Consider the following 72,089-nt stretch of genomic DNA (forward strand, 5'->3'; position numbering starts at 1 on the left):
TAACTCGTCGAGTAGATGCCAGGTTTGGACGAGGGTTTAAGTGACCTACTCAGCGAGTCCACGCCTTGACTCGACGAGTAGGCCAGTCTGGGGAAAACCCTAATATTTAGGGTTTACACCCTATTTAAGCAACATTATAGGCCTCTTGTCCAGCCTCCATCACCTCCAGAGCAGTAATCCCGAAACCCTAATCCTCCATAAGTGAACTTGAGCTTTCTTTGTGATTTTGAGAGTTATTTGGTGTATTTGAAGCTTGTGAGAAGAAGAGGAAGAAAGAGGACTTCAAGGGAAGGTTGTAGATCCAGGAACAATATCAGCTTCTCTTCACTTTCTGGTAATCAAGCCTCATACTTTACTTGTAGTTTCTTAGATCTCCTTGTGGTCATTTTTATGAAGTTTTGGGTCCAAGAAGCTTGATCCTTGAGACTTGGACGTCCCAAGTAGATTTACACTCAGATCTGGAACCTTGGAGGGTCCTCATGGCATAAAGGTGCCATCTTTATGGCCATGAGAACCCCACGAACGAAATAAACCCCATTTTTGGTCCTTTGAGCATAAAAGTCTCATGCATGAACGTAAAGTTCGTGGCTTTACGTGTTATACCGATCTTAGGAGCCTAGGTCTACCTTCTGGATGAGTTTTGCACATTAGAAATCGAATTATTAGACTTGGACATGCATGGAATCGGCGAGTCGTTCTTGGGACTCGGCGAGTCATGAGTTGGTTCCCAAAACTGTTATGAATCAGAGGAACCCATTTTAGTTCAGAAGGGATTTAGATGAGTCCAGGGAAGGGACTCAATGAAATGGACAAAGCCATGGATCTGGAAACCATGGGACTCGACGAGTGCAGGAACGTACTCGGCGAGTCCAAGGCCATCTCCCAACTCATGAAGACGGATTCGACGAGTTGTTCATACGACTCGGCGAGTCACAGACTAGACACGTTATTAAGATGAAGATAAACTCGACGAGTGCAGGGAGAACTCGGCGAGTCAGATGAAGATTGTCTCGATGTTATGATTGAAGGAGAACTCGTCGAGTTCTTGCTAAACTCGACGAGTAGAGTCGGGTTGGGGGTAGATGAGAAGATTGGGACTCGACGAGTCCGGTCAACTGGGAAGTTGACTTTGACCATGATGTGGACTTTAGTCAGGGGAAAATGGTCATTTCACCCTAAGGATAGCTATTAGTTTCTGAATAAGTGTCTTTGTGGAATTTATAGCCGGAGAGTCGCCGGAGCAGCAGCCAGATATTCTCCGCTCAGTGTTTCAGCAGCCAGTTACGCGAGGTGAGTTTCCTTCCAGTAGGAACGGGTCTACGGCCACAATGTCGGCCCGTTTAGATGATAGTAGTTTCGGACTTCGGTCCGATGCCGGGGTGATCCCGAGAAGTAGTATGTATGCCTGATGTCTTTGTGATTCATGCATGTTATGTTATGTGCTTTGTGTTCCGGGCTTCGGTCCGATTCCGGGCAAGCCCGATGCAGTAGCTATATGTTTATGTTACATGTTTGTGTATATGGTATGTTCAGTTGTTCTGGACTTCGGTCCGATGCAGTGGGCAAGGCCCAAGTTATTCCAGATTTCGGTCTGATGCAGTGGGCAAGGCCCAAGTTATTCCAGACTTCGGTCCGATGTAGTGGGCAAGGCCCAAGTTATTCCGGACTTCGGTCCGATTCAGTGGGCAAGGCCCAAGTTATTCCGGACTTCGGTCCGATGCAGTGGACAAGGCCCAGTATGTGCTTTATGTGTTATTGAATGGTATGTGGTAGTTTGGGGAGCTCACTAAGCTTTGTGCTTACAGTTTTCAGTTTTGGTTTCAGGTGATTCCACTAGCAAAGGGAATGGCTCGGGATGATCGCATGGCACACACCACAGTCTTTAGCCTGGGAGTTTTACTCTGATATTTTGATATGATATTTGACATGAGATTTGACATGTGATAGATCTTATGAGATTTTTAAACAAACTGTTTATGATTTTTATACTTGGTAATGAAATGATGGTTTTAATAATGTTTTAAAAACGAAATTTTTTGATGGTATTTTTGGGACGTTTCAAATGCATGAAGATTAAGTTCCTCTTTCAAAGATTTCACAAAAGTGTCGACTCTTATGGTTCTCAATTGGAAGGTAACTTAGGTGCATTAGATGCTTGTCATACTTGTGTCTGATTGTCTCGGCTAATAACAAAGCACATCCGGGATGTATTAAAAAATCATAAGTGTCACAATAGAATGAAAGTCCACCTTCATATTAGACTTCCAAGACATAGAGGACAACGGGCATAACCATATTGTTTTTCATATAGTGAAGTTTAAGCTTTATGTGTTATTTATTCAGGTATACATCATTTGAATGATATTCACTTACGCTATGTTTGACATATTAGCTTAAAAGTTAGTTGTTAGCTGAAAAGTTAATTGTTAGCTTAAAAGCTAACAGGTAACTGAAAAGCTAGAGGATAAAAAAAATAGCGTTTGGTAAAAACTAGCTAATAAGCTAACTGAAATATATAAAATGACATAAAAAGACATTTACGATAATGGGTTTTTTTATAATTAATTAAGGGTATATTTTTTTTTAAAAAAAAAAGCTAGTCTAAGTAGTTTTTTAAAAAGTTAGCTTATAAGTTGGCATTTATGTTACTTTTTGTCTTGTCAAACATGACATCTTATAAAAAAACTCGAAATATAAGTTATTTGTGACGTGTCAAACATGACAGCCTTAGTTTTTATCAAACATGTTAGGTAGATTAAATTGTGTACGTTGGAGATGGTGGTTGTCATACAGGAGCCGGTGGTCGGTTATGTTTATTTTTTTTTTTCAAATTAACTAAATAATCGTGTACATCTACCTTAAAATATTCAGAAAGTTCAAAGGAATACAAGCCAAAGACGCACTACTCTTAATTATTCGAAATCGTATACATTTTAGATTACACAAAGCATATAATCCAATTTGCAAATGTATTCGATTTCTATTTCAAAAATAATAAGCAATAAAGAAAATGAATGGTAAACTAGTGTGATTAAGTTATTAATAAATAGATATTTGACTTACCAGGGATGAGCAGAGCAAAACGATTGCCAAAAAAAAAAACGCTCACAAACAGAGGTTTATTGCGTTGTATTCTTGACAGGAGTGAGCTAAATAGCAGTGAAGACCTTGCACACTCCATTTGCACTCGATGACGAATATTATGATCAACTAACGAAAAGGAAGTTGTTTCTGTTTTAAAATGGTCATTTGCAATTTGCAATAATCAAAAGAAGGCTAATTTTAAGATGCCTATTTGCAATGAGATGCTGTGCATTTGAAGCTAATTTCAAGATAAGCATTTGTAATAAGATGGTGATTGGTGATGATATCAGTTGGGACGTTTCTCTTTTTTTCATGTTGCCTCAATGAGATTCATAGGAGCTCTCCTACACGTACACCCAATCAAGGTCAGCAAGAAATCGACCACCACCAGGTCATCTGCGGCTACAGCCACTGCTGCTTCTCCTTTCTCCTTTCATCGAGAAAACGGACCTGATTCAAGGAACAAGGAAGAGATTGGGTTTTTTTTGCTAAAAGTGTACATGTGGCATGGTGTACCGGTTGTTCAAGGTTAAACAGACTAAGGTGCTGTTTGTTTTTCTTGAAAAACCTCTTCAAAGCTCTTATTGCTGCGGGGCGCAGCACACGCGCAACACTTTTAGTCCCGCAGCAGTTTGTTTTTCGGAAGTCTTCGGGGCTTAAAACCTCTGCCCGTGTGCTTCTTGGGGAAGCACTTGTTGTATCTCTTCCCACCCCTTCAAACCTAAAATCCGACCCCAAAAAAACATACAACCGCTATTTTTCTTCCAGCAATCGAAACCCATCGCGCATCGTCTCTGCCCATCGATCTCCACCTCGCCGTCGCCCCACCTTGCCGTCGCCACAGCTCGCCGGCGCCTCCTTCTTCCTTCTTCGTCTGGCAGTCCAACGATTCCTCACAGTTACGTTTTTTTTTTCCTGTTTCTATCGATTCCTCATGAAATTGGCATTTGGATTCGTTTGAAATCATAAATTGGTGTTGATTTCTTTTATTTCTGCATATATGTTGCTGAATCATCCATAAATTTCGGCTCCTTCTTCCTTCTTCCTCCAGAAATTGTTTTCTTGTTTTTTTTTCTTTGTTGAAGATGATGTTGTTGAATCAGAAATTGTTGTTGATTTTGTTTTTTTGATGCAAGTTTATTGCTGAATTGTTATTGAAATCAGTTTTTTTTCCTGATTGGATGCTTGTTATGTTGATTTCTTGGATCCAAGTGTGAAATCTATTGAAGTTCTTGCTGATGGAGCTGTCCAGGTTTTTTTGGACAATTTTACCCTTGCTGATATCGATTGAAGTTCTTGCTGAATGGATCTTGGAATAGAATCTGCTATTCAAACCTTGTTTGGACAATTTTACCCTTGTTGGCATCCCTCAGGTGAATGCTCAATGTTGGAGGATTTTGTGGGTGGTGGGGTTGGATGGGGGTTGAAGAAAAAGAAGAAGCAGTTTCCTGGTGAAGAAGATGGAAAATTGTGCATTTGTGATATGAAGTTGAGGTTACTGCCTATACATGTTACATAGTGTAATGGAAAAAAAAAACAAGTTTGAATGATTAGATGTGTAGTTAGAGTGTTAGGAGATTTATTTATAAAAACAACCATTCAAATGTTGTTGGGATTTGATTAGGATTCAAGGTTATAGAGTTGTGAAATTTTAAAAAGTTTGGAAATTGGAGCAGTCTGCAGCCATTTTCGGTTTATTAAATAAGTTTATTTTAATTTTTTAATGTCTGCTGCAGTCTGCAGATGTTAACAAAAACAAACACGCTTCTTATTACGGTCTGCAGACGTTTGGTCCACCTCTTCTGCCGCAGAGGTTTGCAGAGGTGGTCCGCAGACTTTATGAATTTCTGCTTCAGAAAAACAAACAACACCTTTGTAGGGCTAAAGTGTCATTTCCCTAGATTATACAACGCAAATAATCTAATTCGCAAATGTATTTGATTTCTATTTCAAAAATAATAAACAATAAAGAATATGAATGGTAAACAAATGTGACCAAGTTACAAATAAATAGATGTTTGACTTACAAGGGATGAACAAAAGGATTGTAAGAGACGTAACACGTAGTTTATGCATATGTTTAATTCAAATTATTTATTGTATCATCATCTTAAAGATAAACGAGTGATATATATATATATATATATATATATATATATATATATATATATATATATATATATAAAGTAATGATAATTACAGACCTTGTATATTGTGTTTTCAAGCATGCATGTGGAAGAGAAACCACAACCTTCATATCTTGTTCAAACGTTCACAACAAAAGTAATCAATCACAAAGTTACACTCAAGGCATTTGAAGATCAGTTGGTATTGTAATCCCTGACCACATATACTACATTGGCCATCCAACACAATACCTTGAGCAAAGGAGAGAGGGTGTGGGTGACTATAGTGTTAAGAATGCCTCCAAACTTTATATTCACGAAATAGTAAGTGTTTTTCCAGGAGTACCAAACACAGGTTTGTGTCTCGCACCGAAGTATTAACGGAGCACAAGCACTATGTACAGACAAAGCACAATCTTGACAGTGATAGAAAGATGCATGAGGATCCAAATCCTCCTCGCAAATTTCACAAAAGTATTCACTCTTGTGATTCTCAATCGGGAGGTAACTTAGGTGCATGGGATGCTTCTTGTCATACTTGTGCCTGATTATCTCGGGTAATAACAAAGCACATTCAGGATGCATAAAACTATTACATGTGTTGCAACGGAATGAAAGTCGACTTCCATAATGATTTTTAAGACACATATGACAAGAAGTATCTTTTTCTTCTATTTGGACTATTAAAAGAAGGTGATTCTGATTCAAGTGAGCTTCATGTGTGATTTCTCTAGGTATAAGCCCACAGGTAACATCAACATAGTATTCACATTTGACACAACAATATGCAAATCCATTACAAACCAGACCACAAACATCACAAAGGAACACACCGAAAAAGTGAGGAAGGACGTGTGAATACATGAGATGGAGGGTGTGTTGTGGGTGGCCTGGGTGGTTTTCTATTATTGGGGGGAGTCGAGTGCACCACTCATGGAGAGCAAAGTTATTGCAACCCCCATGAATCTGAATCTGAATCTGATCATCATTAGCATTAGCATTAACATTAGCACACGTGTAAAAAGGCATGGTGGACATGATTGGTCTGAGACATCCATTACATAGCAGTTGGGTCTTTTTCATTGGGTCATGACACTTTAAAAGCCAAGAGGAGGAGGAAGAGGAGGTTTGCCCATTGATTATAAGTGTCTGATCAACTAGAATCAAAGGGTGTTGATGACTTTCGTGTTTTAGGTAATCTACCTTATGATGATCAGTAGTGCTTTGTTGGAAAAACATGTGTTTTGGTAGGCTGTAAGTTTCATCAAGGAATGGGAGATGAAGAAGACGAGGATAGTCAACATCTTTGTAATCTTTGATGGTTTTGGCAAGTCCTGACAAATTGGGAAATAGCTACTATATATCAAAATAATAATATATAATTATGGAAAGCAAAGCAATTGTAAATATAAAATTAATTTACCAGCATAAGGCGGCATTCTTACGCAATCCAGATGGGCATAGTACAAACATTTATCACATTTGTAAGTCCAAAGATCCTCCGTACTTGAAAACCCTTCATTGCATAATCTGCATCTGGGCCAATGTTTAGCTTGTTGATCTATCAAGGGGAACGAATATGAAATGGTGAGGAGATGGGTATGATAAAAATCACCATACGTTCTCTCTTGGATTAGCAATTTTTCTGGTAGGAAAGCGCAATCACTGTGTATGGTGAAGCCAGCACAAATGGTACACTGATAGAACATCCCTTTATGTTCTTTCCCACAAGCACTACAGAGGCATAAAATGGGCTTAGAGATAGCACATATTAGCAGGTGTGGGTGGCAGGGATGATGGATGATATTTTTTCCTACTTCCACGGCACACTTGAGATCAATGGAGAAATCACATTTACCACATTGGTAAAACAATTCTCCAAGCTTTTGATCTCTCTTACAAATATTGCATATTCGATTATATGAATATGATGTCTGGTAAAGAGTATGATGTGGGTGTGATGGGTGGTCTAACCTTGACGGGAGATCACCACAGAATTTGTGAAGTGAGAAATGGCATGATGATGAACATTTGTAGTAGTACCTGTGGTACATATGGATTTCTTCCCCACACATCCCGCATATGACACCTCCAAACCCCTCTTTTTTGGTAATCGGATCATCATTGTCTCCTTCTTCATCATCTTCATCTTCATATTGTAGCTGCAAATCAATGAGCTTTAGTGGATGGCGGTGTTTAGGTACTTCAAGTACTGCCTCCATGATAATTAGTATATTTCTCTCTTTACGATAATGATCATGTTAGACTACCCAATCCCTATCTTATTTATAGCAAAGAAAGAGCATATATGTGTGCCAAATTCACGAAACCAAGCAGGCTTCTTTTTTTTTTCTTTCTTATTTACACTTGTTTGTCTTTTGCTATTTTGTTATTCATTTTTCCTTTTTCAAAAGAAGAAATCACTCAAGTTTTTTCCACTGTGGTTTGTCATACTAATTTAATTTGCTTTAAGAAATTACCCACCATGTTTCCTCATTTGTCCCTCATAATATTGAATTTCAGGTAATGATTTCATAAACGAAATTACATAATTTACAATGTATCGATTAATTAACTGTAACGTTGACATGTTTTCTCAAAGTCTTGATTATTCTTAGATTTGGTTTTATGTTTTGTTCTTTGAAGGTTAATAATTAAGGAATAAACATAATTACAACAAGCAAAAGCATAGCATAATTCTTTTCCTTTTTCTTTATCTTTAGTGTCCCCTCTCTAATAAGTAAGGAATAAGTTAAATCCCAATTTTGTTTTATGAATTGGCCAGTATATAGGTTAGAGTAGATAGCACAATTGGTGGAGTTGAATGTTGAAAGATCTCATATGGAGCCTTTTTCTTCCTCTGATCCGTAAACAAATTATGTAGGAAGTTGAATAAATCAAATTACAAATGAAGCAAGCAGAAAAAGTATAAAATACAATTTCAAAGTACTAGTATATATAGTACATACATACTTATAGTAATTGCAAAGCAAACCATTCAAATTTTGGTTTTTATAGAAAACATACACTAAACATTCAAATGTAATCCCTACGGTACACCATTTGCAATCAATAATCAAGATTATTATGATTAACTAAAGAAAAGGAAGTTGTTTCTTTTTTAATATGGCCATTTGCAATAATCGTATGAAAGCTAATTTTAAGATGACCAATTTGCAATGAGTTACATTATATGCATTCAAAGCTAATTTCAAGATAAACATTTGTAATCGGATACCATACACACCTTGCATGTTCTTTAATCTTGTTCAATTCCTTGGAATCTTGGATAGATCCGATCCCCGTATTGGTGGACAGAGAAGGAAAAGGAATGCATCTGGTTCTCCCGCCAAGTACATATATACACACTCAAGAAAAGAAAAGAAGAGAAAAGGAATAAACTATTTCGGTTTAAACTAAAATAAGTTTGGGTAGTGTACTACTATACAGGTAAACCAATGAAAAGGAAGATGCTAAGAGGGTGTTTGGATAGGGAAAAAAAGAGGGTGTTTATAGCTTATTGCTTATCCCTACCGCTATAAGCTAAGTTTAAGTGTTTGGATAGGAAACACTAAAAATCAGCTTATTATGGTGGGGATAAGCTAAATAAGCTAATTTTAATAAGCACCCCTCTTGCTTATAGCTTATTGTTTATTTCTAATCTAAACACTTTTACAAAAGTTGTTTTCTCTCACCGCTATAAGCTAAGAAGCTATAAGCTAATTTATCCAAACACCCTCTAAAACCTAACCTTGATTCTTCTTGAGTGGCTTCAATTCAATTTTGACTTCTGTTCAAGGATTCAAGCTCGACGCTCTGTACTAATCGAACCTTGGGCTTCAATTTCAAGCTTCATGGATTGGATTTTCAGGTCCAGTTTTTTTTTTTTTTTTTGGGCTGAAGGTAGGAGTTAATTTTCTAGGGTTTACATTTTACGGATTGCGAAACTCAAAAACTATGGGGTAAACCGAAATCGAAAAATCAAATCGAGCCGAATGATGTTTGGGTTAATTGGTTTGGTTAATCGAAATAAAAATATACTCATATTTGGTTTGGTTTGGTTTGGTTTTCTTTTTATCAAGGGAAATTGAGTAAATAACCAATATAAATGTTTATATCGACAAAAATAACGCTCTTTTTATTTTTGGCAAAAATGATCAACGTGTCTGTAACATAGTATTTCGGAGTTGAGTTATCTGGCCCGGTCCACACATTCTTTATCGGGTTTCGGGTTCCGAACTGAATGTCTACTACATATGTCATTCCGGAATGTATGTCTAAATATCTTCATATGTCGGAAAAACGGACAAAGGACAAATAGCATCCGATTTCGATGAGTCTAAAATTTTACTAGTTACCTGTTCATTACTTGTACTTGTTTAATTTTTACTTTTAACTGAAAAAGTATAGTCTGGAATCCGAAGAACATGTCGAAATGTGAAGAAGAGCTCTGAAATGTAGTATTAAATTTCTAATTGAGTTTTACCTTTTAATTTGTTGCAAGAGGATCTCACATCCGAGCTACATGGAGGGAGTGACGGAGCTACATGGGGGAGGTGGGGGTACTACAACATCCCAAAAAAAATGTTGTATATATGTAAAAAAGTTATTTGTAAACATGCTATATGTTATTGTATCCTCAGCTAAACGATTGTACCATGTTTTTCATGTTCGAATAGGATAACTACATAAAATATATCGTTTACGATTACTACAACAAAGGTAGAGAGAGTTTTTTATGGAATGACATATGTCAAAAATAAGTTGCGAATATCATGAATGATCAAGTTTTAAACGATTGTTTAGTCACTTTTATTGAGAAACATGTGTTTCTACAAGTTCTTGATGATAATATCATTGATCAATTTCAAAACAATTGTAACTTTTGCTTAAATAATATTTTTTTCGATTTACGACTTTAAATGTTAAGAAACGCTTTGCACTTACTATTTTCAATCTTGACAATTGTAACACCCGGAATTTTGAGGAACAATTTTGGAATGAATCACCTTTTGAGGATTCGACACGGCGTGTTGGAGGCACCAACACAGCGTGTCCAAATATGAGGAAACGCGGATTTTATCAAGGACAACACAGCGTGTTGCATCCTGGAAGACGGCATGTTGATGGCTAGTAATGAAACCCTAGTTTTCCGGGTTTTGCTCCCAATTTAAAGGAAACTGGAGGTTATGGTTTGTTCACCCTCAGCCCCCATTAGCCCCTCAAACCCTAAGAGAAACCCTAATCATATTTCCCTCCCATTTTGAAGCTAGTTTGGTGTTTTTGAGGAGGAATGTGGAAGAATGAAGTAAAGATCTAGCAAGCAAGTCTCATCCTTCAGTTTGGCACTCTTCTGGACCTTTGTAAGTGCCCAATATCCGATTTTTATCATTCAAAGTTGCTAGATCTTGAGTTTTGTCCCTTTTTCTTCTTGTTCTTGGATGTTGGAATGGGTAGATCTCATAAAGTTTGCAACTTTATGAATCTCCGGGTCAAGGTGACCTAGTAGTGTCTTGGATCTGGTCTTTAATCAAGTTTTGAAGCCATGCATAGAGATTAGGTCATAAATCCTCATTTTGACCTAATATGGGTGAAAGACATACATTGGGTTGAGGTTGTACTGCTTCATGTTGTAGCCAACAAACCTTGGAGCATTCCAGATAGGAGCTGAGAGTCGAGTAGGGCATGCCAGACTCATACTGAGAGCTCAGGTGCATTCCAGATACGAGCTGAGGACCGGGTGGTATGCCAGACTATTAATGAGGGCTTGAGGGTAATAGAGCATTCCAGATATGAGTTGAAGGCCGGGTAGGGCATGCCAGACTCATAATGAGGGCTCAGTAGCATTCCAGATACGAGCTGAGGACCGGTTGGTATGCCAAACTCGTACGGAGGGCTAAACATTTTTATTCTAATCTGATGACCGATCGGACTAGGAAGCAAGCCAGACATAAGTTGTGGGCCCTGAGGGCAAGCCAGACTTATGTCGTGGGCTTAGGAGCAAGCCAGATATGAGTTAAGGGCCTGATAGGCAAGCCAAACTCATATTATGGGCTCATGGGGTAATCCGGTCTTTTAGTTGCGGACCCAATACATGTTGTTATTTGAATATGTTATTTATTCGTGTGTTGGTATTTTGGAGGAACTCACTAAGCTTCGTGCTTACATTTTTGGTTTATGGTTTCAGGTACTTCAGTGGACCGTGGCAAGGCGGAGGCGTGACCGTACACATCCTTGGTTTCAAATAATTTGATCTTGGGAGTCTCTGATTTTAAATAATGTTTTGGAAACAATGATTTTGTAACCATCTTTATTAGTACATGGGTTGTTAAAGTTTAAATTTCTTGAAATTTTTGGGATGTTACAACAATCGTATCAAAATTCCTGACTCCTCCATTGGTCATATCCTATAGTGTTTGATCATCTCACTCATGACATAATTATGGTGATTCAAGTTGCCAGAGGTGGATCCTCTTAAGGGACAGGGTTATTAATACTCGAAATATATATGTAAAGATGTAGTTATTTTTTCAGCAACTTTTTGGCCACCCAGCTTATTAAATATCTCTATACATATAAATGTAAAAATTACATAAATTACTAATTAATTTAAAAAAAAAACAAGAACATCAGTGTTTTTTAATTATTTGATTAGGAGAATAAATTAGAAAGTATTTAAGGAGTTAACAAAAAACAGGAGTTTAATAAGGTGATCACCACTTCAACAAAGATTGCAAATGACATTATTTCTCAATCATTTTTGTGGCTTAAATACAAGAGTTCTGAAATGAGTGGTAGTTGGTTTGATTGGTCCATCTCACCTTTTATTTTCTGTTAATCTCCATTGTATCTATCTATGTACATTGTCCACGTTTTTTCTTAGCAACTTGCTAAGCGTGTGACTTTCTTTATAATATTTGTCGTTTCCAAAAAACAAAAAACTAGAAAATCACGGAATGAATCAAAACCACTCCTGGTAAATTTAGGATACTAATTTATTTTGGAAACTAAGAAAACTATAAATTATTCTAATATACAAAAAAAAATTCAAAAAAAAAATACAAAGCCTAAACTAAAGAAGAATGAATCACCGCTGTCGGAATTCTCACTCCATCAAAACTCCTAACCAGACCGGCGTACCTCTATGGTAGACCGGCGTACCTCTATGGTATGTGCGCTTTCTGTCTCTTATCCAGCCGTTTGACGATCTGCAACTCCGACCAACGATTTCCATGGCTAAGGTGCTCTCTGCCTCTCATCTCGATCGGACTAGTAACTTGTAAGGTTTTTTTTTCGTTCACTTTCTTTCTCTTTCTCCCACTCTCACTAGAATATCATGCAATGTTGTGATATGATACTGGGAAAAAACTTGAAAGCATATGGAGTTGTAAAGTATTTAAAAGACTGTAAAAACAGCTTTTTTTATTTATTGTTTTCCTAGCAATTCTTCTTTTATTAAACAAATGAATTTAAATTTTTAATGTATACCCTAGGAACGTTAAGTAGGATTGTAGGGATAGAGGATAATTTCTTAAAAATATATATTTTTACTGTTAGTTTTTATATAATTATTAATTGCCAGTTAACTTTGTTATGTGTTAATTGTCATTAAGGTACAATTTTAATATTTGTAAAATGATTTTAATGAAGTCTAAATAATTAGTTGTTTGCAAAAATTCAATTTAACTTTGCTATTTTTGTTACTTGTCTTCTGATTCAAAATTGTGGTGTAACGTGTATCATCCTCTGTTCCGGTCATGAAATAGATGAAATAAATCAAAAAATGGATTTTTGTTCAAGAATGAAATCTTGTTGAAACTGTCCATATCTGGTTCATCCTTCGGAACCATATCACATCCCGAATCTGATGAAATAGGATGAATTAAGACGGTATTTTGTAAATACGTAATTATCTTGAATAGATTAACCATTTCTTTATTTTCCGATCGCCTGAGAAAAGAAAGATCTTGTTGTTTCTTCAACAATTTCTGATCTCTAGTAGACCTCTCAGTAGGATTCGAACCCATATGAAATTTTGACCATCTGTCAGAGAAAAAAAGAATGAACGGATCTCGTAGGATTCCCAAGAGATTCTTCGATTTCTTCTGGAAGCAGATGATTAATCATCTGCTTCTCACGTTCCGTGAATAGCAGGGACATTGAGGAATATCCAGAATGGCATTTCGGGATTCAGTTTGATTCTATCTTTGTTCCTTGCATTTGAAGAAAAGAAGGATCCTAAAGAATCGATCTTTCTTTTAGTTGTTGAATCTCTCTTTGATTGATCAATGTGTGATATTCCGAATCCCCATTACTAATGGATTCAAAATGATGTCTGGATTGATCTGAAGATCCTTTCAATTGGCTATAATCCCTTACTTGAACGAAACCAGATCTTGTGGAATCATATTGAATATTTGATGATACATTCTATACCTTGCAAAAAAACTGATCCTTGTTTACCAACCACTGTGACAACCCGAAATTTCTATGTTGTACAGTCTTTCAAATTCAATCACAGTCAGACTCGTTTCTGCTATCTTTTAGCATTGTTCAGGGTCTGTTTGAGTGTTCTAAGCCTAGTACATTCAAAGTACGGGTTTAAGGATGAGTTAACTTAAGTTCATCATATAGAGCATTCGGGCCAAACACTCCATTTAGAGGAGTGTATGGCTGCACACATATGTACAGCCGTACACAAGAGTGTACAACCGTACACATGGGTGTACGGCCGAACACCCAAGTGTGGCCGTGAACCCAAACATATATATATATATATATATATATATATATATATATATATATATATATATATATATGTGTGTGTGTGTGTGTGTGTGTGTGTGTTTTTCCTTCATTTCGTCACACTTTTCACACTTTCACCTCAAGAAAATCCAATTCTCTCTCAAAGTTCATCAAAGTTCATCAAGGTTCATCAAGGTTTACACCTTAATCTTCAAAGATGTAAGTGTTCCTTCCATTGAATTGTTGATACATGGCTTTATCTAGTAAAGATCCATGTTTTCATCCATGAAATCTTCTCTTTTGATTAGATCTTCATCCATTTCACCAAGAACACACACTTGTTCTTGAGCCTTGAACTCCTTAAAAGCCTTCAAAAGTGTGAGTATCTCTTCCATTTGCTAGCTAGGCTTCTTAAACACATGAATTCTGGCCTTAAAACATCATCTAGTGCATGAACACAAAGAGTGTACGGTCGTACACCCTTCATATGGCCGTACACCCCTTGTTTAGTGCATATTTAGACCTTCAACTTATGTTATATCCCAACATTAGATCATGGACACTTAGAAGAAGCTAGTTAAGGGCCATAATCACTCATTTTTGCATGAGTGTACGGTCGTACACTCCATGGCCGTACACATCATGGACGTACACTCCAAGGCCGTACACCCAGGTGGTCGTACACACAAGTGGTCGTACACCTAGTGGTCGTACACCCCCTTAAGTGACCATAAACCCCTTTAGTGCAATCACATGTGATTATAACACTTAAATTCAAGTGTTTCTTAGTCCCTAAAGTGGTTTTCTATTATAATTAGTTATTATATACACTAATTATATCCATATATGTATCATTATATGCTAATAGGATCCATTGTGTTCAAGACTTCACTTGACACTTAGCATCCTACACCGATCTTATATTTGAATAACTTACTACAGGTGAGTTCATACCCCCCGTATTTTCATAGTTTTTACTGTTTTAAATGCGGGGGGGGGGGGGGGGGAATACAAGTCTAACACAAAGTTTTTGTGTTATAAACAAGTGATTCCAAATATCTTATCAAAATGGATTTCAGTTATCATCAAATCAAATGGTTTTCAATGACTGTTTCAAATTGACATCAAGTCACCAAAATGGATTTCAAAATATCAAACTTCTTTTAAATGTTTTTATAAACTTATATTTCTCCCAAAAATCATACTAGTATATATATATTTATATAAATAAGATTTAAAAGACTTAGGACTGATAACCCACTTTGGTTCCTTTTCCTTGTTTGGATGTGGGATTACAAGTATCAGTTATTTGTCCGAGTGTCATTTAAATTTTACTTATATATATATTTGTATATGTATACAAGTATAAAAGTTAGTTCATTAAGTTCAATTACCCTTTGTAACATGTTGAGCAAGGGGTTACATTCATGAATACTCGTTATCAAATCAGAAAGTACATATAAATTATAATAGGTATAATTTATGATTCACAGAACATTAATTCACGATTCAAGTATACTAAAGTACATTGTTTTACAAGAACAAAGGTTTAATTCAAAACTATTCAAGGATATACATTTTTCAGATACATGTTAAGAATACTAATTCAAGAACAGACTATCACTCATTTATTTCAGAATAATTGAGGTTTTCATAACTATTATACATGTAACGTTTATATGCTTTTATGAGACAAGTAGTTCAGGTTGTTTAATTTATTTAAACAATATAGTTAAAGTCCTGACATTATAACCAGAATCTCCAGCGGGGGATCGAAACAATATGTGTATAGATCTATATTGGGATTGACAACCCCGCACTCGGACTGCTTGCTACAGTCAGGCATTCACGCCTGTGAGTGACAAATTGTTATCAACAGCTTACAACGCATTCATAGCGTTGATTCAGGCCATCTAGTCAGTATGGTTATAATAACTCATTAAAGATATTAACAATACGTTAGTGTATAATTAACTAAACTTAAGTACATTTTCAAAGTACTAGTTTACAAGATACAGTTTACAGTATTACATTACAGTTTACAATAACAGTTGATTAAACCAGACATAGATACAAGCTTACAAAAGGATTACAAATACAGAACATTGATTTACAAATAGAACAGTTTTATGTAAATAAAACTATTATTCATATACAGCAGAAAATATAGGATTTTCTGGAAACAGTTTACATATTCAAGAAACAGAAAACATTCTTTCAAAACATAAATACTTATGCACTCACTCAACTTTATTATGATACTCTCTTTTCAAATTACTTGTATTCTCAAGGAACCAGTAGACAGGTACTCCCCGAGCTTTTGAGAAGATGGAGCTATTTATGTCTTGTCTTCTTCTTTTGTATAACTATTTGGTTTCAGTATATAATGATGAAACACATGTAAATACTTATACTTTTTAAAGACAGTGGTTGTTTGTACTCTGATTACTATAATGCATGTATTGTGATACTACAAATAAAGTCCTCCACACCCCCAGGACGTTTCCGCCGTCTGGTTTGGGGGTGTGACAACCACACATTGTCTAACCAAATCAAATTCTCTCTCGATACATTCCTCAAAAGATCCGATTCGGGTGGATTCTTCCCCCAACTAACGAAGATATCTTGGCGGAATTGCCACATATGAAATTAAGCACAATTTTGCAAAGAAATAGCCGACTTGTTTCTCGAGAAGAGATGAGAAACAAGCTCAATATCATTTGATTTGATAGTTGACCCAACCCCTTGTTGTTTGAAAACACCCTCCACTTCAATTGGTATTTTTTTTCACGAAAAGCAGACATGAGATAACAAATCCAGTGTTTCACTAAGATTTCGAATAGTGGTCCCGAATTCTAGTTGATTCTATTTTGCCTCTTCCTCAGAGAAAGACGATCAAACAATTCCCAATCATGGTCCTTGCGGAGCGGATCATCCCTATAATATACAAAGAAAAACTCCAGATATTTGAGATCTTCCTCTTTGAATAAGATCTCAATTCCAGCGACGGTTTCATTAGATATCTTACAACTAGAATCCCTCTTTATTTCGATCCAGTCCCTCCACCACCGCGAACCCCAGTTAGATTCAGGCATGCTACACTTTTTAGTGATTGGGAGAACCCCAAGTACTCTCTTTCGGATTCAGGAAAGAACTCTCGTAGATCTTTTTTCCTTTTGGAAGATACAGGAGCGAAACAATCAACCTATTGATATTGGAAGACCCAACGGATTCTTCCAATGTATCATTTCTGGGTCCAATGGAATTCATAGGTATAGGAAGAAGCCCTATCAAATAGAGATTTTTTCTTTCGATCATATTTTGATTGTTAATACGATATATAAGGACCGCTACTCCAAAGAGTATTACACCCTTGATCGTGAAATATCGATTGCTTGTTGAACCCTGTAAATTGTGTGAAAGTAGGATACTCCAAATTCAGGAGTAAAAAAGTTTTATAAAACGTTCTTGGTGGGAAAAAAATGTGAATGAAAGATCCTACTGAATTGAATTGGGTCCAGGAATCTAAGAAATAGTGAGAAATCTTGATCTCTCTCAATTCTAACATACAGGACTTTAATTCATGTCATGTCATTAAATTCCTCCTGATTTATTAGAACTAAAAGAATTTCATTTAAGCATCTCATTGCTTTAGTTGAAAGATTCCATTTGAATTGGAATCTGGTCAGTCACTATGACCCGCTAAGCATCCATGGTTGAATGGTTAAAGCACCAAACTCATAATTAGCGAATTCGTAGGTTCAATTCCTACTAGATGCACGCCAATGGGACCCTCCAATAAGTCTATTAGAATTAGCTCTGTATCAATGAAATCTCACCATCCATACATAACAAATTGATGTGGTATATTCATATTATACGATATGAACAATAAGAATTAGTAGTCTTATTGAGACTAGAACTCATAAGGAATCAAATCGATTTATGGATGGAATCAGGTATGCAGTATTTAGAGACAAAAGTATTCAGTTATTGGGGACAAATCAATATACTTCTAATGTCGAATCAGAATCAACTAGGACGGAAATAAAGCATGGGTCGAACTCTTCTTTGGTGTCAAGGTAATCGCGATTAATAGTCATCAACTTCGGGGAAAGGCTGGAAGAATAGGACCCATTATGGGGCACACAATGCATTACAGACGTATGATCATTACGCTTCAACCGGGTTATTCTATTCCACCTCTTAGAAAGAAAAGAACTTAAATCTAAATACTAAATAGCATGACGATACATTTATACAAAACTTCTACCCCGAGCACACGCAATGGAGCCATAGACAGTAAAGTGAAATCCAATCCACAAAATAATTTGATTTATGGACAACATCATTCTGGTAAAGGTTGTAATGCCATATTACCGTAGGGCATAAAGGGGAGGTCATAAGCGTCTACACCGTAAAATAGATTTTTGACAGAATGAAAAAGACATATATGGTAGAATCGTAACCATAGAATACGACCCGAATCGAAATGCATACATTTATCTCATACACTATAGGGATGATGATAAGAGATATATTTTACATCTCAGGGAAGCTATAATTGGAGATACCATTGTTTCTGGTACAGAAGTTCCTATAAAAATGGGCAATGCCCTACCTTTGAGTGTGGTTTGAACTAATGATTTACGTAATTGGAAGTAACCAGTTAGGTTTATGACGAAACCTAGAAATCGATCACTAATCCAATTTGAGAACCTCTACAGGATAGACCTTAACAGAAAACTGAAGAGTAACGGCAGCAGTGATTGAGTTCAGTAGTTCCTCATATAAAATTATTGACTCTAGAGATATAGTAATATGGAGAAGACAAAATTGTTTCAAGCACCGACAGAACCGGAAGTACCCCTTCTTTCAAAGAGAAGAGGACGGATTATTCACATTTCATTTGATGATCAGAGGTGAATTGAAAGCTAAGCAGTGGTAATTCTAAAGATTCTCGAGGGGGGGGGGGGGGGATAGAGATGTCTCCTACGCTACCCATAATATGTCGAAGTATCAACATAATTTCATAGAGTCATCCGGTCTGAATGCTACATGAAGAACATAAGCCAGATGATGGAACAGAAAGACATAGGATGTAAAAGATCATAACATGAGTGATTCGATAGATTTTGATTCCTATATATCCACCCATGTGGTACTTCATTATACCATATATATATATATATATATATATATATATATATATATATATATATATATATATATATATATATATAAGATCCATCTGTATAGATATCACCATTTACATCCAGAAATATGTATGCTTTGGAAAAAGCTTGTACAGTGTAACGCCTAGTTCCTGGTATGTATTTAACTTATAAATTATCCATTTTTATAGAGCAACTCGACGAGTTGGAGGCCCCAAACTCGTCAAGTAAAGACTTCATGGACCACGCGTTTTTGGTGACCAACTCGACGAGTTGGGAGGTCCCAACTCGACGAGTTGGCTGGGTGAAATGAAACCCTAATTCTGGGGTTTTGCACCCTATTTAAACACCTTAACCCCCATAAGCTGACCTCATCTCCAGCCTCCATTGTCCTAAACCCTAGCATCGAAACCCTAATGCATTTTTGAGAGTTTTGGAGCTAATCTTGTGCATTCTTGGTGATTTTGAAGAAAAAGGAGCTTGAAGAAGGAGCAAGAACGTGTAGGAGGATTGTAGATCCAGGAGTTGGGCTTTGTTTCTGATTCATTTGAGGTATAAAGCTTCCACCTTGTCCATGACATGTTTAGATCTAGTCTTAGGATGTTTTACTTCATGTTTTGGTCCAAGTATATTGGTTGTTGGGATTTGGACATCCCATTTAGGCAAACCCTTCAGATCTAGGGTCTTAAGGGGACTTCATGGCATAAAGGTGTCAACTTTATCACCATGGAAGTCCCATGCAACCTTTAGACCATCATTGTGGTCTTTTAAGCCCCATTAGGTCATGCATGCGAGTAAAGATGGGAAATTTTACATGACCATCCAGTTTCTAAGGTCTAGATCTAGGGTCTTTAGACCTATCTAGAAGTTTTGATGGGTTTTACATTTAGATCTAAGCCATTTTGGACTAGGGTTTGAGTTTTATGCCTTGAGAGAGGTCCTCAATGGGTAAAGTTGGAAACTTTACCCTTCTAGACGTGTTTCTAGCTTAGATCCAAAAGATAGGGCCATAGTTGGAGAAATATAGAGACTTAATGCATTAAGTAGGTTGACAGATTGATGAACTCGTCGAGTTCATAAGAGAACTCGACGAGTTGCTCTGGAAATGTCCCGATTCTGTTGGAAAAAGAGGGACTCGACGAGTTGTAGAGGAAACTCGACGAGTTGGATCGCGATATCACGATTCTGTGATTTATGGAAACTCGACAAGTTGAAGGATAACTCGGCGAGTTGAGTCAACTCGGAATGTTGACTTTGACTTTGACCTAAGTGTTGACTTTGCATTTGACCAGGGTGTTGACTTTGACTTGGACCTTAACCAAGTTGACCCTTAAGGGGTTATGAATATGGAAAGGTACTTAAGGAAATCTTTTATGTTTAGGGGATTGAGCTGGATTGATATTCGGAGCCGGGGACCGTTTAGCTACTTTCCAATATTCGAGGTGAGTTACCTTCCCTGTATGAGTGGGTCGAAGGCACCAATGTCGGCCCACTAGTAGTTGTTTATAGTAGAGATGATTGTCTTTGTGATAATTGTCTGGTATGCCACTATCTGTAGAGATTTATGTGCTTGTATGATATGTCATTATGTGGTAGTGGTAGAAGGGGTGAAGTAGGCCCGTAACCGGTTGAAATAAACCAAATGGTAGGTCGGGCACCCAGATATGCCTGACAGTATGTTATGATATGATATTATGTGGTAGTGGTAGGGGTGAAATAGACCCCGTAACCGGTTGAAATAAACCGTATGGTAGGTCGGGCACCCAGGTATGCCTGACAGGGGTAGGTCGAGCACCTCGGTATGTCTGACATGGGTAGGTTGAGCACCCAGGTATGCCCAACAGGGTAGGTCGGGCACCCAGATATGCCTGACAGTATGTTTATTGTATGGTATGTGGTATGAAGGGAGAACTCACTAAGCTTCATGGTTACGGTTTACAGTTTTGGTTTCAGGTACTTCTTCTTCGAAAGGAAAGGAGTCGGCATGATCGCAGCGCATCACACTATGATTTTCCGCATATGAGATCTTTGGGAGTTGTACTCTGATATTATTTTACTATGACATGTTTTGGCACTTGTGTTTGATTATGATACGAGATGATATTGTCGATGTTTTCAGACTACTATTTTTATACATTACCTAATTTAAAATGAAATTTTTAGCTATGAATTTTGGGTCGTTACATACAGTTTAGGAAGGGGTTTTTATTGATAAAAAAGAAGAATCTACTTCATCCGATATGCCCTTAGGCACGACCATACATAACATAGAAATTACACTTGGAAAGGGTGGACAATTAGCTAGAGCAGCGAGTGCTGTAGCGAAACTGAATGCAAAAGAAGGGAAATCAGTCACATTAAAATTACGTTTTGGGGAGGTCCGTTTGATATCCAAAAATTGTTCAACAACAGTCGGACAAGTAGGGAATGTTGGTGTGAACCAGAAAAGTTTGGGTAGAGCCGGATCTAAGCGTTGGCTAGGTAAGCACCCTGTAGTAAGAAGAGTAGTTATGAGCCATGTAGACCATCCACATGGGGGTGGTGAAGGGAGGGCCCCAATTGGTAGAAAACAACCCACAACCCTTGGGGTAATCCTGCACTTGGAAAAAGAAGTAGAAAAAGGAATAAATATAGTGATAATTTGATTCTTCGCCGCTGTAGTAAATAGGAGAGAAAATAGAATTTCTTTCTTCGTCTTTACAAAACAAAAAAATAGGAGGAAGTTGTGACAGGTTCAAAATAGATTTCAAATAAATGGATTGTTAGTTATATTAATTAGTGTTTGTAATTAAAATTATAAATGTTTTTATGTTGCATACTAATATGAGAGACTAATTGATGAATCATTGTTTACAACTAGTTACTTCAAGGATGAATCACTGTTTTCAACTAGTTGTTTCAAAATGTTGAGAACCACATATCAAAAAATAATGTGACCATAAAACCTAATCTTTTTCGATTGCCAAAAAACTGATAGGTAACTATTCATGTACTTAGTTTTTGCATTAAACTATTAATAAGGCTACCCGGAGTGGATAACCCAAGACGTGTGAGAGGCTGACGTGGATCCCCCCAAGACGCGTGAACACCGCCCCAAGGGTTGGTGTTGTGGCTTTAGCATGAGTGAAAAGACGGAGGAAGACGGATGATTTGATTGGGTATCTCGATTTTGACCGTTGGGGGTGGGGGTGGGGGGGACCTTTCGACCCTTTAAAAGTTATTAAAAAAAATCATTCAATTATTAATTAACTTTCTCTCTCTCTCTCTCTCTCTCTCTCTATATATATATATATATATATATATATATATATATATATATATATATATATATATATATATATACATTCATTTTACATTTCAAACTAAAACACACACTCTTTCAAAACAAACACACATATTCAACAAAAAACACTCTCTTCTCATATATTTTTATGGATCCAAATCAAAATACCCCACCCACTCCAAACACCCCAAACACTCCAAATGATCCATTAGCAAATCTTAGTTACATGCAACTGATAACATATCCAATATTCCAACAACAACCATTATTCATCAATCTTTCATATCACCCACACCACTACCAACAACAACAACCATCACAATTCAATCAACCCCAATTTCAAGTCATTCAACAACAACCTTCTCCGCAATTTCAACCTCAAACTTCTCAACGTCAACAATTCCACGCACAACCTTCACAACCATCTCAAGTTCCATTATATCAATCTCAACCTATAAACCTCGACAATGACGACGGCGACGAACGGGTTGAAGAAACACAGCCAAGTCGTAGAAGGCAAAAAAAAATATCAAAAGATCCAAGGAAAAAGAAAAGTATGCAATTGACCGAAGAGGAAGAGGAAACTTTAGCTAAAGCTTGGATTTTCATATCACAAGACGGGGATGTCGGCAACGCGCAAACGGGTCAAAGTTTTTGGAATCATGTTTTATACCACTTCCACACATTATTAGGAAGGCAGACGAACCGTACACACGACTGCGTCAATGCATAATGGCATGACCTTCGAGCGGCTTGCACCAAATTTAACAGCGTATTTGACAATCTTAAAAATATGCATAGAAGTGGTAGCAACAATTTCAACATTTTATCAACCGCGTTGTACCAATACAAAATTACCAATAATGGTAAATCATTCGCCAACCAAAAAGTCTGGGAAATTTGTCGTAATGGTCCAAAATGGATCCTTTATCCGGATACGGTGCATTCGGGATGTACCACCGGCTCCAACAAAGGGGCAAGAACTTCCGAGTCGGACATTGGTGTTAGCCTCGACCTCAATGATTAGTTCGACGCCACCGAAGGGGAGGGTCCACCGGACGTCCAAGTTCGTCGACCACCGGAAAGGGACAAAGGGAGAAATGGAGTGTCTTCAAGCGGAAAATCAACCAACGAGGACGTACTAGCGGACAAAATAGGCAAAACTCTAAGTTTTTTAGAAAAAAAAAATTAAATCAACGGAGGAAGCTCGTCGATGAAAAATGACGCTCACCGATCTTCAAATTTTAAACAGTGTGCCGCAACCGAATCACGACCCGGAAAATTTAAGGGCGTTTTTAAAAATTCAACAAGAAGTTCTCGACAAATATCGCAACTAGATTCTATGTTTTTTATGTTTTTTTAGTAATTTAGGTTTAATTTTCTATGTTTTTTTTAGTAATTTATGTTTAATTTTCTATGTTTTTTACGTTTTTTTAGTAATTTAGCTTTAATTTTCTATTTTTTTAGGATTAATTTTCTATGTTTTTTAATTAATGTAACGTAGTTTCAATTAATGTAAAATATTTTATTATGTTTTAAATTATGTTTTTATTTAAAAAATAAAAAATAAAAGAAAATTATGGAGTGGTAATCATTTCCAATGTCTAGTGGGTTAGTGGTGGAGCTGATGTGGCGTTGAGTTGACAGCGTTTTTCTGGTGGTTTGGCTGTGACCACTCCCCACAGCCTAACATAAGATGTGTTTACTGTTTTGAATTGCCCCTTTTGAAATATATATTTTTTGATTTTTTCCGAAACATTTGAAGTTTTAGCTTCGACCCCCCCTAGTTTTAACGGTTGTGTTCCGGCCCAGCAAGTTGCTATGGTAAAAAAAAAAAAAAAAAAAGGTACTAGAATTCAATCGTTATCTTGCCGAAATCAATAGTGTGCTTATAAAACCACTTGTGACATGTTGGGTTTTAATGTGTTAAATTCAGATTTATTCATGTGTATCAGTGTAGTGTACGGAATGGATGTGTCTATTTAAGTTACTTCTGTTATACAAATATAGTCCACTGGAATCCTTCCACTCTACCCAAAACAATAATTTAGGTGCCGTGCGGGGTTTGGAAAGGCATGAATTATGCCGAGTATTCGTCTTAATTCATAGAAAGTAGTTGATATTAATAAAACACGTAAAGTAGAAACAAAGGGAAATTGGGTAATCTAACCAAATGTCTAAGATAATTTGAAAAGGCTAACCAACTTTTTTTGTTTAAATAACCATGTACTCCGGAATTGACCATTCGTCCCAGCCCATTCCCTATCGGGTTCCGGACTTAACGGCCGGTACATAAGCCATTTCGGAATGTATGCCGAAACATCTTTATTTTTCGGACAACTTAGGTAAAAAGAGGAAATGACATTCGATTCAAATGAGTTCGAGGTTTTACGGGTAAGTTCTTCACTCATTTACTTGTATTAGTTAAAATTTTAATTTTAACCGTAAAATTCGAAACACATAGAACTTGTCCAGAATGAGAAAAATAGCTGCGGAATGTGTTAATAATTGATTGCCTTAGGTAAGCAAGTTATTTAGTCTTAGTACAGACCCAAAAGATTGGAATAATAGTTAGGTTAACAATAACATTTGTTTTAGGTCATTCTGAAATAAATTTATTCGAGAACACTTTAGAACAAGTCGGGAATGTTTAGAACAGTGTGTTTCATAACGAGTTCGGAATTATCTTCAATGTCGTATTGAAACTAATTTCTTTTTGTGTTTTTCAGCATGACAGCATTTTTTATTCCTATCTTACAATGTCTTGCAAACTTGTCATTGTTGCGGATATTCTTGCTAAAATCAAGAACCGACCGTCATGCAAGGCTATCTTCGGACAGACATGTTTTGGTAAGTGGTTAGATATTCATGTCATGGTAGAAGGTGATGCTTTGCTTTTACATTACATATTCTACAAAAGAAGTTGTCACAAAGCCTCGAAGTGATGTACAGGAATTTGTTTTTGAGATCAAAGAATATGAGTTGACCTTTGGAAAGAGGGAATTATTAATACTATTGACGAAGGTGAGTGGAAAAACCATAGTCCAAATCCTAGCCCTTAAAACTCCTACAACTTTACTTTCAATCTGAGCCACATAAACTCTAATTTAGCGGTTGTTTGCATTTCATTCGATCGGTTCCTGCTTCTTCTACCCACGATTCCGTCTCTACCCACGACTGTGTCCGTGCCGGTAACTGCCGCATCAGTTCGTCCTCATCCGGCTATAAATTGATGGTTCGCTGTTAGATGTTTACAGCTTTCAATTAGTAAAAACAGTTGTTTCAGTTGATCCTATGGCTTCCAATTCGTCTCACATATGTTTACCTAAGGTAAAATATTCAATTCTTCAATCGATTCCTATCATTTGTACTTCATTGCATTTGTTTGTTTCAATTGGTAAAAAGAATTGCTTCATTTGATTTTATGGTTTGAAATTCGTCTATTGTTTCTTCACATAAGGTAAAATTATTGTCTCTCTAATCGATTCCTTTGATTTGTAATTCATTGTATATTCAACTTCGATGTATAATTGAAGTTAAAGTTCATTTATGTTTCACTTCCGCACATCAGGCTGAAGCACCGCCTCATGTTCGTGCAATTCCAGGCCCTGCTAGCATTGTTCAGGCTGCGAAGCTCCGTAAAACTCGAGATATGGAAAATATATCAGGCCAGGAGGAGCATTCAATAGCCACACAAGAGTATATAAGAAGAGTGGTTGAAAATCCAAAGGAGGATGACGATTTTCAGGGTAGCCCATGGCTTTTTGCCATCGAATTTGTCTATGCTGATGGTAGAGTAACAATCAATTGCGTTCATTCTTCTATTATTAAACTTGTCAAAATCTGGACATTTGATACTTATTTATGCGTGTTTATTCTTTTGACCGAAGATATGTTCATTGTTGTCCCGAATGCACCTTTGGGCGATATAAACAAGTATCTGAAAAACGGAAAAAACTTCATCAGGTGAGTGTATTCCTTAATTTACGTTAAAACAATTAGGGTTTCGACAACAAATTATGTGAAACTGACAGGATGTCTAATAAACTAGGTTAACTTTTCATGAGCTATAATTTCTTGATTAGTGAAGAAAATCATTACCAATTTTTAGGCACTTGACAGATTGATCGATCTTCTTCTGTAACCTGTTGCAATTTTAGATACCCCTCTTTGATTTTGATCTTTATGTTTTACTCGATTCACACTTGAAGACTTGAATAACATGTAGTGACTATGGTTTGATTGTAAGCTCAAAATGTCGTCCACTCATTCATCTGTTATTTGGTATATAACAGGTTGTTGTTGTTATCAAGTCTTGTACTTCAAATGAGCTAGGTGATCTCATAGTAACACTTAAAGTAAGGATCTTAATATGCCATATTATGATTATGTAAGTATGTTAAGTTAAATTTTAGTTACTTATTTGTTTGGTTTAAGCTTTAGGATCCTACAGGTGCAGTTTCTGGTACTATTCATCACAAAAGTGCTAACAGAGGGGGAGTTTGGAAAGGGTATTTTTGGAGGATTTGTTTTGATACTTCATAAGGCATGTTGTTATGTTTATAACTATCTATATCTTCATGTACAAAATCAAATTCTGGTTTTTGGAATCTTCTTAAATTTACACCAGTTTTTTGTTATCTAGGTTTCTGTGTTTTCTCCTTCACGTTCATCTCATTATCTTAACATTACAAAGAGGAATATCATGAAAACTGTTATTGTAAGCAAGAAAGTTTTGAATCAATGCCAACAAAAGGTTAGTTTTTTGTTCTTGCATGTGGGTTTTTACTTTTGGTTATTTTGTGTTTAACATAAAATTGATTTTGGAATGTTGATTACATAGGGATGTGGACTTATTGGTTTAAGAATAAAGGGGGTAATGGTCTTTTTTTTTTTATTTGACTTTGAACTTGAGTTCTTTAGGCACAAAAAATGGTTCAATAAGAATGAAGGGTATTTTGGTCCATTCAATATGTTATGGCATTATATAAAAAAATAAATATAAAATAAGATCTTAGATATGAGAAGACCAATTTTTACTTTGAGCCGGGTGAAAAACCAACAAAAAAAAGCTTTTGAGTGTTAGGTCAATTTAATTGAAGATTATATAGCTAACTGGAGTTCAATTCACAAAATTTTGGGGTTCATATACAGGTACCTTTCCATGGTCTTATCTTTCATATTTGTATTTTTTATTTTCCTTATATGATCGGTTGAGTATCTGTCATATTTTTAATAAAAATATAAAGATTTAGATTAATGTTGTGCTAATTGATTATCTTTTTGTTGTTTTTTCATCATACCTTATCTTTATTATATGTTTTGTAGGATGAAGGTTCAAATCTTGAAGCTTTTGCAGCCAGGAGCTTCTACCCTTCTTTTTTGGAAGGTTTAGTTTGATTAAAACCACCTAAAATTCAATGTATTTTGATATAATCACTTAGGAAGCATAATGTAAAGTCCGTAGATCCGGGCTAGTCAATTTAGAGATAATAGGGGTCGAAAACGATTTTTTGACAAAAGATTATTTATAATAAATAATCTTAACCAAGTTGTAGAATACGTCTCAAGGGTTCCGTACATATAAAGAACGTTGAAATCCGAGTTATAACGAAGAAGTTATGGTCCGTCGAAGTTTTATGGCAAAACCGACACGACACCGGGAGACGTAAATAGTGAATTTACGATGGAGGACTTTTTAGCCTTAGAAATCTAAACAAAAGTTATAGTATACGTTAAACCGAGAACATACAAAAAAAAGAACGCCCAAATCTGACTTCGTATGAGGAAGTTGTGAATTTTCTAAGATTTGGCTTAGCAGTGCACAGCTCGAAACTCGAATTTTAGATCGAGCGGTTTTTGGCCTACACGACCTAAATGAGAATTGAAGATCTCATTAATAGGAACTCAACGGTAAAAAGACAGACGAAAACAGAGTCCGTATGTAGAAGTTATGAATTTTACGCGGACATTTAACAGTATAATCTCCTCGTACTGTTAAATTTAAGATCGGTCGAGAATTAGCCGACGGAGTCAAAATGAAAGTTGTAGATCTTATTTTTACCGACGCGTGGATATAAAGAACGTCAAAAACAGAGGTCGTATGTGAAAGTTACGGATTTTAGAAGTCGGAAGTGTGTTGTGCGAAAATGGGTGATGTGGCACAATCTTGGGCATTGCTTTCTCCCCAAGTCTTGCCACTAGATGGTGACATGTGGCACCAAGTTCAGCCATTTTTCAACCTATAAATAGAACCTCTCCCACCCTCATTTTCTTCACACATTTCTCATTCTTTCTTCTCTTTACTCTCTCTCTAGAACCTCTCTCTAGCCCCGAACCCCCCCCCCCCCTCCCCCGAAAAGCCTAAGGAACCTCCCTAGCACGAGGCGCAAGCCCCGGAGTGCTCGAAGGCTCCGAGAAGAAGAGCTTTTCGGCTCGGGAACGCTGCTCCAAGCAAATCCGGTTTTCTATAAAACCCGCTGTAAGTGAGCTACGCCTACGCTATTTTTAATATAGCTTTTATTTCATTATAGTAACGTTATTAGGAACTTATAATAAGTACTTGGGCTATTATTATGGGTTATATAAGTATTGTTTAACGCTTATATAATAGTAATAATAGCTAGACTATTAATTAGTCTCGGCGAATAATAGACTAAACTCTAGTGGTAATAATACTAGGTTTCGTCGAAAGAAATTATTTTTTTTAAGAAGCGAAGCGCTGTTTGAGTTCGGAATCACCACCTTTTCAAGTGAGTGCATAGTTACTTTCATCTTACACATAGATATGAAGTATTTAATATAAATTACGTGCTATGTGTGCATATTGTCTGTATACTTGCCGTCTGTGCTGGGTGAAAGATTTTTATACATGTTTTAAATGATTTAAACTGTATATGTATTTTATATCTACAAAATGTGTTGGGTAAAACATGGGTAGATGAAATAGTTGTGTGACAAAAACAAAATGATGAGAGGTGATATAGACCATGAGATAAGGGTGAGAGGTAAACCATGAGAGAAACCTTTTACCCATGTGTTGGCCCCGTCATTCAGCAGAGTATGGATGACAACCACAGACTATTCTAGACAGTCCAGTGGACACTAGCAGGCTCGCAACTTGTAGGTGTTTTGAACTGTGTACTCACCAGTTGTACTCTAAAAACCCCTTGACATGTGTTGTGAGAGGAGTCTCGAAAACGACACTGTCGATAGACGAGATTAACCCTGGCGACTATGCAGCGTAGTGTCTAAACCCTTGACATGTGTTGTGAGAGGAGTCTCGGAATCGATAATGTCGATAAAAGAGAATAACCCTGGCGACTATGAGACTTAGTGCCTATTGAGTAAACCATGGCATCGATGGACTTCGTGCCGATTCCTTAGGATAATCCTTAGGAATGAATGAACGATGAATAGCTGATTCTTAGGGTAGATCCTTAAGAGTAAATAAGATAACGGGGATGGGTAATTGGGTTGATTGATTGTTTGATGATTAAACATAATGATTATATTATTGTGGGTTGAAAACCCTATGTACTCACAAGGTTTCCCAACCTGACCCACTCAAGCTTATTTGTATCACAGGTGTCGTTATGAAGCTACCTTACACTGAGAGATTTAAAAGAGATGTAGATCACTAGTGTAAATGAATGTAAGTTCTGTTTATGCTTATGTTTCGGTATTGACGATGACATCCCAAGGTTTTGAAAATGAATAAAAATACATTTCTTCGGAAATGCTTTGATAATGTATTTATCATGTTTTTCTGGAAACAAATTCCGCAACATTTTTATTAAAAGAGGTAATCTGATTTTTATAAAACATAAACAAAATCGGTCTTTTCTGGCCGTGAAAATTGGGATGTCACACATAAGTATTCATACTTTTTTTTTTCTGCAGGACATTGCTTGGTTAAAGTTAATTTCAAAGTTGTCAGTTTTGATAAAGGGTGTATTGACAAGTGAAGATGGTAAGACTATGAGTTTGTCATGTGTATGGGAAAAAGGGGATTTTAGCAAAGCTTAATAGGTTTTTAGTTATATAAACAAAAGGGGTTATCCACCAACTGTTATATCTAATACTACCCTTAAGGAGATTGATCAAGATCATCAAGTGATTCTCAATAATGAGATGATTGTTCTTCAGGTATGAGTTTATTTTTATTTTTCTTTGCTTTTATTTTGTTTGAAACATTAATTTATTCTTATTTTTTGCAGTCTCTTGGATTTGATCTTATTGTCTATTCTCCACACCTCTGAATTGACGGTTTTATCGATGATATGGAGGTTAAATTTTAATTTTTTACTTTTTTTTATAACTCTGCAAATATTTTCTTTATTTTCGTTTCTTCTACTTCTTATTTGGATTTTATTTATTCAAACAATGGTAAACTTTAACATTTGAAGGTGCTTCTTACCTCTATCCTCTTAAATATATTGTATATTTATCCGATCTTTATTTTTTGATAAATAATGTTTGTCTTTTTATAGGATTTACATGAGACAACAAAAATGGTTACAGATAGAATGATGTTTTAAGAGGCACCTCTTTTGTTTTCTCCTTGACGGGTATTATTTTTCTATGTATTATTTTTATTAAATTAGAGATAATTTGAACTTATGATCAATATATAATCTGAACTTATGAAAATGAATGTTGTAGCTTGCACTGGCTGCTTTGTGTATATCTAATGAGGAGCATCAAGTTGTTGACTTTGAAAGGTTTAAATAGTTTCTATTTGTTATCAAATTCATCATCTCTTATTTTTTTATAACAATTTGTTTTTTTTTTTGTTTTTTTAATTATATTATACAAATATTTGAACAACATATTTTCTATTCAGCATCTAGCATGACCTGTTTATGAACTCAAGGTTTATCGTAATGCTATTCATCAGCTGCTAAATATTCAACTCTTTAATATTATTTAGTTTATTACTCAACATGTTTAACACATAAGATGCATCTTTAGTGGTTATTGTGATACATGTGAAAATTAATTAAAGTTTGAACCTTAATAAATAAATAAAGAAACTTTTCTATATGACTATAAATCTAAGTTTATCGATCCATGTTAAATTAATCTTTCAAAATTATATCGTTATAATGTTGTGAATGTGTAACTAAATTGGAATTAAAACAAAAAAAGATAAACAACAATAAAAAAACTTATTAAATTTAAGCAATTTGTAATATTTTAGAAGTTCACTCTTTTCCATTTATTATGATTTTACAGGTTTACCCAAGAAGCTTTGAACTATCTGTTCTTGGAAGAGAAATAGCGGGTTGGTTTTTACAGTTTCCTCTTCTAAAAATTTCATATTTCATTGGGTGGTGCAGAAGCACATTTGCTGGACATTGCTGATGCCATGGATTTGTCTCTGTATGGGAATCTTTTTGGTGACGACAGTGAAACATGCCCTTTTTCTAGAGGTTAGAAGTTTCGATTCCAGTAGGCATCATTATTTTATCTTTTTGGTGACAACCATAGTTACCTAAAACGTGGTACGCTCCGCTACGGGAACGAGAAACGGGTACGGGGTTCACTAAATTGAATGTATCGGGTACGGAGGGGTAGACTCATTTTGGTACGGACCGGTACGATTCGGTACGGTGTACCTTGTGGTCCGGTGCGGTGTACCCAATTAACTAAGCCAAAACTAGTAAACATAATTGATTTTCCAAAATACATACTCAATTAATCCAAAGACAGTAACATGATTGATTACCAAATGACAGGAATGAAGTTTTGTGTTTCATTAATATGGGTAACTTCTGTCTTACTACAAGATTGAGTAGGTCTAGATTGAGAAGTGTTTTTCCTACCAAAAGCCATAATCGGCAACCCTAGAAAGAGTAGAAGAAGAATGATAGAAATCGGAGGTGGTAGATGAAATTAGGATGATTGAAGTAGCATACCTGCATGTCTAATTGTATAAAAAGATTATCGGCAAAACACAGAAATCGTTGGAAGAAGTCGATGAGACAAATTGGACTTTTCTGAAACGTCAATTGTATAAAAGTTACGGCTCACTATTCAATCGACGATCCCAACCCTTCAATTTGCGTTTCAATTGTTGTTGGTTCATCGATTCAATCAAGAAAACGATGTTCTGAAAGGCGATCGGAACACTTGATTTCACGTTGTCGGTCGATCGATTTGGTGTACCGGGACGAACCGGAATAGCGATTTGGACGTCCCCGATTTCGATTGGGTACAAAACAATTGGGTACGGGTTCAGGCCTCTTTGAGCGATCTAGGTAACTATGGTGACAACAGTGAAACATGCCCTTTTTCTAGAGGTTAGAAGTTTCGATTCCAGTAGGCATCATTATTTTATCTTTTTATTGCGTTAGAATAGTTACTTCTCTTTGTTTGGCTAGGAAATATTACCGGTTTTTATAACAATGTTTATTTTTTTCAAAATGTCATTTTACTCTCATTATTTGTTTTAATTTTAACACATAGCAATGTAATTTCATGTAATTCATCATCAACTATATAGATAGTGCACTTATATAAACAATGAATAATAATTGATTGTTGGGTTTTCAATTTGAAGATAAATAAGATGAACTTCGATGTTGATGAAGAGATGACGGTAAAATTCTCAATCAACATGTTAAAAAATCAGGTTTGTTTATTTTTTTTCTATTTCTCTACTCGAACAGGTTTCATTGGTCCCTGATACAAATTTTAATTGCTTTTTGTTTTACAATATTTTTAATAACTATGGTTTATCTGTTATTAGTTATCAGCAATATTTGGACAAGGTTGTCCGGTCATCCTTCCATGATCTAGGGTTGACAGAACTGTTTTCTGTATACAGTCAACTACTCTTTTTTTTTCTTGACAGTCTTCAAGTTTTTGTCCTATTCCTATTAGCCATGTTGACTGTTGATGTCATCACTCAGCTTTGGCATTGTCTAATGCTATTATGAATCTATCAGGTATAACGTTTTTGTTCACGGTTTTTATCATCTATTAATTTTTTTTTTTTTGGTGTTTTCATGCAGGAAATTAAATGAAACAATGATTTATAGGCTTTAAAAATTTTGTGTTATATAATTTAATTGAATGGGCAAAATGTGAGAAATAGCAATGTACTTTCATTAGTTTATCTAATCAGAGCATCTTACTTTCATTTTATTTCTAAGCTATTTTTAATTTAATTTTGTTTACGTTTTTGTTTTTGTGTTCGTATTTAAGTATTGTAAATTGAAAGTATAATGGTTTTAATAAGAAAAAAAGATTAAAAGAAAATTCTAAAAAAATAAAATCTAGAAAGGAAAGTGTAATGATATATTAGACAAACTAATGTAAGCACATTGCTATATCTTGCATTTACCCTTGATTTGGCTAAATGCATGAAATAGCAATGTAGTTTCATTGTTTGCTTATGATCACATGTATCCATTACTATATTAAACAAATAAATAAAAGTATATTGCTATTTATTGCTTTTATCCCTCAAAATAAATGTATATATTTAATTTTCTTTTACGAATTTAAACTCTATTGCCTTATCGATTTCTTCCCCTAGATGACGTTTTTACCCCTACACCTTGCATCCCCTATGTATGTCAATAAAGCATGGTTCTTCATGGGTTGGCTATGTTTTGGAATCAAGAAAACAAGTTGGCGGCTAGCTCTAAATTCTCCAAGTCCAAAAGGAAATATCAATCTAACTTAGCACATGCTATTTGATGTCAAAGATCAAGTCTAATTTAGCCATTGGAAGTTGTTAAAAAGTTCATGTTGATGCTCAGTTTTGGAGAAGTACACTGCTATTTCAGTTGTTCTCAAGCCCTCTCACCTTCAAGCACTTTCATCAAATGGTATAGAAAATCCGACTTAGTATGAAGGGTGATGTCTAAAGAAGCCTCCTTATAGTTTACACCTTTAAGTCCATTAGATATTGTTCACCCGAAGATATGATGTTTGTTTGTTTTCACATGTATTTACCTTAACTATAGTGTCCATGTACTTTAACTATTCCAGCTCTCAGTTGGTCTTTTCTAATAACTGTATATTCAATTGTTAAAAAAGCATTATAAGTTGCAAGTTACTTATTGTTTCTTTGGGTAAAATAAAAGTTACTTATTGTTTCTTTCGGTAAATAAATGAAAGTATGTTGCTATTATGATAAATAAATGTAAGTCTATGCTATTATGGTTTTTTTTTTTTTTTTAAAGTATGTTGCTTATTTTTTTATTATTATTATTTTTTTTTTTTTTGCAATTTTACCTTATTTTTATCATATGCTAAATTATTGTGTATATCTTTTGAATTGTTGGAATTTATGTTGATTATGAGCATTTTGGTAAATTGTTATCGGTGACCGAAGAAAGAAAGCAAGAACAACACCAGATTCCCGTAATGGGCAAGTTCGGCTTGATACGGAACTTTCAAAAAGTGAAAGTGGGTCGCACAAATTCTATAGATATCATATATTCTTGATTCTAGACAGGGACTTTAAACGACAAATAAGAATTACACTTAGTATGTAAACTTCTCATTTCGTGATTTATTTCCTTTTTGCATACACATATTCGGTGTAAATGCAAGAAAGAGTCATTTATTTGTCTATTATAACATCCTATTTTTACATATTTCTATTACGTTATTGTACATCCTCCCATTTTCTTTCCTCAAATTTTCAGCAGGAAAATAAAATGAGTTGTAAATACCTTAAAAGGACTAGAATCGCAAAAGATAAGAAAGACAATGATGTAAGTTACAACGTATTGTTTAAATTATCTAATTTTCTTATGATACAAAAATATTTTCCATTCAACTTTTATTGATGAGTATTCTATTAATTTATATTTATTTGATACGTTTATTATCATTCAAAAAATCGGATACCACGGTCTTAACAATGTCACACATAAAAATTCGACGCAAGTATATTACATAACATAGGGATGCTGAATTAAATCCAAAATGTTAAATAGTTTAAACATCATATATATAAGAGGCATATATTGTGCAAGCAACAAGTTTAAACGTATCAAAATTGTATCACAAAAATGCTGGCATCTAGGAAAGTGAAGAGAAAAAACTTACTTGTTTGCTTCGATAAACTCCCTATATTCTTTCTTCATTTTGACCCCCGATACACTCCTGCATAATATATCATGTCTCAATTCTATTGTTGATCTGAAAAGCATTTCTAAAATAGGAAATTAAGAAGGAAAAGAAAATATCTGATAACCTGATCATTTCTTTATGCTTAAAGAACTGGACACATGGTGTACCCATGATGTTTGCTGCTTCAGCAACTTCCTGATCTTCTTCTATATCAATCTCAACATAATGGACATTCTCCTCAAATTCATCTATCACCTGTTTCATTTTCATTCATTAACCAATTATTAATGGAATTTAGCCAAAGTTTCTTTCTTTCAAGTTAAAAAGATGAAATAACATTAATTAATGAATGAATGACCTTGCTGAGGATTGGCTTCAATGTCCTACATGGACCACATGAGGGTGCTGTGTATAACACACAAATCAACCGTGGACTTTCATGGTACAATTTACGCACTGCATACTATTATTAAAAAAAAAAAAAATGAGACACCATATGAAACAAATATATTGTGAAAATAAGGGTATAAATGTCAAATACCTGGCCCTTGTGCTTTGTAAGTGTAATGTCAAATCCTTCTTTTTCATCACTTGTTGTGACCTCTTTTTCACCTTCTTCACCATGGTGCTGCGAGTAAATTGCAAGCTTATGTCACATTTTATGCGTATATATAATAGGAATGTGAAAAAAAAAGGTGAAATAAATACCTGATGAAATTCAACAAGAAGATTATTGGTGACAAGATATCTCTCCACTGAAAGAGCAGCAATGCACCCTGATCCAGCTGCAGTTATGGCTTGCCTCCATTCATGATCCTATATCAAAAATATTGGATATAAATCATATAATATAAAAAAGTATAAGGTTGAATTGGTCTTTATTAAATTCAATTACCTGAACATCTCCTGCAACAAACACTCCTTCAGTTGAAGTCTTTGCAGTGCCTTCTTCAACCAAAATATATCCAGTGTCATCAAGTTTGACTTGACCTTCCAGCAATTGACTATTTGGAGAATGACCAATTCCATAAAACAATCCTTTAACCTCCAATACTGATTCTTCTCCTGTATCAAGTCTTTTGGTCAAAACACCAGACATCTGCCCTTTAGTGTTGCTCACAACATCAACTGTCTCTGTGTTGAAATGCACCGTGATATTTGGATTATCAAAAACTCTGAAACATTCGCCATAATCAACCTGTTATACAAACATATTTCAGGCAATTCAAAGAAGAAATTAACTACTTCCATGAAGACATGGGTATGATATGATCATATATTTTCTAACCTGTCCTGCATAGCTCGTGATGCCTTTAATTGATCCCTGCGTACAAGTAAATGTACATGTCTTGCATATTTAGTCAAATATATTGCTTCCTCAGTTGCTGTATCACCTCCTCCAACAACAGCAAGAACTTGACCCTTAAAAATTGGTGAAGCTCCATCACAGATTGCACAGGCACTAATTCCCCTACTCCAGAACTCATCTTCACGAGGTAATTTAAGCCTTTTGGCAGTCGCCCCTGTAGCCATTATGATACTATTACACTTTACCATGCGATCACTACTTTGTACAGTGAAAGGACTGGTGTTCACATCAACAAATTCAACATCTTCTTGAAAAAGCTCTGCTCCCCAACGCTCAGCTTGACTACGCATCCTATCCATCAAGTCTGGACCAGTGATTCCTTCTGGAAACCCTGGAAAGTTCTCGACTTCTGTGGTGGTCATCAATTGTCCACCTGGAACACCGCCTATTTGATATCCCTCAAACACTACAGGCTTCAAATTGGCACGACCTGCGTAGATTGCTGCTGTGTAACCAGCAGGTCCTGAACCTATAATCACCAAATTTTCAACACCTGAAAGCATTCCATGGAATACTGGTTAGACGCTCAACGTTTCCTTCAGATCAATGCAAAGCACACCCTCTTTCTACTTCGCTTTGCTGATTTTGAGGTTTAAACATACACATGGATACATACGTAAATGATTTTAAAAATAATAAGTAGAAACCTGGAGAAGTAGGTTGATCAGCCGAGTAAGCCTTAACGGTTACTGATAACGACGGTGGCTGAGAACGGTGGTAATTTGGGAACCGGCCACCGATGGCAGCGACCGAGTCATACCGAAGAGTGCTAGCGCGATGGTTGTTCAATCCGAAAAATATTCTGTTCGCGGTTGTTGAGGGACTGGACCTAGTAGAGGCCGGTCGGCTGCGGAGACTATTTTTTCCGACATCAATGCCGATTCCGATTCCCATTCCGACGCTGTTGGCCACCTGCTCAGTTGTAGCCATCAGGTTCGTATCGGACGATACCCCAACTAACCCAAATGTCAATTGACGGACACTTGCACGTTTTGACAAGCCACAACGGAAATATGTTGGGTTTGGGACAAACGGACAAAGAACAATGTTAACAAAACTTTGGAATTTTGATAGCTTGTTAATTTAAAGAAAACAGTCAGGTTAATTGGGTTTAATATTGGGCTAAGGTTGTAATTAGGCAATGAATTATTGAATTTGTGTTTATTTACATAGTATTAAACTCATTTAAGTTATAAATACTTATTGGATTTATTAATTTTTATTCAAAATGGTCAATATACTATCATCGGTAATAAAAACCATTTTGAATCAAAAACAAAGTGTTAATATTTTACAACATAAAAAAGTTTAGTTATTATATGAACACAAATTTACTATTTAGTGTCTAATATCAACATTAACTCTCTCTTATTTTTTGTTCGTCTTATTTTAGAGTTTTTATTGCAAATCACATCGGTCATCAAGGAGCACATTCTTTTAGCATGCATTAGTACTTAATATATTAACAATTTACTAGTTGAGATGTGAAATTAAGGTTTAAAAATGTACAGAAGTGTAAATAATGAATTATTTTGTGTAGGTTTTCTATAGCATAATTCATGATGAATCATTAATACTAATTTTAGAATTATGATTAATCAAAAGTCGGACTTCAATGCCAATTAGATGGTTAAAAAGCAAGACAAGTCCACATATTCAAGAAGAGTAGGTGCAATCTGGGCATATGCATAGGGCCCTTTTTCTAATGGGGCCCATTTTTTTTTTGTTTATATACTATGAGGCCCAACAAATGAATGCATGTTAGGTTTGTCCAAGTCCACTCGACAATTTAAGTAGATACATGAGAACTGGGGAACGCAGCACAGAAGCCAAGCCATAAGCGATTATAATTGTATTTTGTCGATTACCAATCATTCAACAAATCAGCAAGTTTGTTAATCGATCAAGCCTAACAAATCACTCTATGTTAATCGATTAGACGATTACTAATCAGGTAAGCATTTAGTCATTCATATTCATTCAACATTTGTGTTCCAAAATGCAAAATTCATAAATTGACTAATTTATGTTATTAGAAATTGAATATTATCACTTAACAGAAATTGAATGTATATTGTTTTATGTTATTAAAAATTCTGAAATTGAATGTTGAATTTGAATAGTTTGCGTTTATAGTTGAATGAATAGATTATCAAAATCACTTTATCATACGGTTATTAGTTAATGTTGAAATTCTAAAATCTGAATGAATGTTGAATGTTGAAAGTTAAAACTAATGAACTTGTAGTGACAACTGACAAGTCTAAATAACCATCCGGTAGTCGAAAACCTAAAAAAAGAAACTAGATGAAGAAAAGAAAAAGGTTGACGTCGGTGCTTTAGATAAGTTTATCTATAAAGTTTATTGTCGTTTTAAAAAAATTTAGTTTATGTAATTTAATTTGTTACATGTTAAGGCCTAAGGGCCATTTTTTCCGGTTCGTCCTGGGCATTTGAATCCTTAGGACCGGCCCTGCACATATTAATAATATGTGCAGGTATAATTTTTTAGGTTCAATTAAATAATTTATTATATTATATATTAGTAGACAGTTGTATTTCTTTTACAAAATTTGTGAACCATGATTCGATGATATATATATATATATATATATATATATATATATATATATATATATATATATATATATATATATATATATATACTACTTATAAAGCATTTAAGCAAAAACTCTTAAACACAAGTTTTTATGCACAAGATACATGTTTTATAAGCCAAAACTCTTAAAGACGACCTAAACAACGTATTGTACAACCCCTGCATTCCTTTCCCTTCTCATGTCTTCAACTCACACGGATTGCCAACATGTCTATCCATACGGATTGTCAACATGTCAGATCCAACGGATGATTATAATGCATAGTGGATCCAACGAATTAAAACTCATGGGAACAAACACAAACCCCGTTCTTTCCGGTCCATTTATCTCCAGCTCACAATTTCTAAACCCCAAAAACTCTTTTTAGCTCTCAATCTGCACCAGAGTTTCTCTCAGCCCCTGTCACTGTTTTTCTCCATCCTCACCGATGAGGTTGACCATCAGATATTTCTTTGTCAGTTATATGAGTAGCTTATGGCTCATAATGTCCAGAAATGTGAAACAAAAAGCTGTTTTTCTCCATCCTTGCTAATGAGTCGGACATTGTCGTCATCACCACCATCAATGGCGACCTCTAATCCACCTTCTATAACAATGTTGATGTAACCGGTTCACCTCCTCCAAACCCCTCACAATCATCATGCTCCTCTTCGACGCCATCGCTAGGTACTTCTTTCTACTTTCAGTTTAGATCTACCAACTGTTTGATATAATGCCTAAGTGAATCTAAATTTTTTTTGATGAAAATTTATTAGCTTGAGAATAAGAGATATGTTGGGGTTTAGTAAGAAGATTGGGTTATATTCGAATGGCTTGAAGTAGAAGACCTGAAGAAGTTTCGAATGGTTGTTGGGTTTGAAAAGAAAGAAACAGTGGATGGTTGAAAGATCTTTCAATTTTCAAATATTGGAAGTAATATGTTGCTTATTTGGACCTGAAGCATCAGGGAATTGCCATCTCTAGGTTTGAGAAGAAAGATACAAACTAAATTCTTGTGTTGCAGATCTGATTTTAAATGTAAATGATTGTTGTGATGTTGAAATTTTTTCATTGTTATACGGGTATAGTATTAAAAGATTGCTGATTGTTTTGAACAGACACACTTTTTGAATAAGATTTAGAGTTTAAAGTTTATTGTAATAATCATATTTATGTGAATCAATCTTTTTAGATCATGATATGTTGTTTTTGTCTTATTGGTTCATATTTCATATTCAGTTAACAAGTTTAAAAAAATTCTTAAGAAAGAATAGATCTGAAGGGATAATTAAATAGTTATGTGTCTAAGTTCTATGGGTAAGGATATTTTAAAAATAAAATATACAATGTAACAAAATGATACATTGTCGACCAAGATTTTTGAGGCTTATACACAAGTTGACAATATTTCAGATGCTTACTATTAATACCAAAATTATCATTAAAATCATCTTATATTATAGCATATTGCAAACGTACATATGAATTTAGATAAAAATGTTTAGGTTATTTGTTTTTCTTTTAAGTAATTATATGATGTGAATGTTAATGGTTTTTTGAAAAAAAAAATAATTTTTGTTTCCAAGTTACGATTAACTTTTTAACATTAAGCTAATATTTATTATATATAATTGCAATAATCAAAACTTTAATTATTTACTAATGTCTAAATTAGGAAATAATTATCAAAAAACGTTGACGGTATTGTTATAAAAAGAAAGTATATAAAAGATGAATAGAAAATATAAATTACTAGATTTCTTATATCTCTTTAATTTAGTATTTGGTAGTATCTTTAATAATTATCACAACTGTTGTAGTATTATCACTTCTTGCATTCAACCATTTCTTTTTTCCAACCATAGTAATTTTAGTATATATCTCCGTTTCAATTAATTTTGCCAATAAGTCGATACTTTATTTCATAAAATTAATAATACCATCTTAAGAAATAATATAATAGAAGTTGTTTAATTTCCTGAACATATTTACTAACTTTTTACAATTCTTGAAATAAACAACTAAAGTACATTTACCTTTTTAAAGCTATGATTTTTAATGACTTTAACCGGTTATATAAAAAAAATTGGTTAGATATTTTTTTTAGAACGGCAAATCTACACTACTCCTAAACTACTCCTAATACCATCTATGTCTCCAATGAGACTTGAACCCTCAACCTCTAGGAGAGAGGGCAACACCGGTACCGCTGGGCTAGAAGCCCTTCGGCATCGTTACAATTTAATTTTGATCCAAAACCCTCAACCTCTATGCGATTGTATTTCCTATGCGATTGAGATTATAAAATGATAGTTTTTATTCAAAAATATTTAAAACTGAACTTTTATATTATTTTAACTGAGTTGTGTAGTGAAATGTTTTATAAATTATAATGTAGAATATAGTTTCATTTACAAAAGAAATTTGACACTCTTGACAAATAAAATTAACATCTTTCAATTTCATAATATATGATAAAAGAAGATAAATAGAGGATAAATAAAAAAAGAGAATTGGTGAGTTGAAAGCATAGATAACAATATAAAATATTACTTAATCTATAATGATCAGGTGGTATAAAGTTTGAAAATAAGCATATGAGTTCTTATAAAACAATATGAAGGATATATTCAATATAAATGAGATATTGTTAAATTAACAATGCAAATGGTTTTCATTTTGATTATATTCCCAATACTCTCGATATGGTAAATTTAAATGGAAAAATGCTTTATATTATTTTATTGTAGCAAAAATATAAGGAAAGTTATCAATAAAAATGCTTATTCGTACAACATACTCAATTGTAATTTAAAATTTATTTGTGTTTCTATATTTACCTATGGATAAAAGATTTTGATTTGTCTTCATGCACCAGCATCATTTAGGTCAAACCCTAAGAAAAAGAGTAGGACACTGTTCAAAAGAAAAAGTGTGACAGCAACTTTATGAAAAAAAAAGGAGAAAAGACATCATTCCTAATTGGGAGCAGAACGCTACTAGAAATCTTATTTTCATCTTTTACAACATTGGCTAGAAGCTCAAGATGGAAATATTGAGACTAAAAACTCAAAAGAAGTCAACAGAGATGATAATTTATGTAACACCATCGTTTTTAAAGCTGAATTTAGAAATAATGATACTGAAAACTCTAAAAGCAATCAAAAAACTATCAAAAATGACTAATATATGGAAGTAACCCCTCTATTGAGTCTTATTCATTGTTCCTTTATGGTCTCTTCCACAGAGTCCTCTTCATTGCCACTATCACCCCATCCACTTCATTTCTCTTCAACACACATACTCAACAACTCTCATATCTTATCAGGTAACTTACAAAATCTATAATTTCTTTTGCACTATCTTATTTGAGTTATGATTTATTCATATTTTGTACTTTTTTTATATCAATGCTTTAAAGTAGGTTATCATAGCTATATATATTAGATGCAATATAATAATCATCGAGACTTATTTTGTTGTGCTAGAATGATTTATACGGTGATACCTTAGAATATTAATACATATGGAAATACCATTAAAACTCTAAGGATTATATATTGGAGTAATTATTAGTAAATATAATTACTGTTCATGTTTTTGTTTTCCTTTTTTGTTATTATGGTATGTTAAGATATTCACGAATTTATAAAAAAATAACTATTTATGATGGTAACTTTATTTTTGCGGTAGTTTTTTTGGTGCAAGTGAAATAACATATTTGAAAGTATAATCAATCAAAGTATTTAAACAATAACATGTAAGTTTTTACATACTAATATAATATGGATCAATTTTGTAGAAGATGAGTTCACCTTTTTGTGTTGAAGATTTTGCATCACTTCAAAGTTGTTTTATGTGGTGGGATTTGACAACTGTGAGGGTTGAGTTTGTTTGGAAAGACATCAAGAGGAACAGACTATTTATTATCCTTCTTGATAAAAATGTAAGTTGTAATTATAACTTAATTATAAAAACATGTATATTAGTATGTTTAAAATTATTATTTATTATTTATTTAACTATTATATTATATATCAGAGACACAAAATGGCTGCTATTGTCCCGCCAAACCTTATCCAGTTATATGAGAACAAGAATATGATTGGACAAGTTTTTTCTTTGGGTCATTTCCAAGTTGAAAAAATGATAGAAGATTATCCCAAATTTGAAAATTATAGCTTTGTCCATAGAGATTTGGAGATAATTATCGACAACAAGACAAAGTTTAATCGCTTGACAACCGATATTGAAAAGGGGTTTGCACTTTATCCGTTGGTGGCTACTATTAAAACTCTACAGGAAGATAGGACATGTCGGAAAATGATGATCGGTATATCTATCTATTAATCATGTTTATATATATATATATATATATATATATATATATATATATTATTTAATATTTGAAGTAATTACACATAATAAATTTAAATCTTTCTATTTTTAGATGTGGTTGGAAAAATTATCGTGGGCAGAATACAATATGTACATGTTAACAGATGGGTCCGACTTCGTTCGTATAATATATATCTTTAGGATGGGACGTAAGTGTGAATATGTTGTATATATGTAAGATATATTAAAATATAACAATTTTAAATAACTTTTAACTATATTTGGTTATAAATAGGGGGCATATAATAAATATGAAGTTGCATGAAACACCGCGAACAAATGTTGTAAGGACCTTTTGTGCGATAAAGAAAAAATCCATAATCTATGCCTCTCGAGTAAAATTGGTCCATCTAAATTCAAGTAAGTTATTATTATTTTTTAAGAATATTTTATGTTTGCCAAAAAAAATATTAAACTCATTAATTCAATATGTGTTATTAATTACATATTATTTTATTTTCAGTGAACATTTTGATTTCAACCGAATTAACAGACATTGAGTTCGAACCGGAAATGCCAGAAGCGGATAACATTAGGATTATGCATCGTAACATCTTTAATTTTTTGTGAGACGTTTTGTGGTGAATGTTATATTTATGGAAAAGTTTTTATATTAAGGTCATAGGGTGTAGTCCAATTTATCAATGTGAGCGTTTTTGTGGTAGACGTTTTAAATATGTATTAGTTTTTAAGTATGTTGTGCTCAACTTGATTTAGTGAGACTTTGTGGTGTGTAATGTTTTATTAAGTTTTTAAGTTTGTTGTACTCGACTTGATTTATTAATGTCATCTTTGTGATTTTTTTTGGTTGTATCTAATGTTGATTTTAAGAAAATAAAAATAAAAATAATAACAAAGTTCCTAAGTAATTTATTTGTAGCATCCCAACCAAAACTAACTAATGAAGAATATAAACCAAAACCATATATGATCAGTTTGCATGATGAAAAGTTAATCAATTAACTTTAAGTCCAAAAGTATAATTAAATGTCAACAATAACTACATATTAATCCAAAAAAATACATGCTTGCGCCTACATCTATAATGATAAAAAAAATTAAAACCAACAATTTTTGTTGTAAAATAGGTAAATATGATAACCAATGATGATAAATGGATTAAAGTCTAAGATGAAGTTTTATTTTAATTTAGTTTTTTGTAAGCATAAAAGTTACTGGTCTATCTCACTAGAACAATTTAGTATGATTAATAGTATTATTTATTATTCTTTTTAGGTTCAATGAGGACCGAAGATGAAACACGAAAGGAAGCGGTACAATGTGGTATCATTCTTTAATCTATATATACATTAACTTTTTTAATTTTATGTTGGTTATTTTTCTAAAAACATAGGATATTTAATAAACGCATGATTCTAAAAACTAATTTTTTCATATTTCGTCAAATAATATTTGTAGCAGAAAAACGAAAAAACTACAATAGAAAATATTATGCACGACAAAAGGAAAACAAACGGAGAAGAATAGCTAATGGTGAAGGAAGTAGCCGATCTACGACAATTATGCCGAATGTTGTTGCAAATCAAATGAATATCAATGAAGGAACTACTAATGATGTTGTAAGAATTGAACAGATGAGGAAAATTCATAATAAAAATTATTATGAACGACGGAAGGAACTAAACAGAAGACAAATTATGCGAGACAACATGCTCCAACAAGATCCATATACTTTTGTTTATGATGGTATGCATATGGAGCATAATGTATTAAAAGTCCAAAATGCATGTGTTCATTGCGGAGCAAAACGATTTCAATTTGAATTCCCCAGCTTTTGTTGCATGTCGGGAAAGACAAAGTTGGCATTCTCCGATATTCACGAAGAATTACGAAATCTTTACACATCCAATTCTGAACTAAGCAAAATGTTCAGACACAACATACGTGCATACAACACCGATTTCTCATTCGCATCAATGGGTGTAGATGTGGATAAAACAATGACCAATATGACATCTGGAGTATATACTTTTTGTGCGCATGGAGCAATATATCACAGAATCGATCAGTTAGTTCCAAAGAATGGAGACCCTAAGCACTTACAGTTGTATTTTTATGATGCTGACACTGAGATTTCGTATAGACTCCGAAAACCAAATCTTAATAGAAGCGTCATTGAAATTTTGACCCGTGTTCTTGCTACAAATCCATACGTGCAAACATTTCGAAGACTTGCTGATCTAGGGCCACTTGACAATTACAGAGTCACTTTGAATGCATCAGTAGAACTTGACCTAAGGGTCTACAACCGACCGACCACATCTGAGGTATCATAATAATTAGTGTCTACTAATTATAAAATAAATATATCATGTATGACATACAATTGTGCATATTACATATCATATTTAATCATATCGTTTATATGATAAAAATCTCAGGTCGCAGGTATTTGGGTTGAAGGTAATGACAACATAGCTGCATATAAACGAAGTATTATCGTGTATGGCAGATTAGACAAAGCACAAACAATTCAAGCTTACTGGGGATGTTATGATCCATTGTCTTATCCTTTGTTTTTTCCTAATGGTGAGTCTGGATGGCATTCTAATATTCCAAGACATGGATTTCCCATCAATAATATTAGCAATTACGACGAAGATATCGAGGGGGATTTAGAAGGTACATATATCATAACTTTCTAAAATTTAGTTAAACTCACAAACATACATTTTGTACATATCATTAATTTTTTTTTCATGAAATCAACATTGTGTAGACTCTAATACAAAAAGAGGGCGGAATATTGTAAGTATGCGAGAGTACTATTGTTATAAGTTTCAAATCCGGTCAAATTATAATGTAATTTTGTTGGGGGGAGATTACTACAACAATTTGTAGTAGATATCTACATCGAGACTTCACGTTTGGAATTTTGTAGAAAAAACCAGTCCAAAATAAGCGCAGATTTATACCAAGGTGTTGTGGACTGTGTTAATGCCAGTGAGGTTCGACCGACTATGATAGGGCAACGTGTTGTGTTGCCAGCAAGTTTCATCGGAGGCCCCCGTGACATGCGGCGACGATTTCTTGATGCCATGACTTTAGTTCAAGATGACGGTAAGCCTGACGTATTCCTTACTATGACATGCAATCCAAACTGGCAAGAAATAAAAGATGAGTTGCTCCCTTGGCAGACGGCTCAAGATCGTCCGGACCTTGTGTCTAGAGTTTTTCGTGCTAAGTTAGAGTATCTTAAGAAACAACTCTTCACAAAGCACATCCTTGGCGTGGTGGGTGCGTACGTTTATGTCATTGAGTTTCAAAAACGTGGTTTGCCACATGCACATTTCCTCATGATAATGAGACCTCCACACAAGCTTACTAATGCAGACCATTACGACAAAATAGTTTGTGCTGAAATTCCAGACCCACAAAAGTATCCTAAAATGCACGAATTAGTCGTCTCACACATGATTCACGGTCCTTGCGGTAGCTTAAACTCTGACTGTCCTTGTATGAAGAATGAGCAAAAAAATGTCGTTTTAGATACCCTCGACAATTCAATGAAACAACATTACAAGGAAAGGACTCATATCCTGTGTACCGAAGGAGAGATAATGGTATAGAGGTGGACATACGAGGCAATAAGATGGATAACAAATGGGTGGTCCCGTATAACCCAAAGTTGTTAATGATGTTTAACTGTCATATGAATGTTGAGGTTTGCTCGAGTATAACCTCTGTGAAATATGTGTTTAAGTATATTTACAAGGGTCATGACAAACAAGTTATCAACATTGATCCGGATGGACAACCTGTTGTAGTTAATGAGATAAAACGGTTTCAAGATGCACTATATGTCTCGCCTCCTGAGGCAATTTGGAGGATTTTAGCTTCCCACTTTCTCACATCCACCCTTTTGTGATGGCGTTGCAAGTGCATCTCCCAAATCAACAAATGGTTAGGTTCAGTGAGGATGATATGTTGACTAGCGTTGTTGAATAAGAGAAAGATAAGAGATCAATGTTGACTGCTTTTTTTCTAAAAAATAAAGAAGATAAAAATGCGAGACAACATAAATACAAAGATTTTCCAAAACAATTTACATGGGATCCGAGCTCACATCGTTGGAATTGTCGAAAACTAGGATTAATGCGAGGTCGTTTGGTTTCTGCTAATCCCGCTGAAGGAGAGCGATACTACCTTCGCCTACTTTTATCACATATTAATGGCCCAACATGTTTTGAAGATCTTTACACAGTCAACAACGTAAAACACCCAACATTTCGTAAAGCAGCTCTTGAAAGAGGGTTAATAGAGTCTGATGATGGTTTATCTCAATGTCTTACAGAGGCATCTTTCTTTCAATTTCCCAATGCTCTTAGAAGGCTATTTGCAACGATATTGACTTTTTGTGAGCCAGGAGATGTTCGTAAGTTATGGGATGACCATTACAATGCTCTTTCAGAAGATTATAGGCGACAATACGGAAGTGTTGAGAGAATCCAGAATATGGTCCTCACTGACATCATGGTATTCATACAATCAATGGGGGACAATATTGATGATTTTGATCTTCCACAGATAAATGAAAATGTCGATTTAGAATCTGGAGTTTTTCGTGAGGTACAAGAAGAGTGTTCTGTAGTGATAGAATCTGAACATTTACAAGCAATAAATTTTCTTAATCCTGAACAGAAATTTGCATATGATGAGATCATGTGGCATGTCCATAATGATATTCCTGGAGTGTTCTTCATAGACGGTCCTGGTGGAACAGGAAAAACATTTTTGTACAAAGCTCTACTTGCTAATATTCGTTCGTGTGGTCATATTGCACTTGAAACCGCTTCATCGGGTGTTGCGGCTAATAACATGCCTGGGGGGAGAACAACTCACTCTCGCTTTAAAATTCCTCTCAATCTAGAAAATAACTCAGTCTGCATGATTTCAAGACAAAGTGGTATTGCTCAACTACTTCGGATTGCAAAGGTAATCGTATGGGACGAAGCGTCGATGGCTAAAAGACATGCATTGGAGGCGGTTGACCGTATAATGAAAGATATCACTGGGGTGATGCTCCCATTTGGTGGAAAGATAATGGTTTTGGGAGGTGATTTCAGACAAGTGTTGCCGGTCGTTAGACGTGGAACACGAGCACAAACTGTGGATTCTAGCACACGAATGTCACCTCTTTGGTCTTCGATTATCAAGTTGCGATTAACTATAAATATGAGAGCACTAATCGATCCATGGTTCTCATATTTTCTGTTACGTGTCGGTGATGGAGTTGAAGAAACAGTGCATGAAAACTTTATCCGTATCCCTGATGATATGGTAATTCCCTTCACCGAAAAAGAAAAGTCATTGAATGCTTTGATTGATGCAATCTTTCCATCTTTGGAAATTAATAGATCTAAATCAGATTATATTATTTCCCGTGCAATATTATCCACAAGAAATGATAGCGTCGATGAGATTAATGATCGTTTGATTGGCCGATTCATTGGAGAAGAGAGAATTTACTACAGTTTTGATGAAGCTATAGACGATATAAATAACTTCTATCCTTTGGAATTCTTGAACACGCTCAGTGTTAGTGGTTTACCCCCTCATTACCTACGACTGAAAGTTGGATGTCCGATAATACTGTTACGAAATCTTGACCCATCAAATGGATTGTGTAACGGCACCCGATTGATTTGTAAAAGTTTTCAGCACAATGTGATTGATGCCGAAATAGCTGTTGGCCAACATGCTGGAAAGAGGGTATTTTTGCCAAGGATACCTCTATGTCCATCTGATGAGGACATGTTCCCGTTCAAGCTGAAGAGAAAACAATTTCCAATTCGATTATGTTTTGCGATGACAATCAATAAAGCTCAGGGACAAACAATTCCAAATGTAGGAATTTATCTTCCAGAATCGGTTTTCTCACATGGCCAACTTTATGTGGCATTATCCAGAGGGATTTCACGCGCCAATACAAAAGTATTAGTGATCCCTGATGGACAATTCAACGATGGTGAAGTCTATACATCAAATGTGGTGTATAAAGAAGTGTTGCACGATTAATAATGCACAATCAATTGCATGTCTTCATATACATTTGTAAGGAATCCCAACTTTTAATTTTTAATTTTCATTGTTTTTGTTTCTGTTAGCATGACTCTTAATTATAATTTTTTAGATGTAGTAAACTATTTGCGCAAACGAACTAATTGCCTCTAGAGATGCGTAGACCGTTCAAATTTACAAGTTACCATATTCCAAAGCAAATTAGATTAATGTTAGGGGTTTACCTTTTCATTACCCTCATGTCAAAGTTGGGTGCCCAATCATAAAACTTTCCGAATGAAACGATTCACACTCGTCGCTTGGCGCGGGTAAATGGCTAGTATATATACACACACACACACACTAGGTTAGAAATCCGTGAAAACCGCGGGTTCAAAAGATAGAGAATGAAAATAGATTGATAAAATAAAAAAAATAAAAAAAAATCAATACTAAACTATATTAAAGTATAATTATCCATGTATGATAATATTATACTTTAATAAATTAGACTAATTTTTTTAACAGAAGATAGTTAAGTTGATTGTAAGATAATATGATCTAAAAAAAAGTTACTATCTTTTGATGAAAGGAAAAAAAACATCCTATAGACCTAGAAAATAATTAGTTACTTCAACAATATTTTTAGAAAAAACATCATAAATGGTCCCTCTGGTTTCCAAGTTTAGTCCCCGTGGTTTAAAAACGTCATAGATGGTCCCTGTGCTTTCAAAACTTTTGACGATTGGTCCTTATTGCTGACTCCGTTAAGTTTTGTCCATTAACTGAATGGTATTTTCGTCATTTCACCACCACAGGAACCATTTATGATCTTTTCTCTTATTTTTTTTAATTAAATATTATTATTTAATATATAAAATGTCCCACCCTCTCTCTCTCCTCTCTCTCTCTCTCAATCCACCTGCACACCTCCATCTGCTCTAGATCGTCTTCTTCAATTCTTTTTCCAATTCGCTACCTTAAGAAGTAGAAAGAAAAAGGAAGATAGACGCGTAGTAAATCGATTATTTGATTAAGGAAGGTGTATTACCTTAATCATTTTTTCTTTATCCACATCAACATCATGAAGTACCATAGATTTCATCTCTTTCATTACTTATGAAATCGAAATCCAACCCAAGCATTCAAGGAAACGAAACCCACCTTCAAGGAAGTGTTTTTTAAAATCGAATGTTACAGTTCTTTTGAAATCGAAATCTGCAGGTTATGTGAATCAGAATTAAGGGGTGAGGGTGCTTCGTTTTTTTCGTGAGGTTGCTGCAAGCTTGATGATTGATTTAGAATGAGTGGTTGATCGATTCAAGCATAAGGAGTATAGAGATGAGGGATTCTTGTTCCTCACTTGTTTTTTCTATTTAAGTTCATGGATAAATCGAGAATCGAGGCCCACTAAAAGGCACTTTGATCATATCATGTCATTCATCAAAGGTACTTCAAAATCCCCAAATTCTTCCATCCTTATATGTACCCTGTACACGAATTCATAGAAAACTCAATCAGTTTTCATTAGCTCGTATAAAAATGCATCTCAGTTGTAGTAATTAGGGTTTTAATTTTGGTTTTGAGGGCATTGAATGAAGCATTCAAGAGAGTGGCGATCTATGGATTGTTGCCAAACATGATATTCTATCTGATGGAAGTTTATCACATGAAAGTTGTAATTGAAACAAGCATACTCTCCGTCTGGTTAGAACTTTCAAATGGTCTCTCTATTTTTTGAGTTTCATCACTGATTCTTAATTGGGTCCATTTCAGGTTTCTCTCCACCCTTGTTGTAATTCTTCCGCCTCCTATATTGATTCTAATTTTGGGGAAACATAGTAATGATCCGATTAAGTTGTGAATATGTAACTGGAGAAATTGTTGTCTGCTTCGATGGTATTCTTTTCCATTTAGACGATGGAATGAGTGGAGGAAGAAGGAACGATGATGGGCTGATGGAGAGAGAAGGGGGTGGGACCCCTTGCATATTAAATTTCATTTTCTCTTTTTTTTCTCAAAAAAATAATAAAAAACATCATAAATGGTCCTTATGGTAGCGAAATGACGAAAATGCCCTTTAGTTAACGGACAAAACTTAACAGAGTCGGCAATAAGGACCGATCGTCAAAAGTTTTGAAAGCACAGGGACCATCTATGATGTTTTTAAACCATGTGGACTAAACTTCAGATTTTGGGAAACTACAAGGACCATTTATGATGTTTTTTCATATTTTTATAAGATTTGTGTAGAATTATGCCTTCCAAATATAGCAAGAGATCAATACTTCAAGGACTTAAGTTGTATGGGTTTATAAGATAGAAAATGAAAATAGATTGATAAAATAAAAAAAATTGAAATTCAATACTAAACTATATTTAAATATGATTGTCAATGTAGGATAATATTGTATTTTAATAAATGAGACTATTTTTTTTACAGAAGATTGTTAAGTTGATTGTAAGATAATATGATAAAAATAAAAAAAGAAATTATTATCTTTTAATGAAAAGAAAAAAAAATAAACATCCTATAGATCTAAAAAATAATTAGTTACTTCAACAATATTTTTTATAAGATTTGTGTAGAATTTTGTCTTTCAAATTTAACAAGAGATCAATACTTAAAGGACGTAAGTTGTGACTTTGGAGTTAGTGGTTCAAAATATGAGAACTTTTTTTTTTTTTTGCTACAAGTGGACCACATTTAAGATACAAAAAAAGACAATATTATATTTATTTATGAGAGAGAGTATGTAAAAGATAATGATTAATGATTTAATTTAAATCTTGATATGGTTTTTAAAATTCAAAATATGAATATTGATATTAATATTTTTTTTCAAGTATTAAATGTGAATAATGTCACATTGCATCATTAGAATCATACTCTACAAATATGACACTTGGCGTGATTTTTATTTATTAGATAGTATATATATACATATAGATATATCTTTAAATCTAGTATATATATATATATATATATATATATATATATATATATATATATATATAGTATTGGATTTGTTAGGTCATAAATTGTGGTTTATACTTTGCTTTTCATAAGCTATTAGAGTTCTCGGTCTAGGACCGAAAACACCATGTTTTGGTGTTGTTTGGACCAAAATCACATGTGATTTTGGTTAGGCTTAATATTGTTTTGTTTGGGTTTTGGACTGAGCCTTGGTTATTAGGTCCAGGTATAAATAGTGTTATTTGAGCCTTGTAATTATAGTGGGACGTTTTGGGGGTTGCCATTTGCTTAGAACGTGATTTGGAGAGAAACAATAGAGAACCAAGTGTAATTGTGAATCTTATGTACCCGACTATTCTATAATAGTGTGCATTGAAGATTAACTATTGTGTTCTTATTCTATATTTCGTCTTGTCTAATTCACTTGATTGGGAATCCGCACCATCAAGTGAATACGATTGATACATCGTAGCATTTTGGGTTTTACAATTGGTATCAGAGCTTGGATCGGTATCAATTGAATTGGCAAGATATTAAGAGTTTCTTGGATTTTTTATTGGGTTTCTGGGTGTTTTTGAATTGTTTTGGATGAATTTTTGGCTGTTCGTTCTTCGTCTTCTTCATATTTTTTGAGTTTGATCGAGTTTGACTTTAAAAATTAAAATTTTCGTGTTTTTGGCAAGTTTTGGGTGATTTTTGGCCAAATTTTGCGAGATCTCGGCGGGATCTTCGGTCTCGGTCAAACCCTAGGAGGATCTCAGCGGCCAACAGCAATTTCGGAGGCTCAGCAGCGTTTTCGGTTGGCGTCACAAGCTTTCGGTCCGGGTTCTCGGTCTCGCTTTCTCGGTGCGAAGGTTCTCGGTGCGCTGATTTCGGCCTCGCTGGTTTATGGTCTACTTCTCGGCCTCGGATTTCGGTTCCTTAGATTTCGGTCTCAGAGTTTGCGGTGTGAGACTTCTCGGTTAGGATGAGAAGCCTCGCATTTTCAGTCTAAACATCAAGTTTTCGGTATTAAAGCCTCGTTTTCGATTCTAAAGCTTCGTTTTTGGTCCTAAAGCTTCATATTTGGTCAAAAAGGCACATATTCGATCCAATACCCTCGTTTTCGGTCTAGAAACTTTTGTTCTCGGTCAAGGTTATTTTTTTTGGACAAAAAGTTTGACTTTCAAAATTGAATTTTGACTTTCAAGTTTGACTTTTGACTTTCAAATTTGACTTTTGACTTTCAAGTTTTACTTTCACGTTTGATTTTCAAGTTTGACTTTCAAGTTTGACTTTCAAGTTTGACTTTCGAGGTTTCAAATCAAAGGGCATTTTTCTTGGCTTCATAATCAGTTCTATTTTTGGTAAATTATTCTTTTTGGTGAATAATGAGTTCTTCAATCACCAAGGTTAATGAAACTTCATGCTCTCAGTCCTGTGAAGCTAAAATCAAATTTTATCGTGATCAACATGAATTATTAATTAGGGAAATTGAGGACCTTAAATATGAACGATATACTATCAGAAAGGACCAAAAACCCTTGAAAGAAAAACTAGAGGCCAACACAAGAGACTTTAGACAACTTCAAGAAGACTATAGTAACAAATATGAGAACTATAACCATGTTAAGAGACAGCTTGCCAGCTTGACTGACGAGCTTGACACATTGAAGACTAGATTTGAAAATGCAGATTTTAACTTCAAAAAGTTTGATGTGTCAAGTAAGACAATTGAGACCATGATAGAAAAACAGCTAAAATGGCAGGACAAAAAGAAAGTAGGTCTAGGGTATGACAATGTTCATCCTCCTTTTAATCATAATTACACCTCCATCCCTATGACTAAAGAAGAAATGGACAGAGAAGCACACCTTAAGTATGGAAAACTTGTTGTGGTTATGCCAGATAATAGCTCTAGGGTGAACGATACTAATGTCTCTACATCATATGTAGATTCATCCTTAGTACAAGACAGGCAGGAAGCTGGAGGAAGTGTTTTTGATAATGATTTTGCTTTAAAAACTGATTCTTTGAAAAATGTTTCTGGTTTAAAAACTATTGTTTTTGTTTCTGCTTCTACTGCTTTGAAAACTGATACTTTAGTTTCTGATAATTCTTGTTTGAAAACTGTTTTTGCTGAATGTTCAAATAATGCTCCTTTGAAAACTGATAATCCTACTGTTTCTGATAAATGTGATGATGTGTTTGAGAAATCTAATTCTAATGGACTTGCCACTAGCAAATACATGCCACCTAAGCCAGCCAAACGAACTGAGCCATGCAAGTGTGCTTGTGGAAACAATAAAGGACACGACAAGGACACTGAACCAGGAACAAGCGGTACCAGCTTCTACCTGAAGAAACAGACATGTTTCCATTGTGGAACTCCTGGACATATCGCAAGAAATTGCCCACATCGTTTATATGTTCCTTACTACAAACAAGGTTGGCAGAACGTGCCAAGAAGGAGATCTTACAAAAGAAACCCTTCGAGGTCACGTTCAAATAGTGGTGACTGGAATGCTAAGAAGGGCAATAATCAATCTCCCAAGGACAAGAAGGGAATGTCTGACAAGAAGCCAAATTCAAGAGATGGTTCTGTTATACACATATCGGTTAGGTCGAAGTCATCTCGGCGGTCGGTTTCAAGTTCTAAAACGAGTGCTGATGCATCCATCCGATCAAAAAAGAAATGGGTTAAACCCAACTACAGATGGGTACCAAAGGTTCATACTCCCAAATCATCTAATAATTCTAACATTTCTTCGTCATCTGTGTCTGATAAACAGGATATGTCATGGGAGAGAGTACCTTGTGTAGATGATAATGGTCAACCAAGATTCAAAATGTACTGTGTTCCAAAAGGCAACTAATTTCGCACTCTGTATCGGAGCAGCTATGGAGGAATATCATCAGACTTCGGTTTGTTGATAGTGGCTGTTCCAGGCACATGATAGGAGACATCTCTCAACTGCACGACATTCAGAACTTTAATTGAGAGTATGTGTCCTTTGCGGGAAGGAAGAAAGGAAAGGATCACAAATGGGGATCGTACTTAATGATGTGAAGAATTTTTGAACTTGTTAACTTCGTTCCTGAGTTGAAACACAGCTGAGGCTGAACATGTTGCTACATCTGCGTGTTGTTCTCAAGTCATCTGGATGCAACTTCAATTGCTGAATTACAGTTTGATTTTTCTTCTCGATACTTCTAAGTTTTTCTTGAATTGATTCGTTTTGAAGACAATATTTTAAAGTTGCGCATTTATTTTATTTTCTTTCTTCCTCATGCACAAATTAAGGGGGAGAAATCAAAATACAAAAAATTATAAAAATCAAAAATACAAAAATATGTTTTCTTTCGTAAGTATTTTTGGGAAGTGATATGAAGTTTAGTGCTAAAGGGCAATATGAGAGGCGTGTAATGCACTGAAGCTGAATTGTTTAGACTTTGTGTTCAATGTGCTGGTAGGCATGAAGGATTCAAAATTAAAGGACTAGACACAGCCGACAATGAAAGGACTAGACAATGTTAACCCATCTGGACTTAGATAGTTTCAATTGGATTGATCATACGACGCTTGGATAGATTGAGCAGTGAGATATACAAGGGAACCTGCGTGATACACTTAAGTTACTTTACTACTGGAACTGTGGCTCAAAACTTTGTCAACGTATGGACTCATGTCCTTAATTCTGGTACTGATAGGGCGACTGGGGGGTTCTGATAAAGTAGGTTTGTAGGAAATTATTTTCCTGCTTTCTATCTGTCAGTCATATGTTGCCTCCTCTGCGTGATTGGAACAAATCTGACCTGGAATGCAACATATGCAACTCTATCTCTATGCACCTCTTTATCTATGCAATTCTTCATATCTGTTAGTCATATGATGTCTCCTCTGCATGATTGGAAAAGATCCGACCAAGAACACAACATATGCAACATTCTACCTCTCAATCCTTCTATTCAAGTTAGCCATATGTTGTCCCTTTGCGTGATTGGAAAAGATCCGACTCGGGTATACAACATATGCATCTCTAAATCTGACTTCTCTCTTAATGATTGACTACTCACCTAAAGTAAGGAGTTCTTTGGAAGCACTTGATTGTCGGGGTATGTCGGGAAGTGGGGAACACGTTCTAGTGCACCTAAAATTGAACTATTTAAATGGTTGTCTGTAGATCTCGTTGTTGAATTTAAGTGGACAACAATATCCTTGGTCGTCGTCAGCAAAATGGTCTATTTAGGAATATAGTTGCAATGGCTTGTCATTTATAATCTGTCCGATTTGTCAATATCCTTTGTGTTTAAGTGGACCACAGTATTGGTGATTGACCAGAGTTAAACATGCAGGTGTGTGTGCTGATAAACGATATTGAATTGATTGACAACTTTGATCCCAAAAGTTTCTTTTTTGTACATTTTGTATATTATTTTTGTTTTTGTTAAATTTGTTCATATTTTTCCTCTATGCACAAATTTAAGGGGAGAATTAAAAAAAAAATCAAACAAAAATCATAAAATTAAAAAATCCAAAAATATTTTATTTTTACTTTTGAGTGTATTTTTATTTTATTTTTATTTCTTAGTTATTTCTATTGTGTGCTAAGTTTATTTTTTATCTCAAAGTTCCGTTTGTCTTAAAAAGCGAATTCAAAAAGGAAGAAGAGACTCATGGAGACTGTATCGGAATTTTCTGAGCAAGGAGAAGAAACTTGGAAAGGAGTTGATGGTTATTGCATTTCACTCTATTTTCACAAGGAATTGAAGGACTGAAACTGTACAAATTGTCAGTTAGGCAGTATCTTTCTAAGAACCTGTCGTATTTAAGGAATTAAAAATCTGAAACTGTACAGATGTCATGGCACCAGGGCGATGCACCTCGCAATGCATGATTATCGCTGAAAGTCTCACCAAGGGCTAAGTTAATTTGTTAACTTGAAAAACTGTATTGAGATCTATGATCTAGGATATACATGGGCTAACATCAAAAAGGCCATGAGTAGTTCTCTGATACTCAACAAATCGCAGTGCGTTCCTCCGTGTTCACACAGATACGGCGAGTAGTCTCTTTCTGAGCCAAGGTTACATCCTTGAACAACTGTGGTAAGAAGGGTCTTTATGATTCTGTGATCCACAGGTACTTTTTAGTCATGATTACTTTTCAAGGCACAACGGTGATCGTTAAAGAACACTCATTCGAAGGAACTGGAAGTGAAGATTATTTTTCAACATTCAATTTTTCAACCCCAGAAACAAGGTGAAGATGTACTTGAAGTTATGTGATAGATTGCATTGAAGCCTCCTCAATCAATTTGTTGCTATCTATGAACTTGCTGAAGTGATCTAGAAGAATCGGTCTCTCTGTTATTTTCTCTAAAGTTTCTCAAAGCCGGAAGTGCTGATTTTACAAGAAGCCTTACACCCAATGCGCATTCCAAGTCAAATTCTTTGAAGGAAGTCCAACTGTTCAAGATGAAGTCATTCATTCAGAAATTCATATGTTCATCTTGAAGTTGTGAAGAAATCGAAGATTAGAGCTGAAAGCCAAAGATCAAGGAAGACTGAAAAGAAAAGAAAGCAATAAACCAAGGGGAAGATTGTTAGGACTAAATTATGGTTTATTCTAAGTGAAAAGAAAGCTATAAACCAAGAGGGAGATTGTTAGGTCATAAATTGTGGTTTATACTTTGCTTTTCATAAGCTATTATAGTTCTCGGTCTAGGACCGAAAACACCATGTTTTGGTGTTGTTTGGACCAAAATGTCACACCCCCAAACCGGAACGGCGGAAACGTTCGGGGGCGGAGGCCGTCATGTACAGTATCATAACAATGCACAATAGTAAAACAAGCAACAACATCATCCATTGCATTAATAATATAGTTAATACAGGTGTGTTCTGTGTAAATTTGAAAGACACCAAAAATATATGTAATTAACAAAATACAGACGAGTCTTGAATATGCTCCGTTTTCTCAAAACCTGGTCATCTGTACATGTCTACTGGTGACCTGAGAATACAAGTTATTTTGAAAGAGTAGATCAGCATTTAAGCTGGTGAGTTCATAAGTATTTTTGTGTCAAATGTTTTCATTAGTTTTATGAAAATGTTTGCAAGTGTTTTGATGTAAATGTTTGTATACTTCCTAGAAAATCCTATATTTTCTACTAAAATGGAAAGTAGTCTTCTACCAAGACCTGACTGTTTTGTATGTTTGTTTTCTTGTAAAAATGTATGTTTTCCCAGGTTTATGACTATCTTTACTAGAAAATAGTTTGCATTACTTGATGTGAGAATATCACTATATGAATGTAATGGGGAAAAATGAAGATGTACAGTAGTATTGTATAAAATAACTACTGATGTACTAACTACCTTAAAACTAATTAGTTAAATTAAGGTAAAATGTGATGAGGTTATAACCATGCTTGATTGACTAGTATAAAACACGACGATCCAAAGACGTCGAAATGGTATGACATTTGTCACCCGTAGACCTGTAGGTCCCACTGTAGCTAGCTACAAGGTGTAGGATGGTCAATCCCGTATAGATCTATACACAAACTCACGCTCTCCCTCCAGGAGAATCTGGTTACAAAACGTGGCACAACAAGTATATTGCTATGCCATGAAGTAGTGGCTCACATTATTGTTATCTTGTTCTTGTTATAGTATATTTGTTCTTTTCTGTTCTAGTTATAGTATGTTCCTTCCTTTCTATTCTAGTTATAGTATGTTCCTTCCTTCCTGTTCTAGTTATAGTATGTATGTTCCTTTCTGTTCTAGTTATAGTATGAATATTCTGACTCATGTATGAACTGACTCATGTAAGTTTCACTGATCTAGAAGTAGTAAGTAGTAATCCTCTAAACTATACCTATTATAGTTTACTAGTATGATTGTTTGACTGTTACTGATTTATAGAAAAGACTCAATTACTAACTATAAGCAACTAAGTTAAGTTTGTACCTTAAAAATGGGTTTATTATTCATATATGTATTTAATAAGTATAACTATGATTTAACTGACATTCGGACTAGTGATCCTACCCCAAGCCTACAACCAAACAAGGAACAGGAGTCAAGGTATCTAGCAATAGTCCTAAGTCTGTTAAAGCATACTTATACGTAAATAGATAGACGAATATGATTTGATATAAAAGAAGTTTATAAAAGCTTTAAAAGAGTTTTAACAAGTTTTAAGTATAAGAAATCCTTTTGGATGTTGTTTTCACAAGTAAATGGTTAACACAGTTTCATTGTGTTTCTACTTGTATTCCCCCCCCCCCCCTTAAAAGCATTTAAAATCATTTAATAATGTATTTGTAAGGGTATGAACTCACCTGATGTGAGTGATTCGGATGAAAGTTTGATATAGGATGCTAAGTATGCCAAGTGAAGTCTCAAGCACAAACGGATCCTATTAAGCATATAATAACACATATATGTATACAATTAGTGTATATAACAACTAACATGTAAGGGAAACAACCTTAGGAACTAGAAAACACTTTCAATGAAGTGTTAGAATCACAAATGATTGGTTGAAAGGTGTTCACGGCCAAACTCTAGGAGTTCACAGCCTTAGTAGGGTTCACGGCCTAAGAACACATGATGCGTTCACGGCCTAAGCTTGATCCTATGAAGGGTTTACGGCCATAGATGGGGGGGGGGGTTCACGGTCTTATCTTGCATCTAAGAAGGATTCACGGCCCTATGAAGGGTTCACGGTCGTGAACTCTTGAAGATCCTTGCAAGAAAGTGTTTGTATCATGGGTGGAATTAAGTGTTTCTAAGGGGTTTCAAGGGACAACAAGAAGATGGATGAGATACTTACTTTTTGAGGCCTTTAGAAGTGATCACGGTTGAAGATAATTGAGAGAGAATAGAGGTGTTCACGGCTAGAGTTGAAAAAGTGAAGAAAAATGAGCCATCTTTATATATATATAGGGGTTGTTCACGGCCAAGGAAGGGTTCACGGCCGTGAACCTAGTTTACGGCCGTGAACTACTTTTAAGGGTGTTTCCGGCTCGATTGCAACTCAATGAACTCAAGCTAACACTTCCTAACACACAATACTTGAGTGTACTAGGCTTAGAAACTCTCAAATAGACCCTTAACACAGCATAAAGGTAACAGAAACAAGTCTAACTTTTGATTGAATTGATTGACTTTACAAGATAGAAATTTTGGGTTGTCGCACAAAATCACATGTGATTTTGGTTAGACTTAATATTGTTTTGTTTGGGTTTTGGGTTGGGCCTTGGTTATTAGGTCTAGGTATAAATAGTGTCATTTGGGCCTTGTAATTATAGTGGGACGTTTTGGGGGCTACCATATGCTTAGAACGTGATTTGGAGAGAAACAAGAGAGAACCAAGTGTAATTGTGAATCTTATGTACCCGACTATTCAATAATAATGTGCATTGAAGATTAACTATTGTGTTCTTATTCTATATTTCGTCTTGTCTAATTCACTTGATTGGGATTCCGCACCATCAAGTGAATACGATTGATACATCGTAGCATTTTGGGTTTTATAGGATTTATGTTGATTTAGTCACTAAAGTTTGTTTAAATTATAAAGGTCATTAAAGCATGTATTCATATACATGTTATATTTACGATATTATAAAATAAAAATATAAATTTTTTTATGGAAGTTGCTACTATTTTTTAGGATTTGAATATGATGAAACAAAAAAATTTAAGTTTTCAGATAATCATGTTTTGGGGGTATGTAACTCATGATATGCTTATCCAAAACAATGATAATTGAATCTAACACGTAGTCAAGATAGAAAATAAGACAACGAATATACTTATCCAAAACAGATGATTGAATCTAGCACATAGTTGATAATCCAAGTTCATATAAGAGATTTATGTGTGTTTAAATTTGAGGGGAACATTACACAACTAATAAGGAAAAAAAAGCAAGTGATAAAAATTTATGTTTACAAATATCCATGTTCATGGATATGTAACTCTGGTTATACTTATCGAAATTAGTTAATAACTGAGCCTAACATGTAATTATGACAAATAAGACGCATCAAGAAAAAATCAACTCATTCAAAGCGTGTTCAAAAGAGTTATGAGTGTCGGATTATTGTCTCTTAAACTCTCCGACCGGTTCCGATAAATTTTCAAGCCTAAAAGATCAAGTACCAAAAGTCGTCGTAACTAATTTGCTTGATTTGGAGGAACAAAGTAGTGACCGACAAGTGTCTATATGGTTTGGTATCATCAAGATTATTGTCTACCTCTAGTTATCCAATGACATCTATCCACGAATTATGCATAGAAAAATAAAATTATGTATGTATTTATTGTTATGTTTAACAATTTTAGATAAATATATTTAAGAATCCTATTATATCAATGTTCTATACATACGGTTTTCAAATAAATATAATAAAATATAATTTTGATTATTTTGAATTATTATTGTGATAAGTTTCTAGCCCAACGATATCAGGTTGTTGTTTTCATTTCTTGAACTTGAGGGTTCAAATCTCGTTGGAGGCATAAGTGCAATTAAACGCAGATTAGATTTGTTGTTAAAAAAATTAATTTAAAAATAATTTATTTAGTTATTTTTAATTTTAATTATTGTTATTATTTAAAATATTAGTTATTATTTTAAAGTGATATTCTAGGTGTAAAACTCATGTATTACATGGGTTAATTAAAAAAATTAAATATAAACATCTAAATATTTAAGAATTTTGGATTTATAAGAAAATAATAAAAATAATGAATTATTAAAATTGTTTTTTTTATCTTTTAAATTTAAATAAATAAACAAAATAAACTAATGAGCTTTAATTTGAGAATTTTGAAATAAGAAGGTAAGTCCATTAATGAAATTGATATTCATTTATTACTCACTGATTGTAATTATTAAATTAAAATATTATGTAAAATTTATTAAAATAGAAAAACTCATAAAATGACATGTGGAAAAAAATTAATTCAAAATAACCACAAAAATGACATTTGGCAAATTGAATGAAAGTGTAACATGTGATAAAAAAAACTAAGGGTGAGCATATTAACCAAAAAACCGAACCATAACCAAATTAACCAATATAACCGAACCATTTTAACCGAACCATTACTAAAAGATATGTGCGGTTTTAATTTTGATTAACCGAATACATATGGTTCGGTTATGGTTTTCATCTAAAACCGAACCACTATTAACCGAACCAAACCAATAATATTAATAAATATTTTTGATATAGTATAATATTAAATACTCATCCGTTCTATATTTATTGTCCACTTGTGACTTTTGAAGTTTTTAATCTTCAACTTTGACCTTAAATATTTTTGTTATTGATATATAATATTTTATGCAAAATATATGAATGGATTGTGTTTAAATGTTTTTTCATTGTTATAATTTAATCAAGTAATTTATAACACAAATAAAAATATTTAAGGTCAAAATTGAATAATAAAGACTTCAAAAGTTAAAAGTGGACAATAAATATAAGACGTAATGAGTATATTATATGTAATTATATTAAGAATTGAAATTTTAAAGGGAAATTATCTAGAATTAGATATGATAAGTAATCTTCTATCAATACAATTATATATACGCTATCATTCACTTTTTATAACAATGGACTTTATGTTTTTCATTTTTTATAAAAAATTATTTTTATTTTTATGTCATCTTGGATCATTATGGTTAACCGATATTAACCATTAACCATAATCTTTAACCAACTAAAACCGTTAACCAAAACCAATATTAACCACTACCCAATGGTAATCGAAATACATTAACCAATTGTAATGGTTATGGTTCGGTTTTAATCAATAACCGAACCAAACCGCCCCATACACACCCCTAAAAAACATTCATTTATTAGAACATATTAGAATAGATATATGTTATTTTGAACTTACTATCTTAGCTATGTTATTTTGAACTTACTATCTTAGCAATATATTGTATTTATTTATTGATGTATATTTGATGTATATCCTAACCAAAAAATATACGGATCTCGTTGTATACATGTTGGCATTGTTGGATGAAAGAAATCTTCCGCGTTCTTTTTTTTAAGAAGACAAAACTCCAAAAATGGTCCATGTGGTTTCCGAAAATCTGAAGTTTAGTCCCTAATTTATAAAACCTCACAGATGGTCCCTGTGGTTTCAAAACTTTTAACAAATGGTCCTTTTCGCTAACTCTGTTAGTTTTTGGCCGTTAAATGAAGGACATTTTTGTCATTTCGCTATCACAGAGACCATTTATGAAGTTTTTCCTTATTTAAAAAAAAGAAAAAAATATAATTATTTAATATTAAAAGGTCTCTCTATCTCTCTCTCTCTCTCATCAGTTCTTGTTAACATCACCAATCGTAAAGTTCTTGTTTACATCTTACCGTTGTCAAGTTCTTGAAGCTAATCGATGTGTGTTCTTCAAGATCTGGTGGAGTTTTTGTTTAACGGTGGTGTTGGATTCTTCTCGTCATTAAGATCTCGACATCCATATTTGATTTCAGTTTCAATAGGGTTGATTCCTTCTCATTAGCAACATCGCGGAGTCCAAAGTCGATTTCAGTTTTACGGTAGTGGTCTTCATCGACGATCGATATGGGTGGTGGTAACTAATCTTCGCCATTAAGTGATTCAAGATTGTTTAAGGGCACCTTACAGTTTATCCATATGGTTTGATTATAAACTTGTACACAAGAAACTTTGTAGATCCCCTTATGATGAAACCAGGTAAGCCAACCAAGTTTCGATGATGGATTTGTGCAATAGCTGTAACTTCTGCTCTTAACCACCCTTTTCCTTTAAACATCCTTTCCAGTCGATTATTCACCGCCAGTGCCGGTTACCGAGTGAGAAAGAGAATCAAGAGAGAGAGAGGGGAGGGGGAAGCAACAAAGACATCGGAGATTAAGCAACAAAGACACCGATTGGGATTTCCGGAGATTAAGCAACAAAGACACCGATTGGGGAAAACAAGTTCTTATTCTTACCGGCTTCCAGGAACATGTCAGTTCTTCTCATAGAATCAAGTCTATTTAAGTCAAACGATTTCGCCATTCCATACCCTACTTACTTCCATCCATCAAAAGATTCCGACGTTTTCACTTGGCAAAACCGGATGATGAAACTTGTCCGGAAATAGTTGTTCCGTTTAACCGGAGCTCCACGTCCAGGTAACCCGAAATCAATTCGAAGTCTTTTAATCGATCAATACAAGAATTCAAACTCCGAGAAGCTTTTAGAATGTGGAAATGGTGGTTTTATTGAAGAATTTAGTTGGAAATATGGGTTGTTAGAAGAAGAATAAGATGAGGAGACTGTGGGTGCTCATGAATGGGATCTTTTTTTTCTCTAAACCAAAACAACAAACTTGATCATAACTGCACGGAGATATAAATTGGGTTGTACTTCTTCTCTTGAAGAACTATGATTCTTGATTAGTAGTTGTTGATTTTTTGAAATGGCGAACATGAACTTAGACATGAATTTGAATGGTGGGTTTTTGATTTTTGGAATGGTATGGTGTTGAGAGAGAGAGAGAGAGAGAGAGAGAGAGAGAGAGAGAGAGAGAGAGAGAGAGAGAGAGAGAGAGAGAGAGAGAGAGAGAGAGAGAGAGAGAGAGAGAGAGAGAGAGCCTTTAATATTAAATAATTATATTTTTTTTCTTTTAAAAAAAAATAAAGCAAAACTTCATAAATGGTCCCCGTGATAGCGAAATGACAGAAATGTCCTTCACTTAACGGCAAAAAACTAACAGAGTTAGCGAAAAGGACGATTTGTTAAAAGTTTTGAAACCACATGGACCATCTATGAAGTTTTTATAAATTAGAGACTAAACTTCAGATTTCCAAAAACCACACGGACCATTTTTGAAGTTGTGTCTTTTAAGAAAGAGAAAGAAAAACAAATATTAAAGAACTAAAACCTTTGGAGCAGCAGTGTTGTCAACGGTTAGCTTTGACGTTGACAAGGGATGGTTCATGATTGGGTAGGGTCTCGACATGCAATTTAAAAAAAAAAAAAAAAAAACTCTTTTTATTTAGGTCTTGTTTGTAAGTTTTATAATAAATAAAACCATAAAATACATAAAAGTCATTAAGTTTTTTAGGTTTTGTTGTTGTTGTCGCTGTGACGATTTTTTGTTTTTTAATATCCAAAATCTGCCAAGTTTTTTTTTATTTTTGTCCTTTCTACAAATCTTTTATGTTTTTATTCTAAGTATATTTTTCAAATTTGCAAAAAATAAATAAATAAACCTCAAGTTTACAAATCTTATTTGTTTTTATCATAATTATGTTTTCCAAATTTGACATGAAAATCTTTAAGTTTGTTAAATTTTGTCGGTTTTGTCCCTGGACACTACTATTATAGGTAGCAAAAACAAAAATGAAAAAACTTGGCAAACTTTGGGCATTAACGAACACAAAATCGTCACGGGGACAAAACCAACAAAACCTGAAAAACTTAAGGACTTTTATGTCAAAAAAATTAATTTATTTTAGCTTGTCAACTACTTATAAGTTAGCTTTTCATAAACTATTTTAAGATAGTTTTTGATTAGGTTAAAAAGTTTTTTCAAAAATATTCTAAATACGTTTTTAATTATATTTACTATTTTTTTTTAGTTTTTTTTTCTTTTTTGAGCCGCAATCACAAATATATTAGCACTAAAACAAAAAAGACTAAAGCGAAGAGCCCAAGTCACATACAAAAAAATATCGAAGTAGGAGACGTACGTCAAACATACCAATCAAGGTTGCAAAACTTAGACCTATATTTTATCCAATTAAAAGTGTTAATACTTAATACTAATATCATCCACCAAAATTGAAACAGCTCGTCATTCGTTCCTAAAAACGACACCGTTGCGGGTCTTCCAAATAAACCAAAGAGATGCATAAGCAATCGATTACCTGAAATTATGCAGACTTGTACAACCACTTCCTGAATTAATTAACTCCAAGAGATTTGAATATGAGGAAAGCAACAAGCTAAAAGCAACCGATCACTTAACGATCCATTTCCAAACCGAAGCAGCAAACTCACAGGAGAACATTTGATTAATTTGTTTATCAAAAGAACAACAAAACGGACATAAAGCCGACACAACTCCAATCTCACGCCTGATCAGGTTCGGAAATGTAGGGATCCTGTTTTGAAAAAGACGCCACACAAACGAGTTAACCTTAAGAGGAATCCACTTAACCCACGTAAAATTGCAAGTCGATGCATCGCTGGAACCATCAATTAAATTTCTCATCCCTTTATGTTTTTCAGCTAGTCTGGCAAATAGGGTCTTCCAAGAAGCGCAATCTCCTAAAAGACGTATCGAAAACTTCTAAAAATTAAGATCAAAATTATGTATATTCAAGAATGTAATTTTGAACAATAAACACTTTGTATACATGTTATTAGATTCTCAACCTTGCTTGTACACAAATTGTGGGCCTTGGGAGTAAGACTCATAGCTATATTATTTACCAGTTACCATCATAAAAGACTTTTGTTTACCGTTTTTTTCTTAAATTATAATAAATATACAAATCGTATATATTCAACAAAGTGACAAAAAACCGACATTAAAACAATGCATATGTCCATATTTCAATTATTTAAGTGTAGCATTAATGCATTATAGCAAATAATCAACTTTGAATACCAACATCCTCAATCATAAATATACGAATAAATATCATCTCTAAGCGTCTTTATCAATCGGTCCATGACTAAAAACGGTAAACAGACTTCTGTTTACCAATTTTTTCTTAAATTATAATAAATATACAAATCGTATATATTCAACAGAGTGACAAAAAACCAACATTAAAACAATGCATATGTCCATATTTCAGTTATTTAAGTGTAGCATTAATGCATTATAGCAAATAATTAACTTTGAATATATACGAATAAATATCATCTTTAAGCGTCTTTATCAATCGGTCCATGACTAAAAACGGTAAACAGACTTCTGTTTACCATTTTTTTCGTAAATTATAATAAATATACAAATCGTATATATTCAACAAAGTGACAAAAAAACCGACATTAAAACAATGCATATGTCCATATTTCAATTATTTAAGTGTAGCATTAATGCATTATAGCAAATAATCAACTTTGAATACCAACATCCTCACTCATAAATATACGAATAAATATCATCTTTAAGCGTCTTTATCAATCGGTCCATGACTAATAATACTACTTTTAAAACAAAACAGTTCCTGAATCATAACTAGATGAAAAATGTTAGGAAAAATATTAAATCATAATACAAAATCCACCAAAAGTTATAAAAAAACAAATAGTTATTTGTCGCGTTTCATCATATATCCAAATTAAATTTTCTGTTTTGTGTTTCTAATAAATTCTCAATATATATATATATATATATATATATATATATATATATATATATATATATATATATATATATAAATGATTTTCCATTAATTGTTTATAAGATACTAGGTTATAACCCGTGTACTACACGGTTGACAAAATAAAATAACACAAAGATTATAAATAACATAATCTTAAATTTAAATTTTGTAAAAAATTATTTTATACAACATTGGATGTTTTGTTCGTAAGTCTATTATCAGTATTTAATTTATATATTATATGAGTATTCAAACAACAATGTTTTTTAAACGAATATTAATGATAAAATCATAATGTTGTAAATAAAATATAAAATTTAATAGACTGAAAAAAACCAATAACTTTACATGATAATACTATTTTTTGTGATAGTGGAATTATATAAACAAAAGCTCTAAGAAAGAGCAAAAAAAAGTTTCAAGAGAGCTACATGACAGGGATTATCCAACTAACGATCCCAAAACAAAGTTCTAGACTTACTTCTTTGTGATATCCAAAAGTAAGAGTAGAAACAATATCATAAAAGATTACATCTCGTTTAGGCTTTTCACCGTTCCAAAAATAAACTCGTTATGATACTTCCAAAGGATCCAAAAGATAATGCAAACCATCACATCAAAATGCTTTCTCGAAGCAGCAGGAACTGAGCGAGACCAGACCACTAAATAAGTGACGTCTTGAGAGGTAACCTTATATGGAAAATTATCAAAGTCCCGAAATTAACACAATAATACATAACATAACCACATAAGTAGATTGCCAAAATGGTAGAATTCCATATTGCCATTTCATGAATATTTTGAAAAAAACATATTATGAAAAAAAATCGCATCTGACCTGATACTAATCGACGTCAAAAATAAAAAATAAAACAATTTTTTAAAGTGGGTTGCTATTAAAACTAACATTTCAGAAAGTGTGCTGCTATAAATAAACATTAAGAATAAAAAAAAACATTTTTTTGAAAGTATGTTGTTATAAAAACAACCATTTTAGAAAGTATGTTGTTGTTAATAGACATAAAAAAAAATAAAAATTGAAACTATGTTGCCATTAAAACTGCCATTTCAGAAACAACGTTGCTATTTTTGAAACATTTTTTTGATATTGCATCATACTTGACCTCACATCAGAGATCAAACCTGACATTTTTTTACCACGAAACCAGATCAAAAATTCTTTTTTTTTTACCTCACATCAGACATTTAGGCTTGTTACTCTTTTTTTTCCCCCATTGAAACCTGTATCAAACTCATACAATTGTTAATAACAACAAAAAAGAAGGTATTATGCCCATCAAGACAGCTACATGCTACAACAAAAGAAAAACAAATAGAATTAACAACTAAAATACCAACAACAATCTGAAACTCCTTATGGTGTTTCTAGATCCGAATCAAAACCGTTCTCAAAATGATAGGCACGACCACAATGCCCTCCTATTTCTGAACCTGTAAACACATAACCACACAAAATCTTAATGAAAGTAAGATGCTTAAATACATTATTAAATGAAAGTACATCCAGTTTTGGTCCAAGGACAAAATGGTCATTTTCAAATGATTAACATGTTGGTTGTTAACTTAGATGATCAAATTAACATTATTTAATTGTTCTAACCATTTTAAATATTATCTATACATAATAATTATAAACATACCAATATACACCAATTATTATATAAAAATATTGGTTTAAAGTTGTATATAAAATAATTTTATCTTCAACCGTGTAACACACAGATTATAACCTAGTTTCAAAATAAAAATCAAACCTCATTTTTACTTGTAGTCATACAATTGCATCATTTTTCTTTCAATCCTCTCTGATCTCACTACAAATACCCATCACTTAACATGAAATGCAAGTTAACTTACTAAACTGAGCAAAATATACTAATAATCTAAATTGCAAAAGCAAAAAAGACCAAAACTTCCAAACACAAAACATGATCTTTGAAATGCAAGTAAACTTGCTTTGTAAGTCTTAACGTGAAACATGATTCCTTCTATTCATCTCTCTCATGGCCTATCTATCTCTTTTTTTATGCCTTATACTTTGTGAAATCAAGGGCGATAAATAGCATCTTTTGAGCATTTATTGATAGATTTGATTAACTAACTTCACCAACCTTTTGCTGTTAGGAAAAGACGGAATTTTCAGTAAGTATCAATATAATTTACTTTTTTCTCAGCAAGCATCAATAAATGAGGATTGACAATCGTTTGCGATAATAATAGAGGCAAGAACAGAGGCCGAAGGCCAAGATTCAAAATCGGAAAATATTTAAAGTCCCCATATTTACAATACTTCTAGGATGCCAAAGAAAATGAATAGGTTATGTGCAGAGATACTGGAACAAAAATCAAAATCTACTCATAAATCGTTAAGAACAAAATGAAATCAAGTTCACCAAAATGTCAAACAAACCTGGAAGTTGCTAAAAATCCCGTCATTTTTAGGAGAAATCTCTCCAATAGCTGCAAATGCTAAAACAAAATGTAAAAGAAAAAACAAATTATAGATCGATATCATAGTATGTACATGTGTACGAATGGAATGAACATAGACACAGGTAGAGAGAATATTGAGAAACTGAAAAACCAACATTATATTGAACCACAACCAAAACCCCCTTAAAAAACCACATGAGAAGACCAACAGGGAAGAAGGGACTGCACAGGGTGAATTCAAAACACTAAAGGGACGTGTCGAGTTCTGGGGGAAGCAGAATTCAAATTTTAAAAATTAAATCAATATGGAATGGAATTGGAGGATAATATTGGTGATAACACCGAGGGAAGTTTGACTTTATGCGAACTCCAAAAGAAATAGGAATGGATCGACGTAATCAATTCACAAATTTCGCTGATTACAAACCTGATTTATAGCCCTAAAAATAGGAATTAATTAATTGATAGACGTAGAAGAAATTTTGAGCGGGAAAACCATAAGGTGAGGGTGTAGAAATCGGTCACGTGGCAGAAACATAGTATAAAAAGTTGCCATGTGGCGATTATAGGAGTGTTTTATTAAGAACTAGTTGTGAGACCTGTATGTTATACGAGTTTAGTAAAACAAAAAAATATATATGAAGGTTTAAACAAAAATTTATTTAAATTTGAAATTTTAGATTTGAAATTTAAAATTTAAAATTTGAATTTAAAAGGAAACATATTAAATACAATATATAAGTATTAATATTGTAATTATTGACTATTTTTAATTAAGGCAATTATTAACTGATGTGTAAATTTGATTTGTTAATTAAAAAAATATAAAAATGACAAATGGAAAAAACATTTATTCAAAAATAACAAAAAATGACATGTATCCAAATTAATGTAAGAATGACAAGTATCAAAAAAAAAAAAAAACTTTCATTTATTAGAGAGGATGACATCATTCAACATCTATCACATTTGTAAATTAAGATGACATCATTTAACCCTTTGATACCTTAATCTAATCACTAACTTCTAGTTCGAGAACATCGTTTGCTTATAATCGAATCTTGCAATGTCAAGTTATTTATTTGTCAATATAATTAATAAGTTATAAGTTATTTTAAAAAATCTATGATAAGTTATCAAAGATTTTTTGATGGGATTCTCCTCACCCACCGACGATGCATCACGAGACCTGTACCATTAGCTCACTTATTTGTACAATTTTACCTCTCTATTATTATTCATTTATTTACAGTCAAACAGTAAAACCGAAAGGACTCGAAAGGCCAAAAGGCCCAAAACCCATACAGAAATTAAATCTTCAAATCTTTTTTATATAATCTCCCACGTGAAAAACATATTAACCTTCACACC

At 34.0% G+C, this 72,089-nt stretch overlaps 4 protein-coding genes across 13 annotated transcripts; 2 read left to right on the forward strand and 2 right to left on the reverse strand.

Moving 5' to 3' along the window:
- Positions 1 to 5,290: 5,290 nt before the first annotated feature.
- LOC145132952 (uncharacterized) lies at positions 5,291 to 7,471 on the reverse strand. Of its 2 annotated transcripts, XM_079067905.1 has the most exons (3): positions 7,185 to 7,471; positions 6,634 to 6,944; positions 5,291 to 6,544 (listed from the first exon to the last, which is right to left on the reverse strand). In XM_079067905.1, the coding sequence occupies exons 1-3, from the start codon at positions 7,430 to 7,432 to the stop codon at positions 5,406 to 5,408; spliced, it is 1,698 nt and encodes a 565-aa protein (XP_078924031.1). In that variant the 5' UTR covers positions 7,433 to 7,471; the 3' UTR covers positions 5,291 to 5,405. The 2 variants fall into 2 exon arrangements, with proteins under 2 accessions (XP_078924031.1, XP_078924030.1); XM_079067904.1 differs by having other exon boundaries at positions 6,634 to 7,471.
- Positions 7,472 to 24,674: 17,203 nt separating this feature from the next.
- Positions 24,675 to 34,456, forward strand: LOC145128651 (uncharacterized). Of its 8 annotated transcripts, none has more exons than XM_079063471.1 (14): positions 24,675 to 24,806; positions 25,142 to 25,262; positions 25,365 to 25,742; positions 25,984 to 26,203; positions 26,303 to 26,378; positions 26,708 to 26,770; positions 26,856 to 27,566; positions 27,741 to 27,801; positions 30,000 to 30,066; positions 30,315 to 30,700; positions 30,905 to 30,982; positions 31,077 to 31,135; positions 31,650 to 33,364; positions 33,958 to 34,456. In XM_079063471.1, the coding sequence occupies exons 3-6, from the start codon at positions 25,707 to 25,709 to the stop codon at positions 26,745 to 26,747; spliced, it is 372 nt and encodes a 123-aa protein (XP_078919597.1). In that variant the 5' UTR covers positions 24,675 to 24,806; positions 25,142 to 25,262; positions 25,365 to 25,706; the 3' UTR covers positions 26,748 to 26,770; positions 26,856 to 27,566; positions 27,741 to 27,801; positions 30,000 to 30,066; positions 30,315 to 30,700; positions 30,905 to 30,982; positions 31,077 to 31,135; positions 31,650 to 33,364; positions 33,958 to 34,456. The 8 variants fall into 8 exon arrangements, with proteins under 8 accessions (XP_078919597.1, XP_078919599.1, XP_078919594.1 ...); XM_079063473.1 differs by lacking the exon at positions 33,958 to 34,456 and having other exon boundaries at positions 31,650 to 32,716; positions 32,977 to 33,558; XM_079063468.1 differs by lacking the exon at positions 33,958 to 34,456 and having other exon boundaries at positions 30,315 to 30,560; positions 30,632 to 30,700; positions 31,650 to 33,558.
- Positions 26,126 to 37,884, reverse strand: LOC145128650 (thioredoxin reductase NTRC-like). Of its 2 annotated transcripts, XM_079063464.1 has the most exons (9): positions 37,524 to 37,884; positions 36,796 to 37,369; positions 36,403 to 36,682; positions 36,216 to 36,323; positions 36,049 to 36,135; positions 35,866 to 35,970; positions 35,632 to 35,762; positions 35,484 to 35,540; positions 26,126 to 26,352 (listed from the first exon to the last, which is right to left on the reverse strand). In XM_079063464.1, exons 1-9 carry the CDS (start codon positions 37,804 to 37,806, stop codon positions 26,271 to 26,273), a joined length of 1,707 nt encoding a protein of 568 aa, XP_078919590.1. In that variant the 5' UTR covers positions 37,807 to 37,884; the 3' UTR covers positions 26,126 to 26,270. The 2 variants fall into 2 exon arrangements, with proteins under 2 accessions (XP_078919590.1, XP_078919591.1); XM_079063465.1 differs by lacking the exon at positions 26,126 to 26,352 and having other exon boundaries at positions 35,306 to 35,540; positions 37,524 to 37,882.
- Positions 37,885 to 47,861: 9,977 nt separating this feature from the next.
- Positions 47,862 to 49,913, forward strand: LOC145130770 (uncharacterized). The gene has a single exon (XM_079065539.1). The coding sequence runs from the start codon at positions 47,862 to 47,864 to the stop codon at positions 49,911 to 49,913; it is 2,052 nt and encodes a 683-aa protein (XP_078921665.1).
- The last annotated feature ends 22,176 nt before the right edge of the window (positions 49,914 to 72,089 follow it).

This window comes from Lactuca virosa, chromosome 8 (assembly GCF_052849685.1).
Source record: "Lactuca virosa cultivar CGN04683 chromosome 8, Lactuca_virosa_CGN04683_v6, whole genome shotgun sequence".
Classification (NCBI taxonomy): Eukaryota; Viridiplantae; Streptophyta; class Magnoliopsida; order Asterales; family Asteraceae; genus Lactuca; species Lactuca virosa.

Bases quoted from the DNA above. Each gene is read 5' to 3' on its own strand.
- LOC145130770 (XM_079065539.1), top strand. From the start codon at position 47,862: ATGTTGACTGCTTTTTTTCTAAAAAATAAAGAAGATAAAAATGCGAGA.
- LOC145132952 (XM_079067904.1), bottom strand. From the start codon at position 7,432: ATGGAGGCAGTACTTGAAGTACCTAAACACCGCCATCCACTAAAGCTC. The intron at 6,545-6,633 runs GTAAATTAATTT...CCAATTTGTCAG, and splicing joins AAGAATGCCGCCTTATGCTG to GACTTGCCAAAACCATCAAA.
- LOC145128650 (XM_079063464.1), bottom strand. From the start codon at position 37,806: ATGGCTACAACTGAGCAGGTGGCCAACAGCGTCGGAATGGGAATCGGA. The intron at 37,370-37,523 runs GTTTCTACTTAT...GAATGCTTTCAG, and splicing joins TGATCAACCTACTTCTCCAG to GTGTTGAAAATTTGGTGATT. The intron at 35,971-36,048 runs GTATTTGACATT...TTTTAATAATAG, and splicing joins TTACAAAGCACAAGGGCCAG to TATGCAGTGCGTAAATTGTA.
- LOC145128651 (XM_079063471.1), top strand. From the start codon at position 25,707: ATGGCTTCCAATTCGTCTCACATATGTTTACCTAAG. The intron at 25,743-25,983 runs GTAAAATATTCA...TCCGCACATCAG, and splicing joins CTCACATATGTTTACCTAAG to GCTGAAGCACCGCCTCATGT. The intron at 26,379-26,707 runs GTGAGTGTATTC...GGTATATAACAG, and splicing joins AACGGAAAAAACTTCATCAG to GTTGTTGTTGTTATCAAGTC.